General features: G+C 44.0%; 1 long non-coding RNA gene across 2 annotated transcripts; it reads left to right on the forward strand.

Annotated features, from left to right (window-relative positions):
• The first annotated feature begins 8,114 nt into the window (after positions 1 to 8,114).
• LOC146870888 (uncharacterized) lies at positions 8,115 to 57,498 on the forward strand. 2 transcript variants are annotated; one of them, XR_014959475.1, is made up of 3 exons: positions 8,115 to 8,249; positions 20,208 to 20,334; positions 57,377 to 57,498. It is a non-coding gene; the product is annotated as an uncharacterized LOC146870888 (long non-coding RNA). The 2 variants fall into 2 exon arrangements; XR_014959474.1 differs by lacking the exon at positions 57,377 to 57,498 and adding an exon at positions 52,743 to 52,937.
• Positions 57,499 to 72,089: the final 14,591 nt, after the last annotated feature.

The following is a 72,089-nucleotide window of genomic DNA, read 5'->3' on the forward strand; positions in this document are numbered from 1 at the left end:
TGTCTCCCTCCCTCTATCTCTCCCTGTCTCTCTCCCTGTCGCTCTCCCTCCCTCTCCCTCTGTCTCTCTCCCTCTGTCTCCCTCTCCCTCCCTCCCTCTGTCACCCTCCGTCTCCCTCCCTCCGTCTCCCTCCCTCTGTCTCCCTCACTGCCTCCCTCTCCCTCTGCCTCCCTCTGTCTCCCCCAGACTGCACCTCTCTGTCTCCCTCACTCTGTCACCCTCTGTCAACCATCTATTTCTCTCCGTCTCCCTCTGTCTCCCTCTCCCTCCCTCCATCACCCTCTGTCATCTCACCCCGTGTGTGTGTGTCAGTCTTCAGCCCGGGCTGAGACAGCTTCCCAGCGCACACACACAGCCGCACTGAGACAGCTTCCCAGCGCGCACACACAGCCGCACCCGAGTACTTCACAGGTCTTTAAAAGACCATTTACATGCTAATAAGCTTTGTTGGATTTCACCTCTTAGGCTTCTGCACCTCCACTTTGACAATCACTATAATCTCCCGGGGCTCCCACAGAGCAGAGTCTCAGAGTCCGGGCTTCTGCAGCCGGCAGTGTTTGCTAACACTATCTTTTTTTTTTTTTAAACACAGGTAGGATGTCTGTAAGGTCCGCGGGCCGCCAAGGAAGGCTTGCCGGGCCGCTGGCGGCCTGCGGGCCGTACTATGAGTAACCATGCCTTAGGCAGATATGAACCACTGGGTACCGCTTTCCACACCTGATCACTCAGTAGTTTGTTGGAACATCCAATTGCATGGTGCATGCAATGTTCACACACCAAATTTAGCTTGCATTCTGAAGGGAAATCCTGTGCCAGCAATTACACCCACTTTCACGTTATTAGCTAATGGTAGCTATCTGCTTTTAAATAATGAGACATGCTGCGGAATGCTAGTAGGGATTCCGTACATTGCAACTGTCTCACAATGAGTAGTCTGTTGTAAGAATGTGTTTTTCTCACCGCCGCATGGGAGACTCAATGTATCCATCTGGGCTTCCATACCAACCTTGAAAGCAGAGTTCAACAAGATGAGCATAATAAGGGCTCTATTGTCTCAAAAAGAAGTCGCCCTAACTTCCTCTCGTGAAACATTTGTCCTTCACGTAGCAAACACCCGCACCGAGGGGCATGCTCTGTTAAATACTGATCTCCCCCTTCAGTTCGGTGCTCTGATTCACACTATATTCAATGCCTCGTCAACAACTGGCTTGGCGCATTTTTTCAAAGTTGTGGGCTCCGGCCTTGTGACCTCATTCCAAACAATATTTGGTGTGATACCGGCATTTTTTCATTCTATTTTTTCCAGCGTCATCGGCGGGCTACCATTAATCCTCGCTTTGACTGCTGATGTGCTGCTGTTGATTTGTTTGCTCCGCAATGGCTGCACAGTCTGCGTCACACGACAGTCTGCCCCGACTGCTCCAACTGCGCAACCGGATGCTTGAATACTATGGGACACTACCTCTGGCCACTTTGAGCGTAGCCTATGGATTATCCTTCCGGTTCTCATACTTTACTTGCATGCAACCTGTTTTCCATTGCCTAGATTGTTCATTTGAATGGGCTCTGGATTTGTGCCTGTCGAACATGGCGTCTCCTGCCCCGGATTATGATCGACTGATGAGTCCCTTAGTGGCTCATGATTTAAACTGTTCTGGTGTCGGGATTATGGCCTGTGCAGCTGCACATGGAATCCTAGGAAATTGGGATATATGTGCAGCAGCTCATGACTTCCTGGCGCGAAGTTATCTTGAAGAACACGCAAGTTGTCCTCTGATGGTGCTAGAGGCTCCGGTAATCGAAGAACATGTATGTTCCTTTAGCTTATTAGATTGGATGGCTGACTCATTTACTGAAGATTACAATGACTTCCTCTTGGGGGCTGTTGCAACATACTGTGCCTATACGTTGATGGATTAAATTGACAGGTCTCCATCTTCCGCACATACAAACTGGAAATTGTAATTTTTTAATTTTTTTTCTCCAGAATGGGCTATATAGCACCCCTGATTGATTTTTGAATACTTTTTTACTTTTTCCCAACAAACTTTTTGAACTTTTCACTACCAATTATACGGATTGGCAATATATGAACTTGGTTCTGTATCATTGGAACTTGAACTCGGCGTTCCTACATTGCTTCCCTATTTTGTTCGTGGTCCGATCAAGGGAGGGTGTAGTGGAGACAGGGTTTGGTCTACATACATTGCTATGTTAGCATAAGCGTTTTAGATGTTAGCGTCATCTTGCCACTTTGCTGCTTTTGCACACGACACTACAGATAGTTGTTATTACAAGTAAAACTGCTTGCTTGCTTTTTCTTCACATGAGAACGGTCTATTTTTCACCCCTAGACGTGCACTGCAACCTTAGTCTGAACACTGTGTGCAAAAACCGTCAAGGTCAAATAACAATGTATGCTGTTGAATTCAGGTTGATCGGCCCACGCTCTAGACACAACAAGCACACAGCTGCAAATATCTGAAACTCGGGTGCCTTTAATATTGCATTTGCATGCATGATTCTGACACTCTTGGAGAAAACCTTTCCAGACACAGAGAGCAGTGCTGATCCTGTGATGTGATTCACCTAAGCTGATCTTGGAGGTATGGGGTTCCCCATTCAAACCTAGAGACCTTCTATTGTTATTATAAAACTAGCTTATTAGCCAGGGGAGGGTGGTACACAAGGTATTATAGGACTTGTTTCCACTATCATTGTAATATGATTTCTCCCTTTGTTTTTTATCGTATTGTAGTAATGCTGATGGTTTTATTTCTAATCATTTGTCTGCCTATGTTAGCCAAAGTACTGCACCTTAGAGCACGTAGTTAAAAATAAATATTTTAAACTTTTCCGTGTGTCTGATTACTCGTGTTGTAGACTGATATGAGAATAATAACGAAAAGGTGTTCTTGATTCCCACCATTCCTGAGAGTACTCTAAGTCGCTTGATCTGGGTTGTCTAATCGTTGGGAGCTTCGATATGATACGGAGAACGAATGAGACACTGATGCTAATCGGATAGGGGTTCTGGGTACTGAGGTGAGTTTTTTGGTACACCACAATTCACTGAGGTCCTGGTTTCCTGCGCATAGTTCTGTGCATGAGCAGAATCCCCGCAATAGCACTTCATGTCCATCCTCCTCCACCAGCTCCCTCACCCTGACCCCAGCCCATCACAGTCCCTCTCAGGGTGTCTCTTTGATGTTCCATTAGTATTTGAGTCTTTTCAGCCGGCGAGTACCTACAAGGCAAAAAAGAAAACAAAAAAAAATCTTCCACCCCGTGTTCAAACCTTCCGGAACAGGTCCTGAGAGGGAACAACATTTACAACGCAACTTTTACAACGCACTACACTTACAACGCATTTTTTACAACGCAACATCCATTACAACGCATTCCATTACATAGCATGACACTACAACGCATTTTTAAAAACTACCTTTACAACGCATTCCATTACATCGCATACTACCTTTACAACGCATACCATTACAACGCATAATATTACACTACACTGTCCAACACTTACCCTACTGTTGCACCCCCTGGAGTTAGAATAGTAATTTTTACCCCTATACTATCCAACACTTTCCCTACTGTTGCACCCCCTGGAGTTAGAATAGTAATTTTTACCCCTATACTATCCAACACTTACCCTACTGTTGCACCCCCTGGAGTTAGAATAGTAATTTTTACCCCTATACTATCCAACACTTACCCTACTGTTGCACCCCCTGGAGTTAGAATAGTAATTTTTACCCCTATACTATCCAACACTTTCCCTACTGTTGCACCCCCTGGAGTTAGAATAGTAATTTTTACCCCTATACTATCCAACACTTACCCTACTGTTGCACCCCCTGGAGTTAGAATAGCAATTTTTACCCCTATACTATCCAACACTTACCCTACTGTTGCACCCCCTGGAGTTAGAATAGTAATTTTTACCCCTATACTATCCAACACTTACCCTACTGTTGCACCCCCTGGAGTTAGAATAGTAATTTTTACCCCTATACTATCCAACACTTTCCCTACTGTTGCACCCCCTGGAGTTAGAATAGTAATTTTTACCCCTATACTATCCAACACTTACCCTACTGTTGCACCCCCTGGAGTTAGAAAAGTAATTTTTACCCCTATACTATCTAATACTTACCTTAAATGCAATTTAATATTATGCGTTGTAATGGTATGCGTTGTAAAGGTAGTATGCGATGTAATGGAATGCGTTGTAAAGGTAGTTTTTAAAAATGCGTTGTAGTGTCATGCTATGTAATGGAATGCGTTGTAATGGATGTTGCGTTGTAAAAAATGCGTTGTAAGTGCATGCGTTGTAAAAGTGTGCGTTGTAACGACATTCATCCGGTCCTGAGTGAACTGTGAATTCTTGATCATTGATGTCATTTGGGGCGGATGATCCAACATCGCTGCCATGGCTTCAGTGTTTCTCACCTGACTCGGATCAAGACCTTGCTGTCCTCTGTCTCGTTGCCCTTTTGTTGGTTCTGCCAGTCTACCAACCGTGCCATTCGCTAGTGCTTCTTTTGCCCAGATGAGGTTGGCCCGTGCATGCCCAGGGAACCTGTGTCCCTAGAGTGCCTCAGTCCCCCGATGCTTCGGGCATTCCTTCAGAGTTCTAGTTCTGTGTGCCATTGAGGAAAGGCAGCAGCAATAATTTTTCCATGTCCTTTGTCGTTGTTTACCTTCTTCTTTGCTGTTTGGGTGGTCTCTGGGTGAGCCAGGGAGAGGTCTCTGTGGTTCTGCCTGCTCCAGTTCATGTTGATTCAGGCCTCTCAGTAGATTGTCCATTCCAGTTTGTCTCCAGACCAAGTATGTTCATGGCATCCCCTAGCTCTGTGCAGTGGTGCAATCTATTGCGATGTTCAAAGGCTAGACCAAAGGGAAAAGTCCATCTGTATCTCACATTGTCCTGACGCAGTTTATCAGTAACTGGGCAGAACTATTGGCGCCAAAGTAGCTGGGGAGAGGTCTTGAAAAAGCGAACATGAGAATCCCTGAAAAGTCACTTTGTTGTTTTTCCTAGCCCCTTTCAAAATGGCCTTCTTTACCTTAAAAGAGTGCAGCTTGACAAGTATGTCTCTTGGTCTCTGATTCTCTCCTGAGAGGAGCCTTCCCACCCTGTGCACTTTGTCTATTTTGTTCTTGAGAGTGTTATGACCCAGGACCTCATTGAATAGCCCCATTACGGATGCCTCCAGGTCCGGTCCCTCCTCTGCTTCATCCAATTGTCGGATTTGGACGTTGTCCCTTCGGGATCTGTTTTGTCATCCTCTGTTTTAATTATGGCCAGTTGTAGGTGTGATTTCGAGGTTTGCTTTGCATTCCTCTGCTGTTCAACGTCCTGCTCGAGTACCTGTATCTTTCTTTCCCTATCTAGAGTCCTGCTGCCTACAGAGTCTATGTCCTGCCTCAAAATGAGTAGTTTATCATTCAGGTAATTTATGAGCTTTTAAATAGACATGGCCACATCTGCTTTTATCTCCTCACAAAGTTCATTTTTGAACTCGCGCAACAAGGCTAAGAAGTCTTCTTTTGTTAGTGCCATGCTCTTGTCTGATCCCCCTAGTTGTCTGGTAGTAGACACTTCTGTGGAGCCAAAGTAGTTAGACATTCTATTAAGTTGGGTCTTCTTTGGTGGCATAGGGATGATCTCTGCTCCTGATCCCTGAGTCAGGCGGGAACCGCTGCTAATGATGTCTCTGGGGATGCTTCTTATTCCAATAGGACCGCTGGGTTTTCCGTGTGAGCTCCCCTCCATGGACCAGGTAAGTCTGTCCGCTTTTACTTTTGTCTCTCTGGAAGGCACTAGAGGCTGACTGCCCGGGCTCTCTCTCCCAGTGCTTTATTTGACTGGCATCCGGTACACAGGATATGCTCTCTGAGGCCTCACAGTGCCTCTCCTTGACTTCCCTCACTGGCTTATTGTTCCACTGTTGTTTTACCCTTTGGAGGGGTTTGTGCTGCCTTTACCTCTCTGCTTGCCCTGAAACCCTTAAGTGCTCATCCCTCCAGCCTCCCGCCTTCCCCTCCTCGCCGCCTCTGGCACTCGCTGGTTTCTTGAATGCCTTGCTGCTGTCCCGGCAGCCGCCATTTTGAAATCAAGCAGGCCGTGTGGGGGCTTCAAACTATGTCCAAACACTGCAGGGGGCCCAATACTGTAACCCCCTATCTTCCCAGTGTAGGTGTTCTCTGATGCGTCTCGGCTCACCCGTTAATGCTGGCGGTTCTGAAACTCCTCTCTGCTGTGTTCCGCTACCTAGGGCTTTGCTTGCTTGGTGCTCTGTTTGCCATTTGCCTGATTTCCCTTCCTTGTGGGATCACCGGATCACTGGCTCCTGGTAGGTGGCTCTCTACTGTCGCTTTGAGTTGCTTCAGTCTTCCCGGGCGCCTCCTCACTGTTTGTGGCCACTCCGTTTGCCTCTCTGCTGTTGGCCCATCCCCCAGCGGTATGCCACATCTTTTCCCTCGTGGGCCCCGTCGATTTTTGGCTGCGCCAAGGCATTGCATCATCTCTAAAAAAGCTTTTAGGCAAAGCAACGAGGCCCCTGGTGCCGGCACCACCCTTTACATTGTCGATTGGTCTCATGGTGTCTTCTTTCCGATTTCACATACTGTAGCAGGGAAGCTGAGATGGACTATGTCCTCTCCGCCATCTTGTATGGCCACACCCCCTTCTCCAAATTTTTTTAGTAAATTTGCTGCATTCTTTAAATGCACTATGTGGCCTTGTCTGCATGGGTCTTCCGGCCAGTAGGCCCTGCGCTAGCCGTGGGTGCATGAAAAACAACTGTTTCTGTTGTGTCTGTTAAATTGAAACATCATCTAGGCCATGAAAACGTGTTTTGTTGTGGTATTTCTTTTTTTTTTTCTGCAAACAGTGTATAGGTGTGGTAATGCCTTTGTAGGATGTATGCTGTTCTAAACATTTTTAGCCCTGTTAATTTTCATTTTGGGAATTGCTGAATTAATCAATGGTGTGTTCTACCTGTCTAACTAGGCCTCGTGTGTGTTTGCCATAGTTCACCATTTAGCTTTGTTGCCCATGCCATGTGGGCAGGGCATTTTTGTATAGTCAGTGGACATGGGCCTGCATATGTTAATTGTTTTCCAGGTCTCCAGGTTCTTGTTGCCATGTGACTGGTGGCAAGTTTGCGTAGGCAGTCAGTGTGCTTTTCCCAAAGGCCTGCATGTGTCCTTTGTTTGTGGGAATGCCTTCTTGCTTGCTGGTTTTTGTTGTTGTGTGACCAATTATCATGGGGCTGCTGACCATTGGTAGCCAGCCAGTGTGCTTTTGCCATAGGCCTGCATGTCTTCTCTTTGTTTCCAATGCCTTCTTGCTCGTTGTTGTTGTTGTTGTTATTATGGCTGACCGTGTGGGCAGGCAGGCAGGCAGACATTTTGTGCGTCCAGTCAGTGGGGCCCTTTGCTTTGCCATATGCTTGCATGGATGGTTGAGCAATGCGATAGTAGTTTAATAAATAATTATTATACCTTTAATGAGAACTTCACTTATTCATATGTTTTTAATTTTGTATTTTTTTCAATGTTATTTAATGTTTTTTTAATTTTTTTATTTATTGTTATTTTCTATTTTTACTTTTTTAAATATTTATTATTCGTTCATGTTTTTGATTTCCTTTAGTTTTTTTAAAACCCCATGTCTGCTATAGGTGCACAACAGCATTCATTGTCTAATGATTATTCCATTGTCATTTGTCAGCTGCACCTCCTTGAGTGCTACATCCCACATGGCGAGATGCACGTAAAGCAAACAGTTACATCTGTATGTTGTTATTGTTGTTGCTTTTTCTTTTCTTTCCTGAGTGTACAGTCAGTCACCATGAAAGTTTATGTTGCTGTTTAGTTTTCTGTTTTACGTGTGGATACACTGTATTGTTAATTCTTTATAATAAGAGTAACCAGTGGCCACACTAAGTGATATTTTTTTTTGTACTACTAATTGAACTGCAACAATTACCTTGTTTCACTGATGTTCTTCTTGCTTCTTTTCTTTAAGTTGCACAAGAGACAACATCACCCACAGTACTGCTATACAGATGGCCTGTGCACAACTTGACGCATGACCCACACATCACACAGGCATCTCTTCAACTTCTGTGAAGCTAAGCGCCACTGCTAACTGACAACTTCAAGATGGACCCAAAGAAAGGTGCTACCAAGAAAGTGGCCCAGTGAGAAGAAGGAGCTTTCCACCATTGGTATGTCGACCCAGATCTTTTTTGGAAAAATAAACTGTGCCTGCCGCACCGGCCTCTGGGGAGCAAGCTGGGAGCAGTACCCCCGCATCAGTGGACCCACCCCAATCTAGGCCCAAGCCCATGTCTGTCACAGATACAACCAGTCTAATCACATCAATGCTTACGAGCAGTGATGTTGAAACTGACTTATCTCTATCGCAAAATAGTACCCAATCATTGCAGGAAACTCATAGAAGTAAACAACAGCTACAACCACTAATAGTAGTTCCTCCCAAAGTGGGAGCAGTTCAGGATACTCAGCTTCATCCTGTGGAAGTAGAGAAAGCCGCTCTTTCAGAAGATCCATTGTCTTCCAGATCTCCAGCGAGAAAAAGGAGGGTTAGTGCATCATCTCCTTCTGATGATCTAGACACCACTTAGATCCGGCCTCAGTCTGAGAGTGAGACACACCACGAGACAAGGCTAGGAAAAAGGAAGGTTCCAGAAAGTCTTAGCGTTTTGGAGGCAGATGTAGAAGAGGAGGATGACGACGAGCCAGTCATTATGGGTGTTAGCCCAGCCCCAATGGAGACCGATGTTACCCCATTCCAACATGCTGGGAGGGATGTGGCACCACCGCCAGCCGCAGTTTGTGGCCATGCCTTCTTGCTTGTTGTTGCTGTTTTCTTTGCATGTGATTTTTCTTCTTTACTAAAGAAAAAATGCTGCATAGTTTAGAACATTTTCTCCAAGTTTTTTTTGTCATTGTTCTTTTTATTGCAGTTTTTTACAACTTTTGCATCATACATGTACAACATAGGCGCCACTAAACATCTTTGTATGCTATTTCCTGTTACAGTTTCATATAATGTAGCTCTGGTCTATGTCTGATTATTACTTTCAGTTGCTTTTTACACCCCTCGTAAAAACAAACCGAGAAAACCACCCTTTCCCTTGCCCCTCTACCCTCCATCTCAAAATTCAACTGAACAAACTGAAATGAAAATAAGCAGAACAATGTAAGGTACTCGACCGGGGAAGCTGAGACTGGATTATATAATGTATTGGTGTGTGTAGGTGGGTGAGGAGTCCTGGAGATGGGGCTCTAATCTTTAAGTCTCTACTGTCCCAGGGGAGGCCAGCTAGAATAGAAAGAAATGCAATGCCCTGATTCTGGGTGGACACAACATCAGTGGTAGCCCCCTCGAAAGGTAATTGGTTAGGGACCTCCAAGTATATTCAATATTTTTTAAATCATCTCAAAATATGTCACTTAGCCTCTCCATCGTGAGTGCCTGCCAAAGACGTGTGTGCCACTGAGTAGGAGACGGTGCACAGGCTTTTTCCAGAATGCCGCCACTGCCATTTTTGAAAGCCCCAGGCATGGCCACATAATACATATATCTGCCTTCGTCTAGTGTTTTAAAATATCTGTCCTGAGCCCTCATAGTATGAAGGAAACTGTATCGGGTATGGGATAACCCAGAATCTCTTTTATTTGGGCCAGTATCTTGGGCTAGGACAGGCCGATGTTCGGGCAATCCCACCAAATCTGGCGGAATTCGCCCAGCAAACCCCAACGTCCAGCATAGATCTGACGTGTCTGGGTAGTATTTTTTCAATTTCGTGGGGTATATGTAACATTCATATAATATTTTGTAATGTGCCTCTCTGACACTAAGGCAGTGATTGTGTTTATGCACATCCCTCCAAGGTACATGCCAGTCCGGGTCCGAGATGCCTTGTCCTAGTATCCGCTCCCAGAATGCCAGTGTTTGCCCTTGTTTGGAGAGGAGCAGCAGCGAGTATAAGAAGTAGATAATACCCTTAGTGCCTTGGGTCTTTTTCACAAAAGCTTTGTGGTGTAAGGTCCCTCTTGCTAGCCTCCCATGTCTCTGGCTGAAGCGCCCAATGCCTTAGTTGTTGGTAGTGGAAAAATTCCTCTTTTGCTAAATCGAGATCTTGTTGACAGTGTTCAAAGGTGAGTATGTCAGTGTTGTGGAAAAAAAGTCAAGCAATCCCCTTCCCTCCATGGGTCAAAGGGGCCCGGCACTAAACCCGGTGGAAATACTGAGTTAAAATTAATCGGGGTGAAGGGAGAGGGAAAAGTTGTCCGTGGCGATTTCCTAAGTACTTCGTCCCATACCCTCAAAACTGTTCTCGTGAGAATGCTGATATAAGCGTTGGCTGGTCGATCTGTTTTAGGTTTCTACAGAAGATCCGAGATCACTCTACCTGATATTGCCCTATCCATGTGTAGCCAATGCTTGTCTGATTTCCTTTGTGACTACTGTATGATAACACGCAGCTGTGCAGCCTTATAATACAGGTTAAAGTCTGGGAGCCCCAGCCCTCCCTCCGTCTTAAGTCTTCGAAGTAGCTAAAAGGGCGGTCATTCCCATTTATTCTGCCATATGAACTCGTTGAGAACAGTTTTAAGTTTATCCAAATATCCTGTTTCTAGTTAAATGGGTAGGCTTTGGAACAGGTGAAGTAATTGGGAAAGTACTACCATTTTTATTGCATGTATTCCCCCCAACCATGAAAGATAAAGCTGGGACCATCTTTATAAATCTGAAGTTAGTGCTTGCAGTAAGAGTGGATAGATGGCCTGAAATAGTTGTGAGAGTCTTGGAGTAAGTTTAATACCTAAGTAAGTGAGGTTTTTCCTTGCCCGTTGGAAGGGTGACATGCTGCTGAGTGTCTCCATCTCGCCCTCCGAGAGAGTCAAATTTAAAGAGAGGATTTGAGGAGAGTGATGCGAAATCCCGAAACTTGCTGAAATGTGCTTAGTTCTCTTTGGAGGGCCCTCAATGAGTCCTTGGGGTCTGTAAGGAGAAGCAGTATGTTGTGTGCAAACAACAATATTTTGTGTTCTTCTCCACCAAAGGTGATCCCTGTAATCCCCTGATTCTAATTGCCGAAGCTAGGGGTTCGATACTCAGGGCAAAAAGGAGAGGCAAGAGCGGGCATCCCTGTCTCGTCCCTCGCTCCAATAAGAATGGTTTTGCGCTAGGGCCATTCACGAGAACCCTAGAGGTTGGGGCAGGGTAGTTTGCTTGTATCATGGAGATAAATTTATCACCAAAACCAAAGCGCTTGAGTGTTGCAAATAGAAATGCCCAATCGACGCAGTCAAACACTTTCTCTGCGTCTAAACCTAGCAATACTGCTGGTATATTAGTTGTTTCGAGGCAGATGTAGAAGAGAATGACAACGAGCCAGTCATTATGGATGTTAGCCCAGCCCCACTGGAGACCGATGTTCCCACATCCCAACTTGCTGGGAAGGATGAGGCACCACAAATAAAACCCCCACCGCCAGAGGAAGAACCGCCTTGATGCTTTTTACATTTGGCCACTTACAAGGTAGAAACGTCGACTTGCTGCATATGTCCGCACAGTGCTCATGATCATAGTTTATACTTATCAATGGATCCTACAGCATATGTGAAAAAACAATATGGACAAAACAAAATCCCCTTTTTTCCCAAGCTTAGTGTCACATGTCTATTTGTCTTGTACATAGTGTACTGTCAATATCACCAATCACTATATGTCACTTTTTTCACTACAGTCACCTATTCCTCACTACAATTGAATTTGTAAAGCATGACAGTCTTAAACATTTTGATATTTAATTTTGAATAGATTATTAAAATCCTAATTCTGGTGTGTGTTATTTAATTTATTGATACATGTGTTATAAATAAGTCTTTACTCCTTGAGTATTCTAAGCCATTGAGAATCCCCGACAGAACTAATTGTTTTACTTAATATCTTTTTTTGAAGCCCCCCAAAAAATATATAGCAAGGAGAACACTATTTAATTTTATTTGTTTGTGTCTGGTTGACTAATTTAGCCCCACTGTCTTACTCTTAGGCACGTTTTATTGCCAGATTGGAGATGCAACAGTGTGCAGTGAAGCAGTATCCCCGCCCCATTTCCCTCAAGGACATTGGAGATACAAACAAATGTGTGCCTGCCTCCAAACCTGGGCTGTGGCCAGTCATGATAACTGTCCTTTTCAACTCCACTGAAACCAACCAATTTGGTGATGACTTTAAAGTGGCCTACCAAACTCTATGGAGTGGTGGTGATTTATTATTTTACTTGAATTTGGAAATGCAATGTTGCTGGGTGTGTGTGCTCAGTCAGTGCTGTTTGGCTCAAACCTAAAGCTAAGATGAGATTGGGTGGGGGCGCTGTTGTTGTAAGTAGCTGGAGACAGACATTTAGTCATGAATGATCATCACATATGCACATGCTATTAGGCTACATATTATTCTTATGATTCATGACTGATGATGAATTGATGATCATGACAGTTGCAAGTTTGATCAGCCCTATACTGATAGTGTTGAGTGGGGCTTTTTTGTGATTTTTGGTTGTTGTAAAATTGCCTTCACCTAATTGTTCACAGATCAGTCATAAAAATGAATGAGTGCAAAAATAACTATTCTTCTCTCTTTGAAGATTTTTTTTTAAAAACAGATTTTATTCATCAAATGACACATATAAAGCAGGGCTCTGTAACCCAGAGACCTCTGCACAATCAGTACAAAGCATCATGACTTTGACTTTTCAATGAAGAAACAACGATCTAGAAAGAGCAATGCAGATGAAAAAATACCTTTTAGAAACATCTCCAACTTCCCCCCTCCCCTCCAGTCGCATTAACAACCTCCTAGACCCGGCTAAGACATGGCCTTGCTCGACACCACTTGCACCCATACACTTACATATGCAATCGATTACCTTTTGCATCAACGGATTAACATTAATCTGGATTAGGGGGCCCCCCTGCAGGGACCGGCTCCAGCAGCAACCCCCAGTAATCAGCCCACCGCTTCCAAATTTTAAAATGCTTCTGCAGGCACTCTCTTGCCGTGAAGATAGGAAGCTCTAAGCCCATACAAAAGTCTAGGCCCCTCTTCCATACCAACACCAAGGGTGGCGTCGGCGCCTTTCATGCCTTGGCGATGTCTCTCTTCGCCAACGTAAACCCCAACAACATAAAATGGCATTTATAAATGTTGCTCCCAATCCCTTCCATGACATGTAGCAATACTAACTTCTGCGACCGGGGCAGATCCCAGTCTAGCACCTCTGAGAGGCAGGACATCACCCCTCTCCAGAACCGTTCCAAGGAAAGACCAGCCAGACCGTGTGCATCAGGGTCCCTTCCTCTCATTCACATCTGAGGCATATTGGGGAACCCAACATACCCGCCCTCCACAACCGGACTCTTGTAAAATAGACCTAATGAAGATATTTGAACTGGATAAGACGTAGGCGTACCACTATGGCCGCCCCCCCCGTGGGGAGGCCAGAGCCTCTGTCCTCCTCATCAAGCGAGCCAACATCCCCCTTCCAGGCCTCTCTAAGTTTCTGCAATGTGGGGGAGCTGTGTGTTACTAGGGACTGATAAATCTTAGATATTTTGTGGTCCTGAAGATCCCCCATAAATACTTTGGCTTCCACCAGACTGAATTCTGCTACTGACTCCAGGCCCACCAGACTAGGGGAGAGGGCGTGGCTAAACTGGAGGTATTTATAGAATTGGGATTTAGGCATTTGAAATTCGTTTTGTAGGTCTTGAAAAGATTTCAGGGTTAGCCCGCTCATGATAGAGATACCGATATTGTCCCAGCCCCTAAACCCTGATAGAGCAGCTGGTTGTGGCAAGCGTCTATTGTTCCACAGGGGGGTCTCCCGGGTCAGCGTGTTCCACCACCCCATCCGCCGCAAGGCTTTTTGCCAAACCTGGAAGACCACCTGGGTCGCTGACGGCAGGGCCCTACGAACTGGTGCAGAATATAGAATCATGTGAAGAGAGAGATCCCCCATGAAGCGCCGCTCAACAGCGTAGGCTGGATCGTCCCTATCCCCAAACCACTCCTCATTTAAGATGAGGAGATGTGAGGCCATATAATGGGATAAAATATCAGAGGTCGCTAAGCCCCTGCCATACGTAGAGAGGTAACATGTCCGTAGAGCGACTCTCACCACACCTCCTGCTCATGGAAATTGCCCCAAGACTGCATTAACCTACCTAAACCATCTAGGGTGGATCAGGTAGGGATGATTCTGCAACTGGTACAGCAAGCGAGGAAGCGCGACCATCCTAAAGATGGCCACTCGGCCATAGATAGACAATGGCATGCGCGACCATACCTTTAAATCCTCCTGAACACGTTCCCAGTCTGGAGCCAGGCTCCTCTCCCAAGACACTGCGGAAGAGTCCGATAAGAATACCCCAAGATACTTCATCCCATCAGTAACCACCCGAACCGACGCAGCCCAAGCGCCCACTCCTGATGTGTTCCACAGAAGCCATAACGTAGCTTTAGATAAAGACCAGATGATTCCCGAAAGATCTGCTTAAAGCGAAGCAGCCGCGGGTCAGTCCGATCAACATTTGTAAGAAAGAATAACACATCGTCGGCATATAATGCAATACGATCTGACAATCCGTGTGCCCACTCAAAGCCTGTCACCTGCGCATCCATACATACCCAGGGAGCCAACGGTTCGACCGTCAATGCAAACAAATATGGAGACAGCGGGCAGCCCTGCCGGGTGCCATGCCCAAGGGAGAAAGTGGAGGTAGTAGAGCCAGTGACCTGTACCGACGCAGTAAGATCAGTATAGAGCAGGGACAGGTAGGACATAAAGCGCGGGCCGAGATTCAATATACGTAATAGAGCGAAGAGATACACCCAGCTAAGGGAATCAAATGCCAGGTCCATATCTGCTAGCAACGGCTGGGGCATGAACCCGGATTGATCCGGGTGAACAAGAGCGGTGATGTGGGCCCGCAAGCGGTTAGCCAATGACTTGGCCAATATTTTGGCTTCTATGTTTAGAAGCGAGATGGGGAGATACGAAGCATGCTGGTCCGGGGGTCTGCCCGGTTTATGGAACACCACCACTTCTGCATGTCTCCAATCCCGAGGAAGGCAACCCCGTTTACGGGACTCCTCCACCACCCTAAGGTAATGGGGTTCTAGTTGCAGAAAGAATTTCTTAAAGAATTCACAGGGGAACCCATTGGGCCCCGGCGCCTTACTCGAATTGAGGACTACCAGGGCTGCACCCAATTCCTCCTCTGTAAGCGGGAGATCCAGTTCCGCGCTCGCCTTGTCGGGCAAGGCCCATGGTGGGAGGTCATCCAGGAACCGGCCTATCTCGTCCTCATGGAGACATTCTTTGGGGGCGTACAGCTCCGCGAAATATTTAGAAAAGCTTTCAGCAATATCTAAGGAGTCTGTGAGAGGCCGTCCATCCAGGCCCACTATCCCAGGAAGGGGCTGAGAGTGAAACAACCCCTGACAAAGCCTGTGAAATATCTTACTAGATTCATCCCCCCACTGATAAACTTGGCTGCGTGTGGCCAGTCAGGCAAGATGGCCTCATCCATGAGGAGGGCTGCATAGTTCTTTTGCACCAGTTGCAGCTGCCGCCGTATATGGTGCCCCCCCACGCCTCGACTACGATGTTCGAGATCCCCAATATTTGTCTGTGCTTGAAGCAGAGCCTCCCTCTGAGTCCTACGGGCTGCCGCGCACTCACCGCAAGGTGGGCTTCATTGTCTCCCATATAGGTTCGGCCTCCGAGACCACATTAAGCGTCAAGTATTGATCCAGCGCACCCTCTAGGCACTCTCTGTAGTCTGCCTTCTGCAGGTTCCACGTCGAGAGACGCCAGCGGAAGGGCCGCCATGCCCAACCCATCTGTAGCGTAAGAGTAATCGGCGAGTAATCAGTAAGACCCCTCGGAAGAATATCTGCCTCCACCACCCGAACAGATAATCAAGACAGGAGAAGGAATTGTGAACCGCTGAGAGATATGTATAGCCCTGGGCCTGTCCGTGCATCCGGCACCAGGGGTCCACCCAGTCAGGCCCAAAAGTTTCGTAACCTGGCTAGCCACCGCACCATCCCCGGGCCGCCAGCGATCCAAGGCCATGTCTAAGACATCATTCCAGTCTCCCCCTATCACAGACAGGCCGTCCAGCATTTCAGCCCACAGCGCCATGAGCCGCTCAACTAGTACCCAGGAAAGCGGAGGGGGGGCATAGACACATCCCAACACCACTGGTTCCTCCCTGATCGCGCCTCGCAGAAACAAGTAGCGCCCCTGGGTGTCTACCCACGTCTTAATGTGTGAGTATACGATTCAGCGGTGAATCAAAATCGTCACCCCCCGTGACCCTTGCACAAACCCGGAGTGAAACACCTGTGTGCAGCCATAACCCTGGAGGCAGAGCACCTTCGAGCCCATAAGATGCGATTCCTGTAGCATACGTATGTCGGCATGGGCCCTCTTAGCATATTGGAGGATAGCCCCCGCTTCATTTTATCAAGGACTCCCCTGACATTCCAGCTTACCAACTTGAGAGTCTCAGGGGAAACCCGGGCCCCGTCAAGTGAACCAGCCATGGAGGACCCTGATGGAGTAGAGGGGTGCAGAGGAGAGTGTGTGGTGCGAGCCTAGGGGTCTAGCAGTGTAGCAATGACGTGCGACTTGGTGACAAAAACATAAACATAAACTAAAACAACCCAACAAACCCCCCACCCTATACTTCAACAACGATGAAGCATCTGTTGCGGCGGGTGCCGCCAGCAGACCCCAACAGGGAGTCCTGGCACACCTCAGCCAATGGATCCCCAATGTGAAGCCCAAAATTGGCAGGCAACCCCTCCGCTGGAAACCCGACAGAGAAGCTGGCCTTCACGTGAACACCTCCGATCCACACAACATTGTCTGAGTTACCAGGGACTGCGAACTCCTCCCCTGATTAGGAGCCCGATGAAATCTGCCGAGAGGCCGGTCTGGGAGAATGCACTGCAGGAGCGGGACCGGCCGTGGGATCTGGACCGCCAGCGATCTTTAGGCTTTGGTTGAGATTACTTACAGGCTGGCTCACTGGAGAAAGAGTGAGAGTCATGCCGAGGCGGTGAATGAGGATGCAGCCGTACCGTCTCATCTGTCCATTGAAACACCTCTTCCGGCGAGTCGAAGAAATGGGTCCAGGAACGATACACCACCCGCAGCCGGGACGGATACAGCAGGGCTAATGGAAGCTTGAGATCCCGGAGTCGTGCCTTGGCCGCCAAAAAAGACTGTCTCCTCAGTTGGACCAACTTTGTATAGTCGGGAAAGATCAATATGCGTGCATTTTCAAAAAGCAAAGGTTTTTTGCCCCTGGCCTGCTTAAGGATAACATCACGGTCATGGTAGTTCAGCAACTTTGCAATGACTGGCCTCAGGCGTGCCCCCAGGCGGTGGTTTTTGCATAAGGGCCCTATGAGCGTGCTCTATCACAAAGCAGCGGGACAGGGACTCCGGGGGAAGCCAACCCTCCAGCCATTGAGTAAGAAACCGCTCCATGTCCCCCCTCACATCCCTCCGGAAAACCAACAAATCGGAGGTTATTACGCCTGGCCCAACTCTCTGCGTCTTCCACACGTGTCGCAAGGCCCCGCTTGGTTGTCTCAAGGGTGGCCACCCATTTCTGCAGAGTGGTGACTGCGTCCTCCACCCCCGAGATCCGTGTTTTGGTCTCTGTGATGCGGGCCACTGCATTCTGCAAGTCCTGGAGGAGCAGCATAACATCCGAGCCAACTGCCCCGATCTTGGCATCGAGGACATCTCGAGACTGCATAATCGCGGCCATGAGCGCAGAATTGTCCGGTATCTCAGGCCCAGCTCCCTGCCCCCCCCGCCTGCGCTGCCGCGGCGGCCCCAGGGCCCGTGTATTTGTCGAGCGTGCTGTACTTGCCAGAGCCTCCACCTGGCTTGTCCCATGTCATAATGTCTACTGGGCCCTCCCAACACCTGATCACTCAGCACCAGACTGTCCAGCTGCAGCTCCTGAGGATCACAGGCCCACTGGCGTAGGAGTATGAAGACACTCGGCGGGGAGGACCTCAGCGCTGCGAATCAGAGTCCCACACGACCCACCCTTGCCGCCAAACATGGGGACCCAGCACACCGCAGGGAGCAAGCAAAGAAGGCCCCCTGAGGATGCACAGGATACGGCTGATGAAGGTCGATGGCTGTCCCGCAGGACAGAGGGGCAGTTCCACCTCAAGCAGACCACCCTGCTGTCTCCGCAGTAGTTACGGTCACTCAGGGCCAGGCTTGAGGGCCAGGATCAGACGGACCCCCCTCACTCTCCACGGAGCCTCCAATATGACTGTCCACCCCTCTATAGGGCACTGGGCCACATCAAAGGGCTCCAACCAGCCACTGCGGTCTCTCCAGGCGTTCACGTCGCTGCCCCGCATGACCCGAAATGGCCGCTGGAGCGAGGGCACAGCGACGCCAGAGGAGAACCGGATTACAAGCAGCCCTCCAGGTGTCCAGTAGCGCAAGGGCGCAGGCCCAACCCCTGTCTCAGGGCAGGCAGGCGGCCACCGGACATGGCACTCAGCTATCCACTTACTCGGCGCCCCCGCGACTCGAGAATGCCGTCGACTGACCGAGCATGTCTCCCTACGGCCCGACTCAAGCCGCCGATAACCCCACCACCATCTCCGCATAAGTATGGAGGGGAAGCGGGGCCAGCCTCACGCTAAACTCGCGCCACTGATGTCTAGAGGCCGACATCTCCACCCGACCCCATCACCGTGTAGCCAGTCGCTGCAGATCAGCCCTCGCCGGCACAACTGATCCTCCGGAGCCCCTTCAGCGCCTCTCGCTGCGTGCCAGCCGCCGCTTCAGGCTATGGCGCCGCTCCGTCTCTTATGGGCCGCACCCCAGGCCTCCACCTCTACGGCTACCCACGCTGAGATGTGGGGCCAGAGCAGGTATCGCACACAGCCCCGAGTGCGCCTCAGCTGGGACACGGTCCAAATACACCAAAAAAGGATCGTAGGGAAGGAGAATTTAAGGATAATTGCTCAGGCTGGACGGAGCTCGCCTAGCACACATCCACTAACTTGGCTGCCAGGCCAGGCCCCTCTCTCTTTGAAGTTTAACTTCTTTCTTTCTCCTTGATTCTTCAGTATAATTTTTTTCAATCTGCAGACCCTCTTACCCTGTGATAAACTGGAAAAGCAACATAACACTCAAGCTTACCTTACTGTATCACATCTGCTCCAGGCATCCAAGATTGACGGACAGTCCAAGAGGAATGCAGATGCAACCCCCAATTTGGCAAAAGAGTATAATTTTTTGTTTAATAATCATTAGAAGTGTGTGTGTGTGTGTGTGTGTGCGTGTGTGTGTGTGTGTGTGTGTGTGTGTGTTGTCCGCTTGACTCCTGCATAGTATGTCATATATTTGCTATCTTTCAAAGCTAGGTAACACAGGACATTTAGATATATAATGTTAAGTAACTTGGGTCTCTCTGGGGAGAAACAGACAACTTGGTATGGTTTGCATTTAAGTTACCTGTACTCATTCCTTCATTCCCCTTAATGAGCAGCCAACCCCATAACAGATTTATGATAGTTGGCTGCTCATTGCCCAGATGAATGTTTGTTTAGTGTTTGTCTTTGTCAAACCCTTCCTCAAATCCCCCTTTCTATCCATTCATCAACAACCCATAAGCATCTTCCCCTAGGCTGTGTGATTTATTGAGGTGTGACTTAACTTACACACTTGGTTGGGCAGATGTGGTGAAAGCAACACCAACTCAGTGCAGGATCTTCAGTTAAAATTCCTATTACTGATACAATAGTTCACACTGGCCCCAGTTACCCACCCATGCTTAAAAGTGGTCAAGATTTTACTTATAGAGGAACATTATTTATCAGTATCAGCATTCAGACATTGTGTGATGTGTTAAGCGATTAGCCAACAATAACCAATTCCTCCAGATTTTTGTTTCTTCAAAATACTAGCTCACCAACCATTGCTCTGACTAATTTAGTCGTTATTTTGCATCAGATATTATTTGTTGTGTGTTAAACTATATTTCCAAATAGTTGCCTGTGATGAATAATCCTTCTGATTAAAATCCAACAGTTGCAGTTCACCTAGGTAGGAGTGGAACCTGACGTGTGATTACTCCACTGCTGTTAGTGTGCTAGCCTGCTACTACCACCACCAGCGCACCTTGGGGAACCCTGCAGCCCTCGTTTCTACTTCTTCGGTAAGAGAACTATAGTTTGTTGCTCTACTATTTTGTTGTAGGAAAGACATTGGCAAACACCCGTACCCTCCTTAGTGGTCAATATATTTGCAGACAGCAGAGACTAGGAGAGTAGTAGGCAAAAATTACCACATAGGCATAGCACATACCTAATTGTTGTTACACACTAGCAGCAAATTTTAAAAATACGGTGCACTAAAAGTCTGCTTTAAAAAGTAAAGTACCCCCAAAGACCATGATTAGACATTAGAGGCATAAATATTTATTTTATTTGATAAACTAAAAACCCATACCTTCCATCCACCCCCAACAACTTCTGGCCCACCCCTCTTCCAAACACATGAAATACCCCATCCTCAACCATTGTTCTTGAAAAAGAAAGTCCAAAAACCCCAATCATAAATCCTGCATCCCCGCCCTTCCCACCCACAACAACAAACAAGTCCCACCCATCAAAATAAAAGTTAAAAAGGGGCAGAGGGAACTAAACACGGAGCAGGATCTCCTCTAGGTGCTGGTCCATTCATCTCTGCCAGGCCTCCTTGTGTGCCTGCCTTACCAGGATGCTGGCGCAGTAGGGTATAGTGTGAGACTATAAGTGGGTAGCAGTGTTGGTGGTTGGATGGTGGGCAGCTGCCTGCAGACTGTGGCACCAACGTTGGGATTGGGAAGCTGGAGGTGCTGGACCTGGCTGGGGCCCTTGGCTGCTGCCTCCTCCTCCTCCTGCTCCTGGGCCACCAGCCACTAGTAATCGGCCCATATCACTGCCAGTTTCTGCTGCCGCAGCCGGGCTGCTACATCCTGGCGAGATGGACGATGTTGACCAGTGGCAGCTAGAAAGAAAAAAGACAAATTATAACCAATGCTCTGTCACTCAGTGTCATTAATCCTGTTAAAATTATGTAGTGGGTTGCACAGTAGCAGAATATTGATGCTCCCGTAGGGCCATTATATTTGATGTGATAACAAACACAGCCACCATTACCCACTCTCATAAAACTAAAGGTAAATGCAAAAAAGTGCCAACTATCTGAAAGGAATTAAGGCAGAATCAATAAACACAGCAAAACACCAGTTTGATAAAAATGCTCTATTTTTTTCTTTTGAAGGATTTTCTAGTAAAGTGCTTAGATTGTTTGGAGCTTCAAGAATTAGGCCCATTTACTAATAAATGGTCTAGTTAGCTACAATAATGACTGATATGATCAGACAACTTGAAATTTCTTTTAGCATCTCTGGTCTGACCTTTTCCATTTGCACATTTTGTTTGTCATAAGAGATCAGTCTACTACAAACTGTCCAAAGTGATTGGACCGTTCTGTCACTCTCTGAGAGATTTGGGAAGCCTGTTGCATCTTGGGTCAAGGTATTTAGATTTTATCTTAATAGCTGGTCATACAAGCTGTCAACGGGGACTGCCAAACAAGAATCTTTGTTTTGATATGTGCTGTTAATTTTGTTTTCACCTCAGGCCAATTTATCCTTTGACTCCCTCCGCTATAACCTACATCCTTTTGAGAAAGTAGACAGTGGAAAAACCGATGTACTGTGGTTCAGTCAGTGACAGGATGAAGAACTGGGATATAGCTTTGGAACGTTCATCATAGAGTATCTCATCCACAGAAATTAATCAAATTGCATTATCCATTCAGCATTTCATTGTTCTTCAAGTAATCTTAATCTTCACCCTTGGCTTTGATATGCACCATATAAGCTTTACATTCTCTCATCCACTCTTTCGCCATAGATAACTAGTCATCATTATCCGATCAATCCATCCATCCAAGCCTAGATCCAAACAAACCTTTTACAAACATCCATTTACCCAGCCAGGCTTCCTTGCTTTCACCCATTCCATTCACCCCTCCTCCTTTGCCTTAACCCACCCAAGAATTCCTTAGTTTTTTCAACCATCCTTTACCCAGCCATGTTGATTGATTCATATCACCATCATGACCCACCTAGCATCATTCCTTTCACACATGTATCCTTTACCTCATCTATTACATACATCATGTCACCCATACTTTCTCCTTCCATCCTGTGTGGTTTTTCCCATCAACCCGTCATTCTTCAAGTTCATTTATGAAACTTTGTCTGTGTGAAGAGTTGCAGGTAAAAAGGGGCATACATAACTACTCAACTCCCACTGTATCTGCTAAAGCGGGGTGATGTTAATGAGTCAGTCAAGGCCCTCGCAATGAGTATAATACTATTTGTCAATAAGTAAGCAATGTGACGTACCACTGCCCACCTCTGCAGCCACTGGTTCTCCCCCCTCACTGACTGCTGCAGCCACACCCCTCCGCTGGCGCTGTCGTCCCCGGCACTGGTGGTCTGTGCATCTAGAAAAAACATTGCACATTTATAATTTGAGATGCCAGATAAGCCTCTCCTGTTTATTTAAAGTAAAATATAACCACAAACAAAACATCACTACAGTTTGGTTACAGTTTCTTAGTCCTCTATCAACATGCAAACCATCACGTTGGTCATTTTTGTTGGTAATCGCTGAAAAGCCAGGTAGTCAAGCCAAACAAAAACCTTCTGCAATTATAGAGGGGCAGAGGCAGAGCTATAATGAATCTGAGGTATTGAAGTGCAATAAAGTGGTTCAGTGGTTGATCAATGAAAGACAGATGGTCTAAGTTGCAATGGGGCTGTCCTCCTCATCATGCTTCCAAGTTCAAGCCATGCTGCACAGTCATTACCTGATGGTATACCATAACCAAGGCAACAATACATGCACAACACTGGGGGATCCGGCATGGCCACTCTCCTGTTTTACAGTACTGTTTGAGCATGATTCATGCAAGAAAAAGAAAGCCTTCTCAACAAACATGCATAGAATACCTTGACTGCATGCAATCTTCACAGTAGAGTACCTGACCTAAAATGGTTTCTCTTAGTCTTACTGTACCACCAGTCTGTAAGGGGAAAGGGAAATCTTACTGACAAAGCAGAAGAAAAAAGATGCTACAGACTAGTACAGATACTTTTAAATTCAAGTACAGACACTTGAAATATAGAGAAAGTAAAGTAAGTAATAAATAGGATAATGTAGTGATAAGAAGGATTTAGGAAACAGATCAAAGTGGAGTTGGAAAAAAATTAGAACACAGGCACAGTAAAAAGGGAAATAAATAATTCTAAATGTGGAGCTGTAAAAGAAGGATTAAGCTAGGCAAATATTTAACATTAAAAGGAGGACTTACTGGGTCCAGCAAAGCAATCTGCACTCGTGGATGCACCTCTAGCCCCCTCACCTGCCTGCGCCACGGAGGTGGTACTCGTTGCCATATCCCTCCTGCCCCTAGATGCTGATGTAAGAAATAAATAAAATTAAATCAAAAAAAGTTAAGTGGTACTGTTAATCTCCCCAAAACATTTTTGACTGGGAGAGGCAAATGCAGTATCATTTCATTTAAAGTGTATAAATCAGATCTCCTGTCCTATTACTATTGTGCACCTATTCATTAATTTCCTAACCCTACCCTATTCCAAATTTCCTAAACTACATTGACACTACTAATAAATTGCAAAGGTTGATCTTTGCTTCTCATGTCATTCTGAATCTCCTAATCTCATCCTTTGATGGGTCAGCTCTCTGCATTTCATTTTAATGCAGTCATGCTGATGCATGCATAGTTACTAGTTACTTAATACTTTCTACACATCACTTGGAAATCAGTGTCCCTTGGGGTTGAGAGTTGGGTCTGTACGAGCTACAAAAAATAAAGGCACAGAGAAATGAAAGAAGAGTGTGCTAGCTCACTGTCTAATACACCACTATCTCAGTAACAGGACAAAGGAGTCTCTGCTTGACTTCTTAAGTAAACAGAGCACCAATGACACGAGTAGGATTAGGGAGTACTGCCGAGCACCTGTCTACTCCAGGATGATCATATAATATTTGTAACATAAACTTAACTTATCTGAGTGTGACCAGCATGCTTGCTAATTGGGAAAACATATTAGCATAGATAGAACACAATAACAAAATAATTATTACTCACCAAGCCCCGCAACCTCCACACCAAGCAAGTTGAGCAGTTTCTGGTCCTGGTCTAAGATGTCCACCCACCACTGCTTCAGCTACTGTTGAGTGCGCTTGATGCCTGAACAGAGGCAAACCGCCCGGCACTCCCTCTCCTAGAATTGCCCCTACCTCAGGGAACAATGCGTGGGGCTGCACCCCTTGTCTGCACAACCTACCACAAGGTAGGTGGCTGCGGCTGGTGGTTCAGGTGGGGCCTGGCGCTGCCACTCCCCTGCTCTGCCATGGTGCTGTGTGGGGGCTGGGAAAGAGAAGAAAGTAGAATGAAAAAGGAAGAAAAAAAAGGTCAAACATAAAATTAGAATTAAAAGTAAAATACAAAAACAAGGCACAGGGCAAGGATATATTAAAAATGAGGGTTAGATAGGTTTTAGAGTGGCAGGATTAAGAAGATTAGGAGGAGATTGGAAAACAGGCCCAGCACCATAAACAGAGCAAAAACCAAGATGTCCGGACCCATGCGAACTGCTGATACTGTTCGTGTGCGTTTTCCAAAGTGAGAACACACGTCATGTTACGTTCGATGGAAAATGTAACACGACCAGGCGTGGCAAGCAACTCTGCCTGCTCACAGAATTCCACGTAGCTCACAGAGTTTTTTAGACACTTTGTGGAGTTCCGCTATGCGAACTCCGCAAACTCTGCCCACCTGTGCACAAGATGAAAGATGAAACATCTCCCAAGACAGTAGATATATGTTGATTTTATTCCTGTGGCCAAAGCGTGGCAATGCAGTAAATAAAGCAGATTCCCATCCTGGGATGCCAGCACCATTGGGGGGTGAGACATGGCATTTCAGGGGTACAACAAAGAGGGAACGTATGTACCATTTGCATAATAGGAATACTGCTAGAATAGGTGCAGGGGGTGCGAACATTCATCAAACATTTCCTCGGGTGCAAGGCATAGAAAAGGTTGGAGACCCCTACAATAAACGAAGATGGAAACCAGACTCCCTTCAGAAATTTGATGAGGTCCTCATTAGAATATGATTGCTGGAATCTTAGACAGTGGATCTACATCCTCTATCTGGAACTGTGCATAAAAGGGATCCAAACCCCCTACCATGTTCCACTTCCAAATTCTTCTTGACCAAGTAGGAGGGCTCTACCAAGAACTTAAAGAGCTGGTGTGTGACCAGGGATGATGCCTACCTGACGGTAAGTCTCTTAGAGGTAAGGGGGGGCATGACCTGATGTCTGCACAGATTGTAGAAAAACCTAAAAGGTTTCCTAACACCTAGTAGTAGGTAGAAGCCTAAGAAGCCTACCTGACTGATCAGAGGGGGAAGGGGTGTTCTTTCAGCAGTACAGACAGTCCTGGAGAAGAAGCCAGGTGTGTTTCCGGCATGCAGGCGCAAGCAGAGCTGTCTTGTAAGGGATTTCCTGGTCTCTGAATATAGCCCCAGGAATGGACTGCATACTGAAATGTAGCCTGAGAAGTAACCATGTGCAGTCCTGCACCACTGCAAAACCCAAAGCCCTGGTGCTGCCCAACTCCAAAGAAAACCAGGGAGAAACTGCCATTGCCACTGAAGTAGCAGCCTGATCCCGCTAGACAAGCAGACAAGCTCCCTGTGTCAACTGGCTGCAACCAGTACACATACAATGAGGGCCAGAAGCTGTATTTGCCTGGATGAACTCCTACTGAGACTGCCTGCTATGCTACTCACCTGCCATGCCCATCGTCACCACTTAAAGGACCAGTCAGTAGAACACCTGCCAGAACTGTACAAACACAGAAATGAAACAAGGTAACAGAGCATCAGACGTGAAAGAGCGAGTCAGATGTTCAGTGCATGCTTAGCGCGAAAGCATTGACTGTTAATTTTGCAACCCCATTTTGAATAAGAATTGTCTCGGAAAAGGAAATAAAAAACCACCGGTGGAATGAGGCAGAGGGTTGTAGCCGTAGACAATTCCATGAGGCTGTATACACTTTTGGCGAAGGACCGTTGAAAAGGACTTGCTGCGAAGAAGAGAGTAGCACTAGAAGCCATGATGTCAATACGATCGGTAATGCACCTCAGGCAGATGGGCAAGCAGTCCTGTTCTTCTCCTGGTTCTAAAAGCAGTTTTTGGACAAACATTTTCCAAGTCCTCAGTTTTGGTATATGGCCATCTGGGTGCCTTTATCACCACAACAAGAGTCCAGGACAAGTGGGACACCTTCTTGGGGGTTCAGAACTCACTCTGGCTGGGCCAGGTACAAATTGATTTTAAGAGGGTGGAAGCCTTTTGTGTCCCTGTGTCTCTGAACAGGAGGCCAGAAAACTATCCCTTGGATTCACTCTTATAGTACCAGGTACAGCTGAAGATGAAGGGCTCAACAGCAGGGCTGGCCTCTGAGGGTTCAAGGCAGGCTGCAAACAGCAAAGCAATCTTTCCCTTACAGCATTAGTCTTGCAGAGTGCACAGTAACTCGGTGAAGCAGTCAGCCCTCTGAGAGTCCTTCCGCAGGTCCAGTAATGTACTGAAGTGTGGGTGCTTGAAGTGCCTTTTTTATACCCTAGTTCCCTAGTTCTGGAAGGTATTAGAAGCTTCTAGACCGTGGCTTTGAAGGTCAGGGAATTTCCTGACTCCCCAGCCCTGGCTCCAAATGACCTCAGTGGCAATGTGGGGTCGTTAGGTCCTTTGTATGGAGGCAGATCACTCCCTAGTCAGTTGTAAGTGGGGCTGGGCTCAGCTCTGCTTCCCTCCACTCTGCCAGCAGAAGGCCCATTGAGGCACACTTAAACCCTCTTTGTGTGACTGGGATAAATTCACAAAGTCTAGCTGTCTGTTACACTAGTCATTTAACCTGAGAAACACCCAGGCACAAAAGGGCTAAGGACAGGAAAATGACAACTTTTTAAAAGATATATTTTCAAAATAGTAATGAAATATCCAGCTTCACCATTAAAGAAGGTTTATCATTACAATTTCATAGATACCATACATGATATAGCTACCTGCTCCCAATTGGAAATTGTGGCGTATCAGTGGTAGCAAGGAAGCCCCCATGTTATCCTGTGGGAGGGGTAGGCCTCACAGTAGTGAATAATGAATTTAGGAGTTTTTTACTATCCGGACAGTTAAAACTTAAAAGCACATGTCAAATATTTTATATACACGGCACCCTTCCCTATGGGCTTCCTAGGGCCCATCTTATGGATGACATATATGTAATAAAAGTGGAGTTTAATGACAATTCAACATGGCAGTTTAAAATTGCATTCAGGCTGCAGTGGCAACCCTGGGACATGTTTTAAGGTGCTACTTAACTGGGTGGCACAATACATGCTGTAGGCCCACTGGTAGCATTTAATTTACAGCCCCTGGGTGTATGGTATACCACCTTACAATGGACATAAATGTAAATTAAATATGCCTAATGGTTATAGGCCACTTGAACCATGTTTAGGGGAGGGAGCACAAGCTCTTTAGCGCTAGTTAGTAATGGCAAAGTGCACAGTCCTAAGGCCAACAAAACAAATTAAATAAAAAGCAAAGGCTAAAAGACAAAAACTTTGGGAGTCACCCTGGAGAAAGTGCCAGGTCCAACACATAGTATTTGGATACGTAGTTCTTCCAAGTGTTCAGTGCCTAGACTTATACACTGTTTCCCTCTGCTCCTGTATACAGTCAGACTTCATAGAAAATGGAGATCATAATGCCTGTTACTGCTCAGCAATGGCAGGCCCCAGAACAGAACTGATTTTGTACTGTAGCTTCCAAAATGGCAGCTGTTTGAGAATCTCATGCACCAGAGATGGAAGAGGATGGGCCAGGGACACTGCAGCAAAATAGGTTATTTACTTAATATGCATCAAACCTAATAACTAATAATGTCTAGCCTTGGACAGCAGGTTTTTCAGTTGCAAATTGCTACAAATAAGAAAATAATAAAACAATTATTCGCTGCATTTAAACATGCTTGCAATAAGATTTTAAATATAAAAAACTAAAATCACTGAGCGGGGTGTCTTATTATTTTTTTAACACAAATCCTTTCAAGTGTGCCGTTCATTGTACTATTATAATGTATTGCAAAGGAGGTAATATTAAATCATGACCTAACTAAGCACTTATATTGCAGTATGCTACAATGGTATAATATCACATAAACCACTTTATTATAGGGACTATGACAAGCCTTGGCAAAGCCAATAGCAGTGGCTATTTTCTAAATCTAAAAGCACTCTTCGGTGAAATGGGTATTTGAATGGTCTGTTATGAGAGTGCCTGGATGGATGAACAGATGATTACGTGCATGAATGAGTGCGTGAGCAGCAGCACACAGTGGAAAAAAACAGCCTTCTGCCTGCAATGGGACAGCAGCCACATCCAACACCCAGGCCTCAGCCATCCACGCACTCAATCATTTCTCTTACTTATGCATACACCTTAGCATTCACTCAGTCATCCCTCTTCTTGAGAGCAAAGGTGTTGCATTTCAAGAGAAATACCTGACTCTGACCCTGCAGAAAGCCATAGCCACAGAAAGTGCCTGTTTTTAGGCTAGTGCTCAAATCACCCACACACGTTTAGGTATTTTACAAAGACAATGATTTGTCAGTGGAGATGTTGGCCAAAATGTAGTCATTGGACACTGAGGTTTGACAAAGTTGTGTAAATTTGGACAGATCAGTATGGCTTCTATTCTTTTAGTTTCCAAAATTGGAAATGTCTAAATGTTTTTCAGTTTCAAATTGTGAGTGGTTCAAGAAAATCTATTGCCTGCTGTAATACAATAACAAATACCATTATGTTGCTAAAACTTTCCTTTGGCCTTGAACATTCCAGGAAGGGATGTCACATGATCTTAACAGTTATTACATCAGACAAATTGGCTTTGCTGATGTTCCATAAAAACTACTTGATTAAACATTACTAATTTCTCTTAGTTTGATATCAAATAATATGTGTTCGTCTGAAGAGAATGTAGGGCCACAAAAAACAGAACTTAAATTATGTATACCACAAACTGTCCCAATGTATTAGCTCCCTTCCTGTATACCACAACAAGAAATACACTGATAAATCACAGGGTAAGGGAAAAAAGAGGTTTTTAAATCAATAGGAATGTCCATATTTACCTTTAGAAATAGATCATTTATTGAATATAAGCTATATTATTATGATATGGGGGGAAGATCTGAGGATTTATCTGCAATATGTCTTCCACCAGTGGGGGCAGGAATCACACTATACATCAGGGCAGTTTATATTGTTCTATAAACAATGGGGTGGAGGCTGGTCCTTTCAGGCATCAGTTTCCCTCACCTTAAATGACTGTCTGTCTGCCTGCCTCCTGTGGCAGATTGAGGGATTTACTTCCAACCCCTCCCCCCCCAGGAAGAAGAAAGGCCACAGGATGCCAGAGATAGAGATTATGTAAAATGTGTGGTGGGACTCGGCCCATCCTGCCATTGTAGCTCACCCCCATTCATCAATCCCTAATTTTCTTTCTGCCTCCCTGGGGTCTAGAGCCCAGGGCAAGTGGGGCAACATGTTGGAATATTTTGGGTATAAACTTAATTTATGGGTTAACAGTAAGGAGGCTAACTCCATATTCAGCCTCCTTCGAGTGGCAAATAGACTGAGTGTCAGCAGGGTGGGGGCTACACAGTACATTGCCAGGAAGGGTAAATCCTACGCCTAAATCTGTTTCTCCCTCTTTTCTTGATGGTATGGTGGTCTTTATGATTCACCCGGGATGGGAATATAGGTGGTAAACTCTCTGATCTGTTCACTTTCTGGAAGCACACCAAAATTCAAGTGCAAAGAAAGTAGGAAAAGGAATTTGGTGGGGAGCTGTGGCAACTTGGCATCAGGCCCCACCTACAGGTACGAGAGTGTGTTTCTGCTGCCATGGTTGAGATAAAAGGACCATTTATCACCTCTCTGCCAACCCATATGTCCAAAACGGCACCCAGCGAAATGCCAATTTCCTCTCATTCCTCATGATGAATGGCTGGACTAGTCAGTTTCTGGCTCAGCCAGCAGACGGCAATGCTACCAACGCTGAACATTTCTAGTACTCATAGACCAAGGGGAATGTTGCTTGCATGGATAGCAGCAAGTTTTCTTGTCCAACATGCATTTAAAACTCAACATATGGGTTAAAAAGACACATTTTCCTTATTTATGTGACAAAAAACTCAGGAATTTCCTGTCAATTACAAAGGTCTTGCCACCCTGCATTCCCACCATTATCCTGATTGAATTACTGCCTCTCATGTGTGGGGGGTTAATCTAACATATGTCAAATAAACAAACCAAAACTGTAACCATATGAACTGAGACCAGGTTGATTTCACAGCCCTTTCATTGTGTGCCAATGCAATTAAACCCCATGCTGTCCTTGAGATGACACCATTTTTTAAATGTACAATTTATGCTCCAATATGTAAAATTCCATTTGTGTTTGGACCAGCATATTTTAATGGGTGTCCCCATTTGCCTGCTTAGGCTGAAATGACATAAAATATACCATTGCCAGAATTTTGCCATTAGTGCAGTCCATGTACAATGGGTGACCTTTATGTAAAAAAATATCTTTATTTTGATGAGGCTAGTGTTTTTGTCATGGTTGCCCCAGCCAATGTCATGATTGTCCTTCTTTATGCCAAGAATTAGCTCCAATGATCTATTCCCTGCATTTTGCCACTGATTTTATGATGCAGATTGCAGATCCAAATAAGCATGGCACCAGATTCCATCACCACAGAAAAAGCTTCCAGCAAGACTCCCTGAGGCTCTTTGAAGCATTCCATTCTGCCTCCACTAACTGGTGCCAGGATCGTGTTCTCTCATAGATGGAATCTCCTAGCGCTTGACCTTGTGGTTGAAATAACTGACAATCTACTCCAAACATACAACAAACCCTATTGTCCAGCTATGCGCACCACCTCCAAAACTCAGGCTTTTTATCTTTTCATCAACTAGCATAGCATGTAGAGATGGAACAGTGTGGCTGCTTTCTATTATTTCCTGTCTGTCATGTTTCCAATATTATGTGCACTAGATCCCAGCATTTTAAAATAACTATTTTAAAATAAATATGTTGAAATCCATATTCTGTTTCTAGTGATGTTGAGTGTGTAGATTATTAACGAATGATCATTTGGATTACCACTGCTCCCATTACTAACCTGAACGCATTGCCACCACCTCATTTCTGTGGCCTACAATAAAATGTTTGTCATAGTCAGTGCTGGTGCATTGATCTAAGTTCACTTATGTCACCTGTGGGTGTGAAAACAAACCTTGCAGAGCTTTTCCAAAAACTCAGTTTACACAACAGGTTGGGCCTGAATCCAACTTTAGTAATATCAAGCAGGAGATTGTAATTGAGATTGATGGCTAGACATTTGCTTATCATCTTTTCCATGATTTTGCTGGGTAGGGTAGTAGTCGTGAGTAATGTCTTCGGGTCTGCTGAGGGTTTCTTGAGGAGGGGAGTACATTGGCATATTTCCAGGTCACCAGTAGGTGGTTGTGATGACTGAGTCATTCAGGATCATGGTTAGGGTTGAGTTGATGGGTTCCAGTCATTTAAGAAAGAAATGGTGAGTGCAGGGGTCCAAGGGTGTCCAGAGTACTGGATTGCATGGTCGTTGCAGTTTCTCTAGCAGTGATGATGGGCCAGGTGGTCGGGAGGCTCCTCTGGGATTTGGTTGGGATGGCCAAGAGGGCTGCAATAGTAGAAGAGTCAGATTTGGGCTTGAAGTTGTCCTAGAAGCTTGTAGATCTTGTAGAGACAAGTGGGCGCAGAGTTCCTGAGAGGAGGTTATGTTGGTGAAGCTTGCTGCCAGGGAGATGAAGTCTTTCACTGTGGGGAAGATTTCCTTGGCACTGATGGTGCTGCTTTCATTGTGGTGGGTGATCGCAGAGCATTTGGTGGCTGTGATTTGTTGATGGTAGCATATCAGTGTGGATTTTTAGGTGCTCTTGTCAGTATCATGCTGACTTTGTCTCTATCTGCATTGACGTTGCTTGTAGTGGCATTTGATGAGCCTTAGCTCTTCCATGTACCAGCTTGCTTGTGGTCTTTTTTGTATGGCTGTGTTGGCTTTGAAAGGAGCCAGGGTGTCTGTGGAGGTGGTGATCCAGGCATTGAATTTGGAGATTAATTCAGGGAGGTTGTTCTTGTCTCAATGCTGATGACGTAGGAGTTTGGAATACCAGGATGCTTATGTGATCTTTTTCCAATCCTGTTTTGAAAATTTGGTGCTGGTGTTTCTGCGGTGGTGTGGGAAGAGTATGCTGAATTTGATGAGGGTGTGGATGGACCAGGTGATTGGTGTTGGCTTGTCTACTGTGATGTCGTTGAAGCTGGTGAACATGGGGCATGTGTGCGCCCTTTAACTCGATGGGTGAGTCTGAGGTTGGACAGGTCCTCAGGAAGGTTGGTAGTAATGGGATCAATGAGGTCTTCAAGGTAGCATTAAAGGTCACTAAGTAGGATGGAGGCACTGGAGTTGAAGATCGGGGGGAAAAAGTCCACAATAGTTCTGCTAAAATTGATGCATGATTGGAGGGTGCGGTAGACAAGAGTGGCACTTGGGGTGTAGTTAGCTGTGATGAGGAGTTTAAAGGTCAAGTGCTCCATGTTGCTGGTGGTGCTTCTGGAGGTGGTACAGCATATGATGGATTCTTTAAGATGATAGTGATGCTGCCCCTAGGTTTGTTGCCGTCTATGTCAAAAATTTCCTCCTGTATACCAGTGCCAGGATTTTTCCAATAATACCCCGTTGCCAAGAATGCCAGCAGCATAATTTTTTCATGGATGTCCACACATGTTAAGCATTGCTTTTAGTAGGTCAATTCCAGTATTTTGTCACAGGTGACTGATGGTAATAATTGCCTCCAGTATGCCAGGAACACAATTTTGCAATGGGTGTTTCTAAAAGCCCAGAATTATCTTCAGGATGCCTGGGCCAATTGCAAACTCAGAAGCATAACCCCGCATCCTCATGCTCATTTACATTTACTCACTCACATTCATTATCACTCACTCTGCTCTCTTGTACTCACTCTTACTCATTTGCACTCACCACTAATCGTACTCTGACTCATAATTTCTCACTACCTTGAACTCACTCTTTTCACTTTTCTCACTCAATATCACTTTTTCTTACTCTGACATCTAACTCATTCATTCACACTCATCCCCCACTCTCATTCACATTCACTCTTACTTTCACTCACTCATACTTTCTTACCCACGATTTCACTATAGCTCACTCATTCTCACTTACAGATGCATTCACTTGCATCCTTTCTTTCTCTAACCCACTCATTCTGACTCACCTCTTATTCTCTCTGACTCACCCATATATACTTACTAATGCTAACACTCATAGGGGCAGATTTATGAGCCCCTTGCGCCACTTTTGCGTCACTTTTAACATGGGAAAAGTGACGCAAAAGTGGCGCAAGGGGCTCATAAATCTGCCCCATAGTCGCTCATTTTCATGCAGTCTTTCTCACTCACTGCTCTGTATTAAGATTGTGGGAGATATGCCTATGTATACAGGGCATGCAACTATTGTTATTTGGATGATAATTTAAAATTGTAATGTTTGATTATTTTTATATTTTATAATTGTTATGGTGCATGTGGTGCATTGGGGACTGTGTTGATAGTGTTTTTAATTAGAAAATAAAGTAACTTAAATTAAAAAAAATATTTTAGCATGGCAGATTTTAATTTTATGGTATTGTTTTATGTTGGGGTAAAATATGGATATTGTATTCCAATTAATATTTTTTTAACAAAATTGTGCATTTATGATATATGTGTGATTTTTAAGATGTATTTATTTATTACATGTCTTATATGTTTAGGAATTGCTCTCTATTCACATTTATGAAATAATTTCATTCATAATGTTTATTTTCTTTTCATGCGTTGTATTTGCAAACTCAAATGCATGTAATTTTCACATGTTTGTTACATAGGATTTAGAAAAATTAATTTGGACACCCCACTCCAATACACGCACTTTCCCTAATATCTTCTATACTTCAGGTAGAATAATAAACCTGAGCCCACTCAATGTATGCGCTTCTCGCTATGTTTTAATATTAGAGTTAGACAAGCTAATTTGACCCTGCCAATGTATGCATTTCCACAATGTTTGTTAAATCTATGTTAGTATAGTAAAATCTAACCCAAAATGTATTCATTTTCCCTGTTGACTTCTTTAGACACCCACTTAATCATCACTGGAATCCGAGGACCCCACACTGAATCATTATTTTAAACCAGGAACCCTCACTCCACTCATCCAATGTTGGAATCTGAGGACAGTGGCCAGCATTTTAGATAATTTCAACTGCAAAAAAATACACAGAAATACTGAAACACGTATTTTTCTAGCAAATATATTAATGATTAAATATTTTATTTAAATCACAAACATGGAAAAAATTAAATATTTTAATGGCAAAGTTTTTCTAAATTCAATTTAGGTCAGTGATCTACCATACTTTATTATGTTTAATGAACTTGTAGTGCTCCCACAAATCAATCCTAAGATACCATTTTACCTTTTTAGCATCCAACTGATAATTCCTTCGCATTTACAGGAAGTTTTAAAAGGTTCAGTTTTGCATTTAGTTTTTTTAATTAAATACAACTTATAAATGAGATAATAATATATGTTTTCTAAGCAATCACGGGCAACCTCTGTAGGTGTTGTGATCCTCAGAGGTGTTCAGACCACAGGTTAAGAACCGCTGGTCTAGTGTATTTGCGTTATTTGGTATTTGTTGTTTTAATAATTTTGGATTGAAGTTAGGCTCCTGCATATTAGTCTATTCTGGAAACATTTTAGGAAATGTTAAACCTTTGTAGTTAATTGCCCTCTCATTTTATTCCTTGCACCCTTTTAAAAAACACTAGGGCTTATTTACAAGCCCCTTGCGCCTCCGATGCGTCACTTTTAATATGGGAAAAAGTGGCGTACCGGCAGTGCAAGGGTCTTGTGAATATGCTCCACAAGCCTTTTCAGAGCCACACTTTTACCTGGGAGCCAAAGGTTATTTGATAATTTCCCCCACATTCTGCAGTTCTTCTTCACTCTTTCTCATTGTAATCTAAGGAATGCTTTGGGTTTATCTCTTGCAAATTGTGCAATCCTTGTTTTCATGCTTATAATAATTTCTCACCATCAATAGCAACCAGGAAGGAATCAAGTAGCTGTATCCATTGTTTCCATAGAAGCAAGAGCTTTTACACCGCTTTAGAAATAATTTTTGCTGTGTCATACTGGCTGCAGGCAGGCATGATGAACTGTACAACATTTCTTTTGCACACTACTACATTTTAAAAATGCAGCACAGCACATGTGACTGCTGGATCATCCAGGTCATTATTGAGAAATTCTACTTCGTTTACAACACCACAAGGGATTTACCTGCACATTTTCACTAACGTTTACCTTAGTGTTACATGCTGAATCCACGATGATGTGTCACTCCGTTATTGCCATGCATGTTGTCACAAGCTCTCTGAAATGCCTGAAACACGAGTCTCCTGGATCGCAGGCAATAGGTACACAACAGTGCATAAGTGTCTAAGAGCTTCATCAAACATTTAATTGGAGCAAGAGCATCCACAGTGCTCCTACTCTCATCCACAACCTTTTACAATATATGTCTTTAGAATGTACACACACCACCCGGCACCATCCTTCATGAGATATCAATCAACTCCTGCTGTCTAGCTCGTGCTGACGTTCAACACATGCCCATTCACCACCAGGACTGGGTAGGGGGATTTGTGAACAACAACAAGCACTCACAGACGTGAATTGGAAGAGTTGTGTGTGTACATCTTTTTCATTGAAGACAGTCCAATACCCAACAAAAGTGGGTCCTCCCTTCCTCCATTTCAAAGTTCCGATTCTTCTGTGACTCAAATCAGTGATGCAGGGGATGTTGGTAATAGTCCTGTCCACTGTGAAGGGCATTCTCAATGCCAAAACGTAAAGATAGAATCTGTCCTCAATCAGGGGATAAGTAGAAGTTTTACTCAAAATGATCAAAGTGTCTGTCTATCAGGTGTACAGACGTGACTGACATGGGATCCACAATATTAACAGAAACCTTTTCAACTGAGCATTCAAGAGCATTATGAGGATGAAACAAGCTGCAGGTGCAAGCTGATAGCTGGGTGAAAAAACCCATCTCCCACTTTTTTCCCCCTTTCCTGCTTCTTTTATCTCCAGGTTCTGTGTGAACAGTTTTGAACCAGAGCGGAGCTCCATTGACTCTACATATGTAGTAGCATGGAGTTATTTTATTGACCAGAGTGTTTATCATTAAGACAATCATCTTAAAAAAACAACTCAGCAATATTAATACAGTATATTCCATAACTGTAATTAAAAAGAAACCACTCCATTACACACACTACAAAATAAGACTTACCTATTACAACACCAAAGGTGCTCATTTGAAATAATAGCCCCATTCTAGGGTTCTGTTTAATGCATTGCAATGATATATTTGAGGGTGAAGAATTGTGTGCTGTAAGGGTAGAAACAATGTGCAACCAAAAACAGGTGAATACAATTGCATTTTTGATTCATAAAACAAGAGACTTTCCCATTAATATATAGCATCTTCTTCCTTAATTCTGAAACTGCCCAGATTGGGTAGAAACCTATTGTAAACCTCAGGATCTCAGATTACAATTTCCTGTCTTATAATTTATTCATAAATCAACACACACTTCCTTATCTCCCAACAATGGCTACAGTTACACAAATTAAACCTTATTTTCCAAATATTGCAAATCCTGATTTTACATGCACACTATGCAGACGTGAATCTTTTTAAAATATATTTCTAAATGTAATTTGTGATGTGTCAAACAGAACTCTAGATAAGGTAGATACACACTTAACAAAAGTCTGAGAAATGTTATTCTCCTCATTGATAAGAGCTTTCCAGCACAAGTGATCATATGAAAGGAAGCAAACTTGAGAGAATAAAGACACCTTAAGCATCTGCTTCATGCTAACAGATCCTTGCTTCATAGTCTAACTCCATCCATGCTAATTTAATCTTTTTATGGAAGGCGGCCTCTGTACATTTTAGAAAATGGAGCTTTCTAAAACAGTCCAATCCAGATCCTCATCCATTATCAAGAGTTTCAAGCCAAAGGTATAATCCTAACCTCACAGGCCTTAAGAAGTGAATGGAGAAACAACTTCCATAAAATTGAGTGGCCAATACTCAAAATACCTTAGTCTTAGTCTAACTAAGGTGATCAGATTAAGTCAGTTTTGGATTAAAGTATAATCTTAAATATTTGGAGGTTGTACCAGTTATATATGTGGCCTTGATATCCACCAAGTATGAATTTTGATGTTCCCGTTATTAGGGTCAAGTACCGTAATTTCCACCACATTTATTATCAGTCAGTTGTAGGCAACAATTGTGCAACAATGACCGTTTAATTTGGAGATTTACAATTATGGTCCTTTAAAATATAGCAAAAGTCATATAACAAGCAACTGACAATGTGCGTTCCTATTTTAGGTGAGAAGGAATTATTTTTGCATTGCCCTTGAACAATCTACCAAATAAAGGCTAATTAGTGGATGAACTAATACACAACTCTGTTTTAGGCCATTTAAAGCAATTTTGAAGAAGTAATCCTACCAAACATGTACACCTCTACTTGAATCCAATTCCCAATAATTCAAATATTCAACATTGATAGCAAGCTCTTTGGAATTATTTTGCCAAACATATTGAATAATCTTGCAGGTTGATGGAAGATTAACCCAACAACATAAATAACCTGATGTGGATGCAATTGTTTTATCCTCCAAAGTTCTGAGGGCAAAACAATGGTTAGACGTTGGATGGACTTTTTACCCCCCCCTGCTCTGGGGAATTAATCCTTTATTACTGACCCAATATTATAGTCTTAACAAGACCACATTTGCAAGATTAAAAACAAATATATATCCAGTAGAGGGAATCTGCATTTGGAACGGTCATTTTGCTCACCCTCATAGATATTCACAATACACCAAGATGGATTCCCTATTTATCAAACCATTCAAAAACAGGGGGCCAATAATGAAGTCCACCTGTGCAGATTATACCCCACACAGCTTGTTGTGTCTCTGTAGCCACAGAGGAGGTCAGCCACCTGACCCTTGGAGTCTATGTCTTTGTCCTGGGTAAAAGTGGGAGCAGGTCTATTCCCTCAGGTCCCGTCACAGGTCCTAAACAGCAGCTGCAGTCCTTCTGTTCTTTCACATTTCCAGAAAGTGTTCTGAAGAGGGTGCATTGAGGTAACACATTTATGGCCAGCACAAGCTTGTGAGTGAGAGTGACTTCTCGGGTCCTCCCTAACAAACAGGGTAAACGATCCATGGGACAACCCTAACCACTTGTGCAGCAGTTCCATTTTGTCCTATAGTAAATAATTCACCAGTGTACCTTACGCCCAAAATCAAAATGGGGGAACCATTTTTCCAATGCGCAGAGCCTCTGTCCTCACAGAAATGTGTGTCCAATGAAATGAGCAGTCCTCTCTTAGATCTATAGATTTAGATTTATAGAGTGCGTGGCTATCCAAGGGCTCCCCAGCGCTGCGAGATTCCCACTCCACAAGGCTAGAGATGGATTAGTGATACTGCTTGAATAGCCATGTTTTGATCGCCTTCCAGAAAGCTGTTTCCAGTGTCAGTACACAAGGTTCACATGGTAGTGAGTTCCATAGATTGGGTGCTAGGAGGGAGAATGATCTGCCTCCCCATCTGGCTCTTCGAATTCGTATGGTTTTTAATAGTCGTTCTGAGCCAGATATCAGGCTTCTACTTGGAGCATAAAGGGTCAACAACTTTCTAATTTTACTTGGGCCCTTACAGTGTAGAGCTCTGTAGGTCAGGATGAGTGCCTTGAATTTGATTCTGGCCTCTGCCGGAAGCCAGTGTAGAGCTTTTAGATGCTTCCTAGCAGACTCCTGGGTTGAGGCCTTGAACAGTAGCCTTGCTGTGGCATTCTGGACCACCTGGAGTAGGTTGATCATGAACTTGGGCGCCCCCAGGAAAAGTGAATCGCCGTAGTCCAGGCGTGATGTGACCAGAGAGTGGACCACTGTCTTTCTGAGCTCTGAGGGAATATGCTCCAGTATTTTGTGGAGGATTCTAAGCAGTCCAAAGCATATGCCTGTCAGTTTATTGGCTTGGGTTGCCATTGTTAGGTCCTTGTCGAGCCAGAATCCCAAATGTTTGATCGATTCCTTTGGCATGGGTGGGTTACCCAGGTAATTGGGCCAGCCGATTGATGGCCTGGGGACTGCCTTGTTACTGAGAACCATTAGTTCTGTTTTATCTCCATTCAATTTTAAACAGCTGTTTGTCATCCAACCCATCACTCTTTCCATACAGGAAGCTAAGCTTCCGGTGTCCCCGTTGGTTCTGAGATCTAGGGAAATCACCAACTGGGTGTCATCAACATAGGCTGTCATGAAGACATCGAACTCTTGGACAATCTGCGACAGTGGCTTCATGTAGACGTTAAGCAGTGTAGGACTCAGTGAGGAGCCCTAAGGCACCCCACGAGTCAAAGGCATTGTTCTGGAAAGGAGATCACCTTCCATAACTTGGAAGGTCCTTTCTTCCAGAAACGAAGCCAGCCACTTAAGAGTGTTACCTTGGACACCAATGGCCCATAGTCTATTTCGTCTATTTCATAAGATATGGTGGTCCACCTATCGAGCGCTGCGCTCAAGTCCAACAGTAATAGAGCTGCTGCACTGCCTTGGTCTAGTGACATTTTGATTTCCTCAACCACTGTCAATAACGCTGATTCCCTGCTGTGCTGCGTGCGGAGTCCCATCTGCGTAGGGCGGAGGCATTAGTTTGTTTCCAGAAACTCTGTCAATGCTCTGTTAACATGTTTTGCAACCAGTTTCCCCAGTGATCTCCCCAGTGATCTCTTTTGAGATCACTCAACAATGGTCCTGGGGGTAGCTTTTCTCCCACTACGGTTGGTGCCAGTCTGACAAAGAACAAGTTTGCCTTTTTTAGGTCTTTTGAAATGGCAGATTGCTTTGCAAGATAATGAAGTTTCTGGGTCGATCCTAACTGGTCTTCCTGCCAGGCGATGAAAAATCCCTCCCCACACCCAGGCCACTGTTCCTGCTCTGGGAACAATTTGCATATCTTATAAAGGCCACCCACTTGTTTGGCAGCTGCAGGAGAGCTAATGTAAATTAACCTTCAAGAGTTCTGTCACTTTTATTAAGTATTTGTTATAAATTCAATTTCACCATTGGATTGGAATTTTAATAAATAGTGTTTGAAACAACTCAAACTCTAGATAGCAGAATTGATATTTAAATATGAACTCTAGTTTACTCATAGAACAACCAGAGCCTTCCACAGTGAGAATAGCTTTCTGGACCATGTCACTGTAGGTTATAGTAACATTAAATTCCTACATGTACCACCTTTAAATAGAATGGACCATATCTGTGCTATAAGGCCTACACAAGAGGAACCCTGTCATGTTCCTTTGGCTTCTTCTGTGGAAATTATTCTCTCAGTCAATGCAATCTGCTGCTGTTGTGGATATTAAAGTTCTTGAACTTTCAATCTCTCACCTGATCTTCGATAATTGGATGGCTGGAACTCTGCAACATGAATCGCCTAAACAAATCCACTTTGACATCTTAGTCTTCATATTGTTAACCATGTATGCAAGAACTGAGCAAGAGCACAGGGGTTTGGGACTACATTAGGCAGTTAATAGCATATGAAAACTAAAAAAGTTGTAAAATCGGTTAAGTCACTACTAGTGAATGGGATAAATATTTGAGATGTTGAAACTGTTAGAACCAAGCAGCAAGGATCAGGCTATTCCTATTCTGATGAGGCAGAGCTGATTTGCATAATGATGTTAAAATTCCTTAGTGTTACTGTTGGACTAGGCCCATTTTTGCAGGGTCATCCCAGAACTTTTTGCCTTCCTCCTGTATTTTTTCTGATCTGTTTTTGTTGGTTTTATGACTCTGGGCACTTTACCACTGTTGATCAGTGCTAAAGTGCATGTGCTCTCTCTTGTAAACTTGGTAAGATTGGTCTACCCCTGTTTGGCAAATTTAATTTACCTGTAAGTCCCTTTAACAGTGGTGTCCCATATACCCAGGGACTGTAAATTAAATTCTACTTGTGGGCTTGCAGCGCTACTTGCGCCACCCACCAAAGTAGCTTTTCAAACCTGTCTCTGGCCTCTGCCGATACTGGGCCTGTGCACACAGTTTACTGCCACAGTGACGTGGCAAGTAAAGTGGTTCCCACACCTGAAACTATCCTTTCACTACATAAAAGTCACCCTTAAGGTAGGCCCTATGGACATGGTTCTGTGTAGGGTAAAGGTTAGGACAAGTGCCTTAACTGTGTGGCATGTCCTAGTAGTGACAAACCGCCTATATGGTTTCTTGCTGCTGTGAGGCTGCCCTCTTATAGGTTTGCATTGAGGATTCTCTGATATGTGCTTCAATGGTAATTTCTGATATGTGAGCGGTATCCTGGCTATGTTTGGGATAGTAGTGATAAATCCCGCTTATTGGTGAATGCGGATTTGTCATTTCTACTTTAGAAATGCCACTTTTAGAAGTGGGCATTTCTGTGTGCTTTGTGCCCTGCCTGGATGTGTATTCACAGTCTGGATTTGACTGACATGAGACAGGGGCGATGTGCCTTCACTCTAGACAGTCACAAACGGGGTTGAGGTGTATACTGCCTTACCTGGGTCACTCAGCGCTAGGCTGAATAGACATTGGCTGCATTTAGAGTAGCAGGAGGAGTTTCCCTTGCACCTGATTAAGACTGGTCTGCATTTAGAGTAGTGGGAGGAGTTGCACCCTGACCTGAAAAGGGCTGTGCCTGCCTTCTACAATGCTGTTTCTGCCCCCCTGTGGTATGTCTGGGGCCAGGGCCTGGGATGTGAGTGGGGGTGTTGTGCACTTCTATACAGTGTTTGAAGTGCCTCCCAGAACAAAGACATTCTGACTGTTAGACCTGGCACCTTGGCGTGGGTCTTCCTTCCATTTTTTGCTGTTTGACTCATGTGTTTTTGGTGGTTATAGTTGCTTTGGGCACTGTGCCACTGCTGTCCAGTGCCACAGTGCAAGTGCTCCCTATGGTAAGTTGATGTATAGATTAGTGACTCCATGATTGGCTGATTTGGTTTACTTGTCAGACCCTAGTACAGTGCACTGAGTGTGCCCAGTGCTTGGTAATCCAAATGCTGCTAGTGGGCTTGCAGCACTGGTTGTGCCACCCACAGAAGCTGGCAGGGTATGCTCAGACGTGAGTCCCTTGCTCACTTTGCCACTGGATTCAAGCAAGCCTGGCTGAAGACGGCTGAAATGCCAGAAACCGCTCCTAGGAATCTTGTTTCCGGTCCAGGGAAGGCATGGCTTGGCAGTTCGGGCTGGACTGTTCCCATGAGGCACAGGGTCAGACTGATTTGCATATGGCCATGTCTGAACTGGGGTGGCAGAGTGGGCTAAAGAATGGTGATGGATCAAACCCAGATCTGTTGACTGGGTGTGAGTGTTTGATTGGTTCTGATGCTCCGTCCATCACCACCCCCTTTTGTACCGCTTTGTTCGCCATAAGTTGGCAGGGTATGCTCAGACGTGAGTCCCTTGCTCACTTTGCCACTGGATTCAAGCAAGCCTGGCTGAAGACGGCTGAAATGCCAGAAACCGGTCCTAGGAATCTTGTTTCCGGTCTAGGGAAGGCATGGCTTGGCAGTTCGGGCTGGACTGTTCCCATGAGGCACAGGGTCAGACTGATTTGCATATGGCCATGTCTGAACTGGGGTGGCAGAGTGGGCTAAAGAATGGTGATGGATCAAACCCAGATCTGTTGACTGGGTGTGAGTGTTTGATTGGTTCTGATGCTCCGTCCATCACCACCCCCTTTTGTACCACTTTGTTCGCCATAAGTTGGTAGGGTATGCTCAGACGTGAGTCCCTTGTTCACTTTGCCACTGGATTCAAGCAAACCTGGCTGAAGACGGCTGAAATGCCAGAAACCGGTCCTAGGAATCTTGTTTCCGGTCCAGGGAAGGCATGGCTTGGCAGTTCGGGCTGGACTGTTCCCATGAGGCACAGGGTCAGACTGATTTGCATATGGCCATGTCTGAACTGGGGTGGCAGAGTGGGCTAAAGAATGGTGATGGATCAAACCCAGATCTGTTGACTGGGTGTGAGTGTTTGATTGGTTCTGATGCTCCGTCCATCACCACCCCCTTTTGTACCACCCACAGAAGCAGCCTGTAAAAGTGTGTCTCAGGTCTGCCATTGCAGAGCCTGTGTGGAGTCTGGTACTGTCATGTTGACTGGCCAATTGCACCCACTTGCCAGTCCCTAAACCTTCCCTTTTCTTCATATCAGACACCCCTATGGTAGGCCCAAGGGCAAGGTGCATTGTAAGTATAAGGTAGGACATGCCCTGGTGTGTGTGGCATTCTCTAATAGTGAAAACAGCCATTTTCGTTTTTCACTATTGCAAGGCTATCTGTTCTCCATAGGCCAGAATAGGCAGTTTGATTATTACATCTTATAATCCTAACTGACTCAGGAAACTAGGTAGAAATTCGAGTTTAGTATGCCTGAACTCAGAATGATAAAATGCATCTTTTAGTGAAGTTGGTTTTAACATTCTGTGTTTGAAAATACCACTTTTAGAAATTAGGTATTTTCTTATCTAACCATCCAAGCCTGCCTCGGCTAGGTTGTGTATTCCTTGTCTGGAGTTTGAGTGACAGGGGCTGGGGGATTCCAGGAGACAGGGTGAGTCAGCACACGGCTGAATAGAGAGATCTGCATGTAGATGGGTGGGAGGAGTTGCACCTGGGACCTGAATAGGGCTGTGCCTTCCCTCCACAATGCTGGTTCCCTCTCCTGTGGTGCGTCTGATGTCCCTGGACTACCTGTGGTGCGTCTGATGTCCCTGGACTACACTGTGAAAGGAAAGAAGGAGTCTTGTCAACAAAGTGCTCCAGGACCAACCAGAACTGGTTTGGACTAGGCAAAGGCCTCTCTGCCTTCAGAGAACAAAGAGAAACTGTGTTTAAAACGGGGGACCCAGACCCCAGAACTTTAGATCACTTTTGGGAAACAAAAATAAACCTTTGCTGAGGAGAGGAACCAGAGAGACTGAGGAGAGACTATCCCTAAGCGTGAGGGCTTGGCTTGCAATGGTTGCCTGACTGCCAGAGAGAGGAGAAAGGACTTTCTGCTACTTTCATTTAACTTGTGAAGTATCTCCAAGGGCTTGAGATAGAGCTTGCCTCCTGCTGAAGTCTCAGGGACAACAGACTTCTCCCACCAGCTCCCCAAGAGTTCTTTGGAAGTGCCTGCAGTTGTGTTGGGCTTTCTGAGGGACTGTTTGTCGCAAGGAGCTGAAAACGCAACGCACGAAGAAGACGCGTGTCACCGAAATGCCGCTGTCGCTTCACAAAATGAAAGCGCCTCGCATCACCGGAAAAGAGGATCGATGTTGCACCAGACACCGCCGCATCATTGGAGAAGCGTGTCGCTGCCGCTGTCGTTGCCGAAGCGCCTCCCAGCGCGGTGGAAGAGGATCGGCGTCGCATCAGAAGCTGCCGCATCACCGGGAAGCGTGTCACAGGGCCTATCGCAGCTCAGAAGAATCATTGAGTCGCAGCACGGCTGTCGGGCGTTCACGCATTTTGTCGCATCAAGGAGAAGACCCCATTTTTGTTCATCGCACTGGATCTTCATCGCATCACGGCGTTGCGTGTCCCATCGCCACGAAAGCGCAGTAAGAAACCGACGCATCACCTCCCCTCACCGAGAAGAACCGACACATCCCCTACGCATCAGTAGGGACCCGACGCATCACCATTCTTGCGTGTAAGGAACCGACGCATCACCTTCCCTGCAGCACTTTAATTGTATGGTACATTGAACTCAATGTGTCGCATTTTACATCTTAGGAGAACTAAGCTAATCCTACCATTTTTAAAGTACAGTATTGTGGATTTTTGTCGTTTGTGGTCTTGTGTTAAGTCTATAGAAAAATACTTATTTTTATACTACAACTTGTGTGGGGTCCATGTGTAGTGTTGTCACTGGGTTACTGTATGTGTTCACAAATGCTTTACACACTGCCTCTGAGAAAAGCCTGTCTGTTCATGCCAAGCTACCAAGGGGTTGAGCAGGGGTTATTTTAGGAGTGTACCCCCTTACCCTGACTAGAAGGCTTTGTTGTTAGTTTTGCTGCAGCCAAACAGTGCAGAGACAGCGGGGAATCCCGGCCCGGGAAGTCCTCTGCATTGCCCAGCAATGCCAATGTCAGTGAGGGGTGGGGCCCAGCCGTGGTGGAGGGCCAGGCTAAAGAGAGCGGAGTCGATGGAGACTTCGCCCAGAAGCAATGGGGAACATGTGCCCCCCACCACCTTTCCGAGACAAACAGCTACACCGCGTGGTTGCAGGCAGCCGCGGTTCGGGGAGCCAGAGTAGAAGGCTCTGCCCCAACAGAGACTTCAGTTTACGCATCAGCCCATCAAGGAAGAGAGCCTGGGAGTGCAAGAGCAGAAGGCTGTGCCCCTACGGTGTTTTTCTCCCAGGTGAAGTCGCCCGCCATCACACTATGGGGCCCTGGGTGCCCGACAGTGTCACAATTGTCCACCCAGTCCTGAAGGGCTAGGGCGGGTATACCATTGCCTTTGAGCCGCGCCTGTTGCTTTGCCTCTTGCAGTCCTGAGGGGCTGTGATTGCTCAGCATTTGAGTGATAAACGCTGCTCCGAGCAGCACCACATTCCCTGTTGTAGGTGAGCAGGTGGCCTAGGCACCTACGGTGATAGGGGCACTGGATACCTTGAAACAGGAGAGCTTGTGCTGCAATTGTGTTAATTATGGTGGGATGTATAATGTTGGAACCGCATGGGTGATTCCAGTGTTACTTATGGTACCCTCACTTGCAGCTCGTGATTCGATGTTATGAGGCATCATTTTGTCTGACAGTATCAGACTACCGATTATAATGTCAGGAAGTTGCATTTATGTGCAGTGATGGTGTACGTTGATGTTCTCATCACATGTTGGTGACGCGTGCCACTAGCAAATGTTAACTTGCTTGCACTCTATTGTTATGGTATGACAATGGCCCGATTGGCCAAGTGATTTATGAATCTGTGTGATGTCATGGCAAGTGCCTAGTGGCACATTGATATATGTGATTGTGGTCTGATGTGTTTTATAAACAATACAAAGGATATTTTTATAAAACCTTGTGTGGATTCTCTTTTTGTGATGTGCCTAGTGTGTCACTGGTGTGTGTGCATGTTGTGGAAACGCTTTACACATTGCCTCTGGGATAAGCCTGACTGCTCTGCCAAGCTACCAAGGGGGTGAGCAGAGTTTATCTTCAGCGTGTAATTCCCTTGCCCTGACTAGAGTAGTGGGTTCTGCCTGGCTTAGGTGTACACCCTAGCCAACCAGAAACCCCATTTCTAATAGTTACAAATAACCAAAACAATACGAAAATGCTCTTTCAGAAAGCCAAAAGTAACAACTGAAGTAGCCATGCGTTGGCTTCCATACTTCCATCAAATTGCGATAAGAGCTATTGGATTGCTGACATTTGGAAGGAGTGTGTTCAGGCTCCTTATTTTCTGCTTCCTGTGAATCAAGCTGCCCACCTTGGGTATACCTGGGTTTGTTTGTTATCACATGGAGAGGGTATGTCTGCTAAGTTTTTGTGTCTCGATTCACTGATTTGCATATGATTGAGCATGAATATCCCAATTTACAGATGTTTATTTGTATGTTACTTACGCTCAACTAACTTCGCAATATCCCGGATACTCGTGGAAGAAAGGTTTCAGAGTCATGTTCAATGTGTCTAATGAACATATCGTACCAGCCTCATAGCCATGTAAAAAGATTATACCCCTCTCCAGTTAGGATGACTTAATTATTTTGGCGGGGGAATGGTCAAAATGGCGCAGCAATGCCAACTGTGTACAGTTGGTCAACATGGAGACGCATTTTGTGTAGCTCAAATGCCTTTAGGTTAAGGATGTAAAATATGTACTTTAGTCGGTCTAATCCATGTTGAAATCCGGATTTTCCGTGTATTACATACATCATTTATATCTTCCGTGTCTGTCCTATATCACCATGGACTGTTTCTCTGTTTCTCTGTTGCTTGATCTATTTTATATTTCATTAAAATATTATATGCCATATCACTGATTTAGCATTTGCTTCTTCTTTCCCTTTCTAGATAGTGAACATGCCAATCATTCCCTCTCTAATAATAAACATGGCAATCAACAAATGTTCAGTGAATTTGACCAGTGCTTGTGAATTCTTCCTGCAAGGTTTTGAGGTCCTTCCGCAGCTAAGATAGTGCTTGCTTTGCTGCTGCTCTGCATTTACACCACGACACTGTGTGGAAATGTTTTTATTGTGGACTTGGTGTCTGCTGATGCTCAACTTCACTCGCCTATGTACTTCTTCCTGGGCAATTTATCGTTCATGGAAAGCTGGTACACCTCCACGACTTCCCCGACACAGATCCGAGGCATTTTGTATGGGGCCAGCATGTTTCCCTTCTCGGAGTGTATTGCACAATTGCATGCATTTGGTTGGCTGCCAACTATGGAGTGTTTCCTGCTAATACTGATGGCCTTCGATAGATATGTTGCCATATGTTTTCCTTTGCATTATTCAACAATCATAGACCTCAGCCTGTGTCTTAGGATGGTGTCCTGCACGTGGCTGATAACTTTAATGCCTCCGTCAGTCACTGCCTTTTTACTGTGCAAACTGCAGTTTTCCCCTTACAACAAGATAGGCCATTTCTTCTGTGAATGTACTCCTCTTCTGATGGGAGTCTGCTCGGATACCGCCATGATTGAAATGGAAGCTTTTATGGTGGCCTTTACCATAATGGCCATTCCATTTCTGTTAATCATTGTATCCTATGTGTTTGCCATCTCTGCTATCTTGCAAATCCCCTCTGCCACTGGGAGACATAGGGCTTTTTCCACTTGCAGTTCTCACCTCGCTGTGGTCGGCACATTACTTTGGAACATTGATTACAATGTACGTGGTACCGCCAACAGGCCACACTCGCACTTTAAATAAAGTTTTATCCTTGCTCTACACTGTGGCTAACCACGTGTTTAATCCCATTATCTATACTCTGAGGAACAAGGAAATCAATACAGCCTTCAGGAAAGTCTGCTGCCAAGAATGTCAAAAAGTGAATGCTGAGTGTCATTGTATCACTGTTATTGTTTATCACACACGAGTGGAGTACTGCTATTGAGCGTTAAACTTGCTCTACAAAGTGTAATGTGCTCTTTATTATCTTTGTTGAGTGTGGAGAGGGATCGGGAATCACAAGAAGTGACACCTGAATGAATAATAATGCCCAACCTCTCCCTCAACAAAGTTAATAGCTAGCATTGTACTCTTTGTGCATCTGCATATACTGGTGTATGCCATTTCATTTTTAGGGCTGTTTTACCATGCTATCGCGTTTTCAAAAACGTAATACATAATATAAGTACATAAATGACCACAAAATTATTCAAACTGAGGTTTTAGCAAAGGCGCACTATCCGCTCGCCCTTCTTGGTGCGATATAGTAATCTGATTAAATTTGATAAAATTCTTGAAAGTAAACTAGATACGTTAATTATTATAGAAGAAAGCAAAACACTTAATCTCAGTGTGAAATGCAAACCAGTCTCAAATGCAAACCACAATCGTAATCAAAGATGAAACTCAAGAAGGTGACAGTGTCGCGAATAAGTTCATGGTTGCTTAGAGCGTATCAATGTTTTTCAACCAAAACACCAAAGATGACTGTGGGTCAAAATTCAGAAGTCAAAAACTCTTCTTTATTTTCTTGTTTTTTTCAAAGCAACGTCATGGTGTCCCAATGCATTTCGGTGTGAACACCTTCATCAGGGGAATGCTGTAAAGGTATACATGTATATATACATCAGTGTTTGTACGGATATCAACTAAGAAGCTGCAGAACAGATCAAGTGAACAAAGCATATATTGTATTCCATATATGGCATTGTTAGAACATTAACATCCAGTATTGGCCAGCCAATATTGTATCCACAAATGGAGCAAACAAACGATATTTGTTGGATGGAACAATTCGTAACATAAACGAGGCTCATACAATATGAAATGTAAAAACCAATGTGCGTCTCCGTATCCAAAATAGTGGGAGTGCTTGGTGGGGGGTCACCGAAAACCAAATAGGCGAAAATAAAGTGAGCGTCCTAACGGAGAGTGATCGTCTGAGTAAGCACCAATGTTCCCCATTCTCCTTTAAAATAACGGTGAACACTAAATTCAATGTGAGGGAGGACTCACCTCCCGACGTCTCTGTGCGCTTAGAAATATCGAACACGGGTAAATTGGCCGTGCTGCAAAAATCATGGAAGAAGAGAAGCCTTTTAACTAATTAAACCGGACGCTTGTAGTGCACAGAAAGGTCATAGACATGGTGTGTGAGGGCAAAACTTAAGATTCCACTTACTTAACCACTGTGTGTGATGCTTCTACATCATGAACCACTCGGCACAGAAGTTTGTGATGGCATTACAAAGTAAGCATCTGTGTGAGTAACGTATAAAACGATATAATTAGTGTAAGGTTTGTCGGCACTCATTCTAAGCGGGACAATAGTCTAATGGGTCAGTCCTTACAGCAATTGAGTTACCTGCGTGTTCGCTGTAGTTCAAAGTCTCAACGGGGTTCTGTGTTCCAACAGCTTGGGAAGGTGGATGTACGAGCGCCGTGCCGGTGTAAATTTCAAAAGACCGCGGACCACGTGACCTATGTAATGTACGTGACTCTAAGCTTAACATAGAAAGGGGACTAACGTAAACACCAAGGTGAATAGAGTGAATGAATCAGGAGTCCGTTGCTATCGCTACGTGCTGGGAAAAAGGAATAAAAACATTACAATGCATCTGTAAATCAAACAAGTAGATGGACTATACAACAAGCAAAACGTAACCATTTAGCCGTTTTATGCCGAAAAAACGGGTTTTAAACAAGAGCCTGTATCAAAAAACGGACACAATATGGTATGCACAAGTACACTGTTAGTTGAGGTAAAGGAAAGAAAAGAAAAAGAAAAAGAAAAACATATGATAATAAACAGTTTGCTCCATAATTAGCAACTAAAGGTGTATATGAATATATTAACAATATATCAACAGTATGCAACCACATTTCATCACAGAAAGTGAATAAGTTCAATTTTGTCATTCAGACCACAGGGAATCAGGGTTTTCAAAAAACGTATCCAAAAAGTCTCTCTTTGAGCCAAATGTCTATTCGGATCAACATACATAAATAAAATTTTGGTCAGCTTGCTACAGACATTGGTCAAACTGTCATTCACATTTTGCTTCCGCCCGCCAGAGCATAAGCATATGGCAACAGGTCAGTTCACTTTTCTGATTGGCTGTCTGTGCTGTGAGTGATTTCACAAAGACTTTGCTTAGTGCCCACATACACCTACAATGAGTCCCTTTCTCTTCATGTCAAAGCTGGTTCAAAATGTGTTTTCATTATTTTATTTTTGGGATGGAGATTGATTTCACAACATCTCTTCCATATGATATTGCACACATTTCATCCTTTCATCCTGGTTTCTGTTAAATATATTTGGTTTAGACAGGCACACTTGAAAAAATGCCATGGCATAAACCATACATTCATATGTGAAGACTATAATATACCGCTCATTACTTTAAGAATGTGGGTTATTACTTTGAAAGGACGTGATAATAAGTCCACAACCTTCCATCTACTGGGAACCAAGTACCCCCTTGTACCATTTGACTCTCTCACGCTAGCAGTACACAAGTCTGCAGGCATGCAATAAACAACTCCCAATTGTAAAGTTCAGACAGGGATTTTACTTACTAAAAAGGAACAGTGTTTTAATACGCACATACTACTCAATACTACTCATGAATTTACAAATATATTTGTGTAGGCAGTGGAAATATTTATGTTACAGCCTCCTAACAGTTCAGACACAAGTGAGTCCTGAATTCTACAACCAGAATACACTCACATAGGCTAAACACATATAATGGGCATAGTCATGACAGGTAGGCCTACTAGTTTTGTCAGTGTGTCTCAGATTATAACAGCAGACATTTATAATTCAAAACTAGTGCAGCACTACTAAAATCATTTTGGATGGTACTGTCTTACAATGGCATTCAGTAAGGCCTGTTATGACTCACTTTTAACCCTATAATTGGCAATAAAGTATTTCAAAACAATTCAATGTCCTTCAATAGAATGTATAATGATTGACTGTTAATTTCGTACCTGACATTGCAACCTTTTCATGTCCTTGGTTTGATATATAATTTGTATGTCAATGTTGTGATTGTTGTTTAAAGATTACAATCTCAACACAAGATTTGCAAAAGTCTTTCTTCTGTTTTTAACATGCTGCAACTGCAATCGTAGGACCAAACACCAGGAGGCAACTCACTCTAAAGTTTCATAGCAAAAGTCCTAGTTTCAGGGATGTTTGAAACTGAAATCAACTTTTTCCAAGGTCATCCATGAATCTCCTTGTGAGACTGAGGGTGACATATGGGAAACTCTTCGCAATGGGTTGCTCTTCCTGAAAGCCCTCAAAGACTTTTTAAAACATTGATGGGTCATATTGGGACACCATAAAGAACCAATATGCACATTCTTGTGTCTCAGAGGATTCTGGGGTGCTTCTTTAGCTCAACTTTTCATTTTTCTTAAATGCAGGGTCTCTCTTCATCTTTCATAGTGCACCTGCATGTGTGACTTTCCAAGGCTGTGCAAGGAGTTTTCTCCCACATGTCCTGCCAAATCCTGCTACTGGCACCTCTATTGTGTGCCGGCATGCATTCGAGGTTGTTGTGATGGAGCAGGGTTTTTACTCTAAAACCGAATACCTGTTTCATTTTCGCATGTTCTAACTAAAAGTACTACTGATTAATTATTAATGATTAAAAGTTTGTCGAATGTTGTCTAATCAACCTTATTAACAAGAGAATTACACGTGGGAATGCTATTGCATGGCTACAATAATAAGTGAACTAAGTTGGTGAGCAAACTGACAGAAATCGATGTTGCTTATGTGATGTTATTATATTTGCGCTTATAATTAATATGCATTAAAGGCTTTTTAATGTCGCAAATGGCTTGATAAATACACACACATAAGGGTATTAGCAGGAGAATAACACTGTATAATCATTTCTATGCAGTAATTCTGTTTTATGTCTATTTTGCTTAAAGTTGTCCATTGTGGGCTGCCATAAAATGGCCACCACCCGCAGCCTGCATTGGAGTTGCTGGAAATTTACAAAAAGGCTTCGCTCTGCCTGTGACCTTGCACCTCCGATGAATGAAAAGCCATAAGCATGATGACAAGTCTGGGACATCTGCCAAAAGCCCCTGAAAGACGGAAAAGTTGATACGAACTCAATGTGAACCCACTTTTGAAACAAATTCACCTAGTAGAGACATCCGTAAAAGTAGCGAATTAGTCATGGACGTTCAATTCTGCTATTCATTATTTGGGACAATCTATGTGTGAGAACATCTCGCAGAATATCGAAAAAGTACCAAGATGACATTATTTCCGCCATTCATCCGTTCTGAATAAGAAATGTAACTTTTTAGAATGTAAATTTTAGTATAAATAATAGTAGACTAGAGAGGTCTAGCGCCACTTCTTCCCGAGCTGATGATGCGAGGTCCCTATGCTGACGGAGAGGACGATGACTCTACATGACGACAGAAGACTCTAATTCTTCTACAGAGGACCGGTTCTGACTTAGCATCTGACATTTAGACAGAATAGGTAAATATGAGAGAAATGAATTTGCATTTAATTGGCTTTTCTTGAAATTTTAGATAAATGAACAATCTGTTTGAATTACTGTCTCGGGTGATTATTTCTGGTCATGTTTATTGATTTTATTGTGTATTCTTTGAAATGTATTTTGCTAGATCCACAAGCAACTAGCTGGTCGCATTGACCTCAAAGTACAGGCAGATTAAGATAGAGTTCATATGAAAGGTGTTTCCCCTTTACAGGGCACGGATATAGTGATTTAGGGTGAATGTTGGTGTTATGGGCCCCACCAGCGTGTGATGTGTGTATGCGTGTGTGACTGTGAAATCATTCCGTCCGTGGAAGTAGAGGGGATTCGGAAGCTCTGATCTGCACCAGTTTCTTGGTAGCAGAATGATGGTTAGCTATTGTCTTGATCTGGCAAAATTGCGTGTATATATAGGCTTGTTGATTATTGATTGATATTTGTACTAACACTATATGTTGAAGTCGTGTTGAGTTCTATGTATTGTGAACGGCTTCTGGGATGTAGGGAGTCGGTGACAGTTCCATAGTAGAGCAGAGGGAGTGTTGCTCTCGGAAAAAGGCGGGATTGTTGGCCCTGTATGCAGACAGGGGAAAACGTGTGACAATTGAAGTTGCGCATCGCATTGTCTGGGTTCGATAAGGTAGCATCGCCGTGTGTTACCATTAGAAACGTATTTTCTGTGTGAGAGAAGTGTATATGATAGCGAAGGTTATCTGTGAAACTCTGGTCTTAAGTCCCAGGGATCCGTAAGGCATTCCGTTAAAGCTTACCGCTGGAGAAGTAATAGGTATTCTCGGAGCTTGTTAGAAGGACAGGGCAGAGGTAAGCGCTGCTTTGTTAACGGGTGATATAATTCTGTAGTAGGACAGACTGTTCGCTGTTCTCGGGAAAGACAGAATTCTGTGTGAATGTACTACATTTTCTGGTGTGTAAGAGCATGAATGAGAAGGCATTCTGGTTAATTGTGAAACTCTTAGGAACATTCCGGAGGGAAACAGTTAATGGGTGCTTGTTAGAAGGGTAAAGTAGAGGGATGTGCTACTTTATCAACGGAAGTAACGATTCTGTAGTAGGGCAGAGGTAAGCGCTGCTCTCGGGAAAGGCAGAATTCTCGTGGGAAAGGTCTTTTGCTGTTCTATGGCTAGCGAAGCAGACAATGGAGATGTTTGTATGTTGTAACTAACAGACTCGTAGAAGTTGAAACAAAGTCTACCAAGTAGTTTTGTAAAGGAGGGGTAGACACGAGAGACAGGAGACAGGAGCAGAAGCGACTGCAGCGGCTGCTGACGTCAGGGAGACCGCGCTGTGATTGGACAGTGGGTTAGAACAGAGGAAGCGCAGAGATTGGTGTGCTAGTGTACGCCGCGCTAGGATTGGGAGACATACAGGGTGACGTAGACGCTCCAGGATTGGTGCGTTGGTGTGAGTCGCGCTGCAATTGGACAAAAGATCGTACAGCTGGAAAAAGAGTAAACAACTAGTGGAAAATAAGAAAGATGTATTACCATGCTGAGGAAAAGAAGAAAAAATCCTTGTTTAGTAAGGTTAAAACCTGGTTTGACAAGGATAAAGACATAGTGACAAGGGAAGGACAGTTATTGCCCCCGATAAGAACCCCGGCATCCTTCATAGTTGCGAAGTATGGGTATCATACCTGTATTTGGTTAGATAACTGGGTGAAATACACTAAAGACGATGGAGTATTAGCGTTCCCAGAACATGGTTCATTTAATCTGGCCATACTGAGGAACTTACGAGAGCAGATGATGAATCTAGAGCCTCTGCCTAGGCCGACGCAGTTTGAGGCATTAACGGAATGGGAAGATGAAATGCATGAACGAGAAAAGCAGAGGGGTGGGGGTAGCTACAGATACATGTTTGGGCGAAAGTATGATCGTGAAACCCATCATGACCGGATGAGAAGGTGGCGAGATGCCAGTATGACCGAGAGATTATATCCTGTAAGAACGGCAGAGGAATCAGGAGGGAGAAAGTGTACAGAGAAAGAACATAATGTAGAAACCAGAAGATATGGGGCAAATGAGTCTGATGATGATGTCTTAGAGGACATGCTCTACAAAAGACCACCCCCGTATAGACGAGAACCGGAGGTAGGAATAGCAGTTACCCCAATGAGAAACACCCTGCGGATTATAAAGACAGAGGCTACAGCCCCTGAGTTGAAAAGCAGTTGTTCTCTGGCGGAAAGAGAAAGAGAGAGAGATAGAGAGAGAGAAAGAGAGAGAGAGAGAGAAAGAGAGTGAGAAAGAGAAAGAGAGAGAGAAAGAGAGATAGAAAGAGAGAGAGAATGAACTTGAGGATGAAAAGACCAGAGAATTAGCAAAAACTACCTTTGAACTGACAGAGAAAATCAGAGAATTAACAAAAAATCTTGAGGCAGTTACAGTGCCTGTGACAATAGGCCCGGTTATGCCAATTTTTGACAAGCAGAGGACGGGTGAAAATGGATTAACGGTACCATATGTGGGCAATAGATTGATTGTTCCTCCGGAGCAGGTAGAAATGAGAGCAGGAGAAACTCAGTGGAGAGCAGGAGAAAATCAGTGGAGACATACCGTATGTGGAGGGGAAATGAGTGTGCAGACTAACTCAAGTTTGAATTCTGGATGTATGGAAGGGAACAGAGGATGAATTTTGGAACCGCAAAGGGTGACAGAACCAGGGGGTGCGGAAAAATCTGTGATAACTGCTGAGGATTTGAATGATTGGCTGAAAACGTTACAGAAAAAGGAGAAAGAGTCCCAGGGAATTGATGTAGCTAGGCTACGTATGGAAATGGAAGAATTGATAGTAGGAACTATACCTACAGAAACACTGAAGAATTATCAGGAAGGGGAGATCCTCTTCTTATGTAAAAGCATCACATGGAGAGCAAAGAACATACACGACAGGTTGAAAGGAATAGCCAGTGAAGTGGGAATTGACATGGATAAGGTGAAAGCTTTACAGAAGTCATACCGAGTGGATTTTCCAGACAAGGATATTGAGAATCTGAACAATGCAGGCCGAACAGGACAGATTAAGGAAATGATTGCCTTGTTGAAGAAATGGGGAGATGTAGAAAGATGGAAAGACAGATGGTATCGAAAGCAAGAGGACAGGGCAGATAGAACTTACTCAGCATTTCCTCTGACAGAAAAAGAGAAGGCAGTGACAGCTTACCCTATGAGAGAGATTCCAGGAGGTGGGTACGTACATGTCCCATGGACCAGACAGGATATTTTATCATTTACGAATGATTTCCCTCGACTAAGGGAAAAGCCTGTTGAGTGGTACAGACAAGTCGACAGATTTGTGAAGCTGTCAAATGTACTGTGGATTGACCTAAATAGTCTGTTTGATATAATTGTACCAGCAGACCTGTGGGCAGAATGTAAAATAGTCATAGACTGGCCCACTAAGGAATACCCGAGAGATCAAAAAACAGGAGCTCCAGACCCGGTGGGAATGAAGAAGTACGAGCAGGTTATGGCCTTTTTGAAAAATAAAGTACCCCCCAAGGAGACAGACTGGGTTAAAATAGACCGAACACATCAGGAATTGAAAGAATCAGTCCATGCTTACTATGAAAGACTGATACTAGCTTTTAAGCAGTTCAGTGGAGATGAACATCTGGGTGATAAGGATCTAAGTCATTTTGTGTATAGATTTGTGTACAGTTTGCGGCCTGAAATCAGTGAAATGATACAGCAGCACACCGTGGACTGGCAGAGTAAGAAGATTGATGAGATTTTGAGACATGCAAAATACTTCAGTGATGAGATTGAGGCAAAGCAGAGAAAATTAAAAGAAAAGGCAATGTGGGCACAGGTGAAAGTTGCAGAAAGACAGGAAGCTCAGCTGGTTGAACAGGCAAATAACCCAGGAAATAAACCTAGGTTTGGTCCAGGAAAAGGAAAAGGGAATATAGAAGAGGCAAAGAAAAAGTTCCCCTGCCACAACTGTGGAAAATTGGGGCACTGGAAATCCGAGTGTAAGAATCCACCGTCCACTAACGATGATAATTCATCATTGAATTCGCAGGTGCAGAGTGAGGGGTGTGGTCAGCATCGGCAACAGCAGAAGGCTGATAAGCAGCAGAATCAGGTGCCAAAACCACCCTTGCCACAGAGAAAAGGATCCCAGAAGTACAGCCAAGAATCGGGGTTCTACGATGAAGAGCAGGTAATCAAACCAAAACGCGCAAGCGCTGTATCTCAGTACTGGCTGAAAAATGAGGGAAGTGACTCTGAGGGAGACTTCTGATGGTGCCGAAGAGAGGAGGAGGAGTGCGTACTTGGCGCAACTCTAGAAATAGACCAGGCAGGACCTTTTGTAGATGGGAAAATTAATGGTGAAGGTATCACTTTCCTAGTTGATACAGGGGCCACGAGATCAACTGTCAGGTCAGCTGATATAAAGAATCTTCCTCTCTCGGATGAAACGATCCAAGTGGTTGGTGTATCCAATACACAGATCAAAACACTACTTACTGAACTAGGGTTAGAATAGGGAAATTTTCAGACATGCACCGATTCGTGGTGTGTGACACAAGTCCTGTGAACTTGCTAGGCAGGGATCTGCTGTGCAAAATGAATTGCACTATTTTCTGCACTCCAGATGGTATAACCTTTGAGACACCTGATGAGGATGTGCTATATAGAATGACCATGGATAACAGAGAATGTGAGGCTTTGGGAACATATGCAATATTTAATCCTGATGCATTACCCCCAGAGTTGAAACAGACAGTAAAAGCAGCAGTTTGGGATTTTACTGGAGAAGATGTGGGTCTGATGAGAAATGTAGATCCAGTAAAGATTACTGTAAAAGAGTGGTTTACCCAAACATACCGCAATACAGATTGACACCTGAAATAATTGAAGGAATAACACCCTTAATTGAGAAGATGATCCAGCAAGGGGTGTTGAGAGAAATATTGAGCAGCCGATGTAATTCACCGATAATGGGACTGAAGAAACCTAATGGAAAGTTCAGAATAGTACAGGATTTGAGAAAAATTAACAAGATTGTTGTGTCATGTTGTCCTATTGTGCCAAATCCATCAGTGATTTTGTATCAAATTCCCCATGATGCAGAATGGTACACGGTAATTGAATTGTGTCATGCTTTCTTTTCAATCCCATTGCATCATGACAGCCAGCCGATATTTTCTTTTAGATTCGGAGAACGGATTTTGGCATGGTGCCGAATTCCACAGGGGTATACAGAGAGCCCCTCAATATTTAATCAATTGCTAAAGAAATCTCTGGAAAGTCTGACAATGCCTGAAAATTCAGTCTTGGTCCAATATATTGATGATCTACTTGTGGCATCAAAAACACGAGAAGCTTGTGAAGTAGACACCATTGCATTTCTGAATCACTTGGCAGATGGAGGATTGAAGGTATCTCCAGCCAAATTGCAGTTCTGTAAGAAAGAAGTCCAGTATCTGGGACACAATATTGAGAAAGGCCTGAGAAAAGTGACTATTGACAGAATCAAAATCATTAGGGGAATGAGAGCCCCAATGACACAAAGGGAATTGAGAATGTTCCTGGGAATGGTGGGTTACTGTCGTCAGTGGATAAGTAACTTTTCCCTGATTGCCAAACCATTGATCAAATTGACCAAAAGTGAGGTAAAAGACCCATTGGAACTAAACCCAGAAGAAATGGCTGCATTCAGAGAGTTAAAAGACAGACTTTGTGAAGCTCCTGCCCTAGGAATGCCTGATTATGAAAAGGAATTTGAGCTGTACTGTAGTGAGAGAAATGGATGTGCACTTTCAGTGTTGATCCAGAAACATGGATGTCTGAGGAGGCCAATTGCCTATTTCTCAGCAACTCTTGACCCAGTAGCTGTGGGTTTGCCAGGTTGCCTGAAAGCAGTAGCTGCTACCTGCAAAAGTCTGGAACAAAGTGAGGAGATCATAATGGGATACCCTGTACGGGTATTCGTACCTCATGATGTGGCAATCCTTTTAACAAGGAGCCGGACACAGTTCATGTCTCATAGTCGGCTGACTAAATATGAGAAAGTCATTCTTGGTGCAACCAATGTAAGTCTGGAGAGATGTGTGAATGTGAATCCAGCGACACTGTTACCTGATGCTGAATGTGTGGGAGTGAGAAATGATGTTGATCATGATTGCCTGGATGTACTTGATTACTGCACAAAACCAAGGCCAGACATAAGAGATCTGCCGCTGCCTGAAAGTGATCATGTGTTGTTTGTGGATGGATCTTGTCTGAGAACAGAGGAAGGAGCGTTGAGTGCTGCATATGCTGTGTGCAAATTCTCGGAGGTTGTGGAAGCATCACCTTTGAAAGGAGTTAAATCTGCTCAGGTGGCAGAATTGGTGGCATTGACAAAAGCATGCAAGATTGGGAGAAGTGTGAGAGTGACTGTGATGACTGACAGCCAGTATGGCTTCGGAGTTGTCCATGATTTTGGCCAGCTATGGCTACAAAGAGGTTTCCTGACCTCAAGTGGAACTCCCATAAAGAATGCTGAAGTGGTTGGAAAACTGCTAGAGGCGATACAGCTGCCTAAAGAACTAGCAGTTGTAAAATGTGCTGCTCATGGTCATGGTGACGATTTTGTAACAGTTGGTAACAAGTTTGCCAATGACATAGCACAATATTGTGCAAGGAATAATCACTCAATTAACAGGAGCAAAGAACGGGAAATGTCTGCTTGTTCATTAATGTTTACTAATGAAGTGGGGACATGTGAAGAAGTAAAACAGCTGCAGGATGAGGCAGAAGATGATGAAATGAGAGATTGGGTGAAGGCAGGTTGTGCACCTAGAGAAAAAGATCATGTGTGGGTCTATAGGGATGGAAGACCAGTCATGCCGAACAGCATGCTATCAACAATGGCAAGGATGTATCATGGCCAAGGACACCTGGGGAGGGATGCTATGATAAGCGCATTTAAGCAAACCTGGTACAGTCCAAAGTTTAGACTGATAGCAGAAAGCCTCAGCCAGAGATGTCTGATATGTCAGCAATTCAATCCTGGAAAGAAAACAGTAGTGAGCCTTGGAACAATAGGCAGGGAGGGAGGACCCTTCACAAGAATGCAGATAGATTTCATTGAAATGCCCCCAGTCAACAGGTTGAGGTATGTCCTGGTGGTGGTCTTTTTGTTCTCAAGGTGGGTGGAGGCGTACCCAACAAGAAGAAATGATGGGATAACAGTGGCCAAATTACTGTTAAGAGAATTCATCCCAAGGTACGGGTTCCCAGTAACCATTGAATCAGACAGAGGAGAACATTTTTATAATGAAATCATGGGTCTAATTTGTGAAGCATTGAGTGTACAGCAGAAGTTGCATTGTGCCTACCGACCCGAGGCCTCTGGGGTTGTTGAGCAGATGAACGGTACTATCAAAAACAGAATTGGCAAAATGTGCTTAGCCACAGGAATTAAATGGCCCGATGTCTTGCCTCTAGTCTTGATGACCATTAGGTCTACTCCAGACAGAACAACAGGTTTGAGTCCACATGAAATTATCATGGGACGTGCTATGAGGCATGCATATGTACCAGTGAACAAGCTGATGACTATAACTGATGACATGATTTTGGATTACTGCAAAGGCCTGGCTGACGCAGTTCATTCTGTGTTTCACCAGGTTGGAGAAGACGCCACCACACTTGAAAAGAAACCAGCCCATAATCTGAGCCCAGGGGACTGGGTAAGGATAAAAGTCCACAGAAGAAGGAATTGCCTGGTTCCAAGGTGGGGAAGGCCAAGACAAGTCATCTTGACTACAACAACAGCTGTGAAGTGCGCTGGTGTGAAGAATTGGATACATGCAAGCCACACACTGAGAGTTCCAAATCCAAGAGATGGTACTGGAAAAGAATACTTTGAAGAATCAGACTCCAGTGATGATGCAGACAGTGAGGCAGTAAGAAGGAAAAAGAATCCTGAAAGTGGGGAAAGTGAGTCGAGAGAAATTTTCATCCCACCAGAGGAGGTTCTGAAGAGAACAGTGCAAACTGCAGAAGCAAGTTCAGACTCAGAAGATTTGCCTGAGGTTCCAATTGACAGTGACCAACACAAAAAGAAAGAAAGAAAAGAAAAGAACATTCCAACAAAAGAGACACCTGAGTCACATGAAGGAATTGGACAAGTTCCACCTGAGATAAATACTGAAGAAAAAGGGACAGACAAAGACAGAGCGGGACAGATTGCGGAAAAACCCCGAGGAGGTGTAGGGAACATCAACAACAAGCTAGGTGAAGGGACAAGTAGACAGCAAGAAGATTGCGTGTCGGAGACCCGAGGAGGGACAGAAATAGGGAAATCTCAATTGGTGGAAAAAGAAACTGTTGGAGAAAAAGAGACTGTTGAAGAAAAGAAAGCTGTTAACGAACCAGTAGCAACTGAAACAGAGTCTGATGAAAGTGACAATGAGATACATGGAGGACGAGTTCTGAGAAAGAGAACTTGGCTTCGAGAAAGAACCAATAAAGAAGGAAAACAAAAGAGAAATGCTAAAGGAGATCTTTGGCCGAATAAGATAAAGAGACTGAGGTACAGACTGACACGAGTTAACTCTTCGAGAGCTGAGCAGGTGAACGAAGTGTCAAGTCAAAACCCAACCAAAGAAGAAGAAACAAAGATACCTGAAAGAGCAAAAAGAATAAGAAAACCAAACCAGAGGTACAAGTCTCCGGAATGGACGTATGTGGCACTGCCTGAACAAGGAGAAGAGGCAGACAGCCAAGGAAGTCCAGAGGAGGCTTTACTGAAGGAGGTTGCTGATGAAGAAGCTGTGGGAATCCTGAGAGTTATCTTGTCCGACATTGGAGAAGAGACGGATGTTCAGGACCTGATACAGTTTGATGATGATGAAGAAACAGTGAAAAGTGATGAAAATCCAAATTGAGTAAATCGAAGGAAAATTCGCTTGGAGAAGAGAAGAAGAAGAAATACTAAAAATTAGTAGATTGTAATAATCTGTTGGGTACTTGCTGCCCTTAAAAAAGTTCAGTAGAGGAGTAGAAGAGGCTAAGTCAAAAGACACGGTCAAATTAACAAAATGGCTAACACTGAGAATAAAAGTAGATGTACCTTTCTGAAAAGATGGTGCAAAATGTGCTGCTGCTGTACAGGTTTATTAATGCTGCTTTGGAGCGTGCTTGCTCTACTGATTTCATTTAGAGTCACTATAGACACTTTAGAAGGTCATACTGAGAACAAGACTAATATAAGGAAGAGTCCATTAAAGGTAGTTCCAACTAGAACTAGTAATGTACATATACATAAAGATAGGTCAATTAACGATTTTTCTAGCAATGTTTTTTCTAAATTGTTGTATGAGTACGTAAAGACAATGGAAGTAAGGGATTGCTACGTCTGCATGCAGTTACCTGCCTCTGTTTCGGAAGGAGTGACTTATCATCATCTTCCGGCTACGTATGGAATTTCCTGTAGTGTGTTGATTAGTATTTTTTATCAATTAGGGAAATTAGATTACAATATGTCTAGTATAGATAATATTCTTGGGCAGTTGCCTATGAATAAAGCACTGAATCCTGTCAAGGATGCTAACACTTTAGGTGAGATTTTTCTAGAAACCAAAGAATTAACCTTAGAATATGTTTTTAGAAACAATTTAACTTGCAGTTTGAAGGGAGAAGAGAAGAATTTTCTAGACATGGTTGAGAGAAGAAGGTTGAACATGCACAAGAAAGCAGAAGGGCATAAAATGAGTGACACAATGTGGGATATTGAGAAAGAAAAGGAGTTGAAAAATGGAGCCAGTCCAACTATGGCTATAGATGCCCCACAGAAAGGAAAACTGTGCATTACCAGGAAGAGATCCCAATATGATTATTATTTCATAGGGACTAGCGAGTGCCATGATACATACTTTATTGCAACCGGATGGGAGAAGATCCAGTTTTTCCGGGAGTGTATTATATTTGTGGGAACAAGGCTTATTACCGTTTGCCTGACCATTGGTTTGGTACATGTTATGTTGGCCTGGTCTTTCCAAAGATTTTTCACATGGATAGAGTAGATGATGCTGAACATTCTAACACATTAACACGCTATAAAAGAGAAACATGGACAGAAATTGTAGGAGATATTTTTGGAGCTTTAATTCCAGCAGTGGGAATTTCTTTGAATGCATTTGGCATTCGGAAGCTGTCAACAGTGGTGGATCGCTTGTCAACAAGCACCACTGGAGGCTTTCTTTTGGTAAATACAGAAATGGTTGCTTTGCGTGCTATGGCGATGCAAAATCGACTTGCCCTTGACATTCTTTTGGCAAAAGAGGGTGGAGTCTGTGGAATGCTGAAAGTTCAACATTGTTGCACTTACATTCCTGACGAAAGTAAAGATCTAAAAGTCTATATCAAAAATATTACTGATTTGCATGAAGAATTAGTCCACTGGAAGCTGAAAGTATCTGGACTAAAATGGCTAATAAGATGATTGCTATTAAGAACTTTGTAGCTAAAATAGGTAGTACCATTTTTGGTAAGATATTATTTCCATTAACTTGTGTAATAGTTGCATTATTGATCCTTAGATTAGGATGTATGTGTTGTAGATATAGAAGAAATAAAAAGAAAATCACAAAAGAAAATGTTAAAAAGAGACAAAAGAAATCAGAAAGAGATCCACAAGAAATAGAACTAGAAGAGCTAAGAGAAAGCATGTATATAGAAACTAAAAAGGAAGATGAGATGGAAACTAGGGTCTAAAAACAAGAACAAGAAGATATTTCAAATTCTTCCAAAAGGGGAAACTAAATTGATTTTTGGGGTTTTGATTTTTGTGGTGATTATATATCACCAAAGGGGGGATTGATGGAGCAGGGTTTTTACTCTAAAACCGAATACCTGTTTCATTTTCGCATGTTCTAACTAAAAGTACTACTGATTAATTATTAATGATTAAAAGTTTGTCGAATAATATCTAACCAACCTTATTAACAAGAGAATTACACGTGGGAATGCTATTGCATCGCTACAATAATAAGTGAACTAAGTTGGTGAGCAAAATGTAGAAATCGATGGTGCTTATGTGATGTTATTGTATTTGCGCTTATAATTAATATGCATTAATGGCTTTTGAATGTCACAAATGGCAAGATAAATGCACACACATAAGGGTATTAGCAGGGGAATAACACTGTATAATCATTTCTATGCAGTAATTCTGTTTTATGTCTATTTTGCTTAAAGTTGTCCATTGTGGCCTGCCATAAAATGGCCACCACCCGCAGCCTGCATTGGAGTTGCTGGAAATTTACAAAAAGGCTTCGCTCTGCCTGTGACCTTGCACCTCCGATGAACTGAAAAGCCATAAGCATGATGACAAGTCTGGGACATCTGCCAAAAGCCCCTGAAAGACGGAAAAGTTGATACGAACTCAATGTGAACCCACTTTTGAAACAAATTCACCTAGTAGAGACATCCGTAAAAGTAGCGAATTAGTCATGGACGTTCAATTCTGCTATTCATTATTTGGGACAATCTATGCGTGAGAACATCTCGCAGAATATCGAAAAAGTACCAAGATGACATTATTTCCGCCATTCATCCGTTCTGAATAAGAAATGTAACTTTTTAGAATGTAAATTTTAGTATAAATAATAGTAGACTAGAGAGGTCTAGCGCCTCTTCTTCCCGAGCTGATGATGCGAGGTCCCTATGCTGACGGAGAGGACGATGACTCTACATGACGACAGAAGACTCTAATTCTTCTACAGAGGACCGGTTCTGACTTAGGATCTGATATTTAGACAGAATAGGTAAATATGAGAGAAATGAATTTGCATTTAATTGGCTTTTCTTGAAATTTTAGATAAATGAACAATCTGTTTGAATTACTGTCTCGGGTGATTATTTCTGGTCATGTTTATTGATTTTATTGTGTATTCTTTGAAATGTATTTTGCTAGATCCACAAGCAACTAGCTGGTCGCATTGACCTCAAAGTACAGGCAGATTAAGATAGAGTTCATATGAAAGGTGTTTCCCCTTTACAGGGCACGGATATAGTGATTTAGGGTGAATGTTGGTGTAATGGGCCCCACCAGCGTGTGATGTGTGTATGCGTGTGTGACTGTGAAATCATTCCGTCCGTGGAAGTAGAGGGGATTCGGAAGCTCTGATCTGCACCAGTTGCACTGGGTGACTCCCATTCCCCCAAGGCATGGGCATGGGGAGTGAGGAGACCAAACCTCCAGAGCTTTGCTGGGTGCCATATCCCACCTGCTGGAAACAGACACCTAGCAATGCTTTCAAGGTTCAGTCTTCCCTGGGAGCTCCTACTTCCCAGAATACAGCAGCTTTCATTTTCTCTTTATATGTAGTGTTGGTATGCCCATCCCTGGGGATGGAGTTGCCGTGAATAACAGGCCCCTTCTCTTCACTCTGTAATAACCTTACCCACAGTTCCCTGACACTCTGGTGTTGGTTGGGACACATCTTAGGATTTGTTGGACCTTTTCAATGGGTGTGGAAGAAGGAGAAGGTGACTGCATTGACTTGTTGTTTCATGGTCAGTTGGCTGTCGAGGATAATGCTAAGGTTGTGTGGGTGGACTGATGGAACGGATGTTAGTCTGAGTTCTGCTGGACACCAGCTGTGGTCCCATGTGGAGGTGTGCTTCTCAAAGATCAGTACTTCTGTTTTGTCGGAGTTGAGTTTGAGGCAGCTGCCTCTCATCCATTTGGCTACGTCAGTCATGACATTGCAGAAGTTGGTTTTAGCGTTGTGGGGGTCATCAGTGAGCAAGAGGATAAGTTGAGTTTTATCAGTATAGGAGATTATGTTGAGTCCTGGGATCAGATGATGTCTGCAAGAGGGGTCATGTAGATGTTGAACATGGTGGGCCTGAGAGATAACCCTTGGGGAACACCGCATTTGGATGTTCTGTGCACGTTTTGAGAGGATGGTAGCGATCAAGGAGGTTCCTGATGTTGTCTGTAACAGCAATTAGCACTGTCTCAGTGCTGTGGTTGGCACGGAATCCTGATTGAGAGACGTCAAGAAGGTGGTTTTGTTAAAGGTATTCGGTGAGTTGTTGGTTTTACGGCTTTCTTATGTACTTTCACTGGGTAGGGGAGCAGGGAGTTTGGTCAGTAATTTTTTAGGTCACGGGGGTCGGCAGAGTGTTTCTTTAGGAGGGGTCTGAACTGGTCTATCTGGAAAGGCAGCCATGGAGATGGAGATGTTGATAATGCTGGTGAGTTCCGTGCTGATGGGTTTGGTTCCGAGGTTGATGAGATGGTGGGGCAGGGGTCGTGAGTACCCTGGCATGGATGGACGTCATGGTGGCTGAGGTGGCCTGAGTGGTGATCGGAGACCAGGTGGTTATCATGTGGCTGGTGTTCTCTGGTTGAGAGAGGTTGTCGAGGCTAAGAGTGATGGGTTGGGGGTTGAAGTTGTGGATGGTGGTAATCGTGCTGTGGAAGTAGTCTGAGAGGGTGACGCAGAGTTCTTCGGAGGAGTGGATGGTGATCTGTGGCTGTCATGTTGGAGTATTCCTTGATAAATTTGAAGAGTTCTTTCATGTTGTTGGCTGTGATGTTGATGTGGATAGTGATTAAGACTCTCCTGGGTTCCTTGATCCAGAGATGGTAGTTGCTAAGGGCTGCTTTGTGAGCAGCTCTGTTAGAGGGGTCCTTAATTATGCGCCATACCTTCTTGAGTTGGTAGCAGTTGCGTTTGGTAATTCTGAGCTCTGGAGTGTATCCTCCGGCTTGTTTGGAGCTGTTATTGGCTTTTGTTGTTTTCAGCTGGGCAACTCTGTGGGTGCATTGGTGATCGAGGTGGTGTAGTTCTGGATGGCATGGTCTGCTGTGGGGTCGGGTTGGGTGGTGCTGAGGGCCCTGTGCCCATTGGATCTCGGTTACCTTTCCCCAGCTTTCCCCAGTGGAGCCAATGGTGTGGTCAGTTCAGCTGAGTTCTGTGACGTGGGTGAATTTGATTCTGTCGCTGGAGGAAAAGATGTCGTTGAGTGTGTGTCTGACTTTGTGCATGGGTTAGGTGGCCAATTGAGTGAGGCCGATGTTGAAGTTCTCCAGAAGGGAAGTAGACTTGGCATTTTTGGGATGGAAATTGAGATCACCAAGCAGTACATAATGGAGGAAGTCGATGGCAAGGGGGGCAATGAGGCTGGAGGTGGCATAGCAAAATGCCAGTCGCGGTCCCTGGGTCTGTAAGTGATGGTATCGTGGTCTTAGCGTCGGTCTGTAGTCTGACGTTAAGGTGTTCCATGAAAGGCGTTGGGTGATCGTTGGTGATGGTGCATCAAATGGTTTCCTTGAAGATGATGCCAATGCCCTCGCCATGTTTGTTGGTGTGATCTTGCTGTATCATCTTGTAGCTGTTGGGGGTGGGCTTGGAAGTGGCGATTTGGGGGTTTGAGGAAGGGTTGAGTCATGTTTCGGTGATGAAGACCACATAAGGGGACCGGGTGGTGATGGTGTCTGAGATTTCCGAGGCATGTTTGCAGAGAGAGCGGGAGTTAAGCAGGATGCATTGGATCAGTTCTGGGTAGTTTGTAGTCTTCTGTGTGGGAACAGCACTGGTACTAGTGTGGGAAGATGGTCTCCCTGTTGCAGGAGAAGCAGCAGTAGTGGCAGCTGAAGGCTCCTTTGGTAGTTAGTGGGGAGAACGATAAGCAGCCGTCATTGCGGGGTCCGGTTGCCAGGGCCAGGAGCTCCTCGGTGGATTATCAGTGGATGGTGGGAAGACCAGGGGTCTTGGCACTGGGCAAGGTCCAGGCATGTATGAGCAGAGACGGGCTTGCCTTTGGTGTGCCTTCAGCAATCACGTGGGGTTTCTTCAGGACTACTGGTTTTCCTTTCTTTGGGAGAACTTTTTTCCCTGCTCTTTCCCTAAACAATTGTCCTCTGTTTGGGCACCCGGAATCTCTCCCGGGCATAGGGTATTCCTCAGCAGCACCTTCAAATGCCCAAGACAGAATTTGTTTTCACTGGCTTTATGCTCCAGATTCCACAGCATCCTATAACCGCTTGAAGGTCACCCACTGCAGCAGAAATCAGGGCGTCATACTTTTGGGGTCACACTACTGCAAGACCAGTCTACACAAGATCCAGGGGAGCTCTCAAGTCTCTACTGGCCGGCCCATCACTCTACTGTACCACAGAGGGTGTAAATGGGCCAGTACAAAAAACAGAGGCACATTCCCCCCACTGATACAATATTCGTAGGCATTAAGTCCATAAATTGAGGTGTACCCACAGACCAACCATAGTATTTAAATAGTTTTTACTTTCATTTTCATTTATTTATCAAAAATAATTTTATACTTTTTGGTATGAATGTTGTAGTGATGTCACTACTAATGTTCATTTGTTATATATAAAAACAGACACATTTTGGATTCAGCATTAACACAAATTGTAATCTAAAGAAGAAAAAACAATCCATATATCCGACACAAAAGCAATTAAACGAAACAAACAGTACATACAGTGGATTCATACATATAAAAACACAAGCAATAAATAATAATACACACTACAATATAACATACATAAAAGACAATAACCAAGACAAAAAAGCGCCGACGCGCGTTTCGGAGATCCCAAAATATCAAATGAGCTCCTTCCTCAGGGCTTAGATAACATGACAGTCTTAGTAGAGATAGCCAAATGGATTATTTGAGACTGAGTAATTATTTACATGTCGGGCTTCAATCACATAAAAGCTGAAGGTCTGTGGAGCACAAAACCAAAGTTTTAGATAATGAAAAAATACGAAACACGAAAACTGTTGGAGCAAGAATACAATCCCAGAACAAAGGAAATTAGAGAAGCGAAAAATCCATCACCAGAAATAGTGTCAGACACAGAGTTAAGGTGACATAATATAAACAGTGTGGCGTTCGTTATTTGAACCAATAGCTTCACAGTTAGAGATGGGGCACAAATCACTAAGCCAACACCCATTGGGAGAAAGATAAGAACAAAGAAGGAAAAAGAAAATTACAAAGGAACATACTTAAAAAAGAAAGGCACATACTTAACAGTGAAAACGTCCCGGCGGAACTTTTTAGTCAGTGGTGTGAGCTTCCCTTCAACACCTGATACATAAGTTTAAGCTGGAGGCTCAGGCAGGGAAAACCAAATCTAAGCTGTGTAGGGAGCACAATGAGTCGGCATATACCGGTCTAAAGATACAGAATGGCATCCAAAAACTAAAAGAAAAGCGGAAAGATATTAATATAGAAAAGGAAGAGATATAAACAAAACAAAACAAAACCAAGACTAAGATATATCGAGCGATAAACTGAACATACCGCATAGAGTAAGAAGAAATGTCCCTAGACCCCCATTCAACTTGGACTATGCCGAATATCAAGCTCTTAAACATCTTGCTGACAACACAAACCCTCTGCTAAAGGGGGCGGCATTGTAGTGCTAGATAGTACCACCTACAAAGAGCAAATTGAGACCATGCTCAGTATACCAGAACACTATACTAAAGTCAGGTATTTTCCAGAACAGAGAATCAAAATGGAGATTCTAGAAATCACTCAAAGAGCGGTAGACAGGGGCTCCATATGTGAACAGGAATTTGACTATCTTAATGTTCCATTTCATAAAATATCTGTTCTGTATGGGGTCCCTTAGACTCATAAAAATTCTAGTTCACCCCCCTTTAGACCCATCGTCTCCACCATTGGGTCCCTCACTGAACCACTCTCCAAATTTGTAGATGTCAATTTACAACCCCTGGCATCTAAACTTACTGGCTTTATTAAGGATACTGGTCACTTCATTAGCATTATTGAAGGTTTTCCCTTCAACCCGTATACTGACTTCCTGGTCTCAATGGACATAGAGGCCTTGTATACTAAAATCCCTCAAAGTGAGGCTCTAGTAGCTGTGAAGAGTGCTTTAGAGACTGGGGATACTATATGTGACCACCTTTTTGTCTTAGAGTGTCTGGCCATTGTCCTCAAGGAAAACTTTTTTGAATTTGATGGCAACATCTATAAGCAGATTCAAGGAGTAAGCATGGGTGCGGCCTGTGCTCCTAATGTCGCCAACATCTATATGGGATCCTTTGAAACTAAAAATATCTTCAATGAAGTAACTCCTTTTAGTGAGAACATCCTGTGTTGGCACCGCTACATTGATGATATTTTTTTTATTTGGAGAGGCCCTGAGCATCACCTTGAAGAATTCATGCTCTGGATTAATCTTTGCGATCAACATCGCAGATTTAGCCATAACATCAGCAAAGAAAGAATTGAATTCTTAGATATTTGAATCCAGGTCATTGGCCAGAGTATAGAGGTTTCCCTCTAAACTAAACCCACAGCTCGCAACACTCTTTTACAATATGCCAGCTACCACCCTCGCAGTCAGAAGGACAGCATTCCTTTTAGTCAATTCCTGCGTTACTGCAGGAACTGTACTACTATGAAAGATTTTGAGTTCCATGCTGAACAACTTAAAGTCAAACTTTTGGACAGAGGTTACCCTAACAGGCTTGTCAAGGACTCCCACAAAAGAGCAAAATACTACTACAGAATGGCTCTTTTACAAGCTAAACAGACTAAATCGGAGAATAAAATCGTATGTGTCACCACTCACTCCAATATCAATCATAAGGTACGTCAGATCATCAACACCCAGTGGCACATCCTAAACTCAGATTCTCAAAAAAGTACCCTCCACAAACCTATTTTTGCGTTTCGCCGCAATAAAAATCTGAGAAACGTTTTGGTTAAATCAAGAGAACCCCAAAGTAATAAGTTCATACAGAAATCTATTCTTGGATATGACCCCGTCATGGGAACACACAAATGTGGCCACTGTCACGCCTGTGAGTTTGCCATTGTAGGGCACGTCTTTGTCTGGGGTAAACAAACTTTTACTTTTAAGAACATGACTAACTGCCGCACTAGTAATGTGGTTTCTCATTCTGTGCCCCTGCCATAAAGGTTATGTAGGTGAAACTGGCAGGGAGTTCAGAGTGAGATTTAGTAAACATAAATCAGCCATACTCAATCAACGTATTGGAGCCCCAATGGTTTCCCACTGGATGGACTGTGGACATTCAGTGAAGGAACTCCGTTGGACCATTCTTGAACACATACTACCACCCAAAGATAGCAACATCGATGCCCTTAGGCGTAAGAGAGAGGTGTTTTGTATTTACACCCTCCAGACATTTGACAAAGGACTCAATGAGCCCCTTCCCTGGGAGAATGCCATTATTAGAATTTTGCTCCCCGCTGCTTTTTCGGTTGTAGTGCCTCTGTGGCTCTTCTGACATATCCATGTTAGGTTTATATTTATCTTTATCTTTTTTACTATTTTCCCTTAACATGTGGCCTGTTTTGTCCATTTTTTTTTTTTTTTTCCATTTCTCTTTTTCATTTTCATTTTTACTTTTTTATCTAGTCCTCTATATATTTTTTAAGTTGTTTCTTTAGACGTTTTGTAGTTTCTATGGCTGCATTTCGTCATTGGTACTCTTCTCCAATATGGCCGATTCATTGGTTGTAGACTTGTCTTTCTTTTATTTTTTATTTTTATTTTTACTCTTGGTCCCCGCCTTGGACGTATGTCCGCTCCCTATTTCCATTAGCTGGCCCTTCTCTCACGCATCACGTGATTCTTCCTCTCTTCCTGTTTTATAAGTATTTCAGTAGTGCATTTTAACTTTGGCCCCTATGCTAACGGTGGCCGGCTGCGGGACTCGCCGTTTCTATATAGGCATTCGTCTGGGGCCATA

This window comes from Triturus cristatus, chromosome 1_1, assembly GCF_964204655.1.
Source record: "Triturus cristatus chromosome 1_1, aTriCri1.1, whole genome shotgun sequence".
Lineage (NCBI taxonomy): Eukaryota > Metazoa > Chordata > Amphibia > Caudata > Salamandridae > Triturus > Triturus cristatus.